The sequence below is a fragment of the Lissotriton helveticus genome, chromosome 11, assembly GCF_964261635.1.
Source record: "Lissotriton helveticus chromosome 11, aLisHel1.1, whole genome shotgun sequence".
NCBI classification, from domain to species: domain Eukaryota; kingdom Metazoa; phylum Chordata; class Amphibia; order Caudata; family Salamandridae; genus Lissotriton; species Lissotriton helveticus.
In genome coordinates, this window is record NC_136072.1 from 699,124,002 (window position 1) to 699,196,090 (window position 72,089).

Genomic DNA, 72,089 nt, shown 5'->3' on the forward strand with positions numbered 1-72,089 from the left:
TGCATTCTATCCATCATTTATTTGTCTTTTGTTTTTAGAGGAGAAGAAGGCCATGCTGGCTCAGAAGGGAAGTCAGAACAAGATGGACTTGAGGTCTGGCAGGGCCTCTATGTCCAGTGATGATAGTGGTAGGGACACAGAAGTGCCTAAGAGACTTAAAGGCACAGTCAACATCCTTAATGACTTAGTGTTTTGTCATGGTGGATGACGTAAATAAGTGGTTTCCAGCATATGGAGAGAACCTACATATGCATAAAGTCCCAGGCAAGGACTGTGGGTTCAGCCTGTGGAAGCACATGCCCATTTTTCGGAGAAATATACTATTGGCCCTAGATGGAGCTGACCATGTGAAATATGCTGCCATGAAGCAAGCCCTTACCTGTAAGTGTGGTTTACCCCAGAGAAGTATTGTGTGAAGTTCAGGGATAGCCAGAAGGGGCCACACCATTCTTGTTGTAAGGCATTGGATGGTCTGGTGAAGGGCTGTAAGTAAAGGATTGTGATGGGCTGCACAGTTGAATAATGAAGGAGCATATCTTGAGTGATTGCTTTTCAGAGTTGTGATACCACCTGATAGATACTCAGCTCACTGCGCCCAGAGATCTTTGTAAAGAAGCTGACTTCTGGCTCAGCAATAAGGTACCAAGACGTGGCTACAGGAAGGGTGGTCCAGGTTGCCCATCAGAGGGGGAAGGCCAGAATAATACAAACATTTTCCCAAAAATGCCTCAAAAGAGTTTTGAGGGGAAGAATTCCCAAATCTCTTCGGAGTACTGGCGAGGAGGTTTTGATAGGCGGAAGCACAGGGCGTCCTTACAACTGCCCGTGTTATGACAGTAAGTAAGGGAACAAGGAGAGGGACTCTGTATATCCCAGGAAGCCCCCCCACAGATAGGGACTCTGAAGGGTTGGCTAATGTAGCCCTAGGGAAAGGCAATTCTCTAGAGCAGAAGGGAGAGATTAAAATAGTGTGCCTTAGGTGGGAGGTGGACCCAGACGGTTAACTGATGATTCGTGAAAGTGATAGTCATCACCTCCATAGAGTCACAGTGAATGGGGTTCCTGTCACTGTTGTGAGGGAGATCTGTGCCAGTCAGACCATGGAGGTAGAAAGGCTGTTTTCCCCAGACCAGGGCATATTTGTAGGGTAATGCAGGCCCGTGGGTAGGAAGAATCATCCCTCTATGACCCTGGAATCCCTAACATGAATAGGGGTATGTGCCCAGAGGAAGGTCACTGTAATACAGATGCCCACTGACTTAAAACGTCAGTTCTACTGGCTTTAGTAGGGTGTCACCATCAAAATGAAGGCAGAAATATGTCAATGATAATGCACAGCATCACCATGAAAACCACGAAGGATGGTACAATCCTACAATGACATTCATTAAAATAAGATTCCCAGGCAACTTTGTCATTATCAATAAAATATTTAACTGATAATCATTAATGCGTGTGTTTTACTGTGACCTCTTTCATTGTTAATAAGGCATTTCAATATTCAATGAACGATGTGAATAAGTCTTTTTTTCTTCATGAGACAAAACAGCCTTTGGACCCTCCAACAGAGGTCACTGTTCTCTACAGCCACAGAGCTCGATTCAATTAAAGTCCAGCATGCCCCATCACAACAATTAGGGGGCTAATTTTGTTTTGGGACTGGTGAACTCCATTTCGTCTTTAACTCTCTCTCCCCTGTGTGGATATTTTTTTGTTTTTCAAACTCTTTTTATTGGTTATTAGGCAAGAGCAAGCCCGATGCCATGACTACTCATATACTCATAATAACAAAGGTGTATGATACAGTTGCAGCACAACCAACAAAAGAAAAACAAAGAAGTTACAACAAACGGTACAATCATTCAGAGTGCACACTATCTCTAATTGCAAGTTTCCAAGGAACCAAGTTCCCCCCACCCCACTCTGTGTTTTGAGGACTCCCACTCCTGCCTCACTCCTTGTTGTCTTCCACTGCTCCTGGCACATACATTGCCCCAGGCAATGCACCTCACTCTCAGTTGCACCTGCCCACTGGCAGACACGCCCGAGCAGGGATCCCCCAGGCAGCCCGCACACACCAGGTTTATCTAGATCCTTCAAGAGGCCTAACACAGTCTGCCACTAGTGGAGCTTGTGTTCTCCTCAGAGTTACTTCCACTCCCTTGGCAGTCTCTTCCAATTCCCTGGCATAAACATGAACTCTGCACCAAACTGCAATAGGATCCAACCCCAACAGGACACCCGCGTACAAATCTGGGCTCCCTAGGATTCCAGCCTCTTCTCTATGCGGGCCTGCTCCCCCAGGCACAACATATGGGCCACACTCATCATACTGCGCGGGCCTTATTTTAGGATCCACCCAAGGCAGCCTTAAATTCCCGCAGCCTCAGCCAAGTCACAGGGACACACCAGCATATACAATCGTCCCATAGAGGGGCCTTAACACTGGCTCAAGTTTTTTCTAGCCCCTGAGTTGCCAGAGCCCTTGGCCACCGAGTAAAGTCTGCCCTCACCTACGCAGACAACTAGATGGACCCACCTGCCCCAGGATCTCCAAGTGGGCCGGCCGCTGCAGCCTTCCTCCTCCGTTGGGGACATAAGCAGGTCTCACTACTTCTCTGGCATTGTCAGCGTGTCAGTAAAGCCCAGGGCTTCCACACCGCCCCTCCCAATTCTTTATCCTGGATTGCCCCTCACTCCTTGTAATCCACCCAGGCAGTGGCACATGCAGTTCACAATGCTGTCAGGGGGTCAAGCGATCCACAGCTCCCCCTCTAGGAAGCCTCTAGGAAGCCACGAAGGACCTCCTCCATTGTTGCACCGCACGAGGCCCAGGATGCTCTCCAGTCTCCACATGAATGACCCCAAAGGTGGGCCCCTGGCTCAGCACTCTCCTCAGGTCCCAGACCTCCATGGAACCCCTCCTTGATGGGCAGGATTTACAGCAAGCACCATGTAAGCCCAGGAAGCCACACCACACCTGCTGGCATCTTGGCCCCACATCTCCCTTCAGCCGGGCCTACAGGCTATCTGCTCTACCAAGTGGTTGATTAAATCAAAGTGCACTCCACCAAGCCTAGGTCGCAGAACCCCTAATGCAGGGTATCAATGTTGGGGGTATTCATCAGGATTCTCTGCAGCCCTATTTGCAGGCAGTAAAATGCTCCTATTGGGAGGATGATGATGGATAAATTACTAGGGCTGCCGAGCATGGGTTGGAGCATCAGAGCAGAAATCTTGCCAGGCCGCACCCCCCCGTATGGAGATTTTTAAATTGGGAATGGGAAGTTCTAGAAGGTAAGCATCTCTGCCCAATCCTAGGATAAAACATCATCTCTTCATCCCTGACCAAATCCTCATGCACAGTATTTTGGGACCTTCTAATGCGGTGATCAGAAGTGGTCTGTAGATTAATCTTTTTCACATTCAAAGCCCTCCAGTGGGCCTCAGAAAACAATTCCGGTTTGTATTTTCAAATCTTTTGTGCTGCTTCCAGGCTGAGCATAGTTCCCATATCACAGATGCACCAACACACGCACTCTCCCAGTTCTGCATGCTGAAAGATGTGAATGTGAAAAGGATGAATCTGGTAAGAACACAGAGCCAACTGGAGGTTGAAATATTGGCATTACATGGACTACTATTACCAGCATGCACTGCTAAGTACAAACTCACCTGAAAGGCCCACCGAAGGGCAATCATCTTTCAGCATGCAGATGGGAGAGTGTGTGTGTTGGTACATCTGTGACTTTCAGAATTTCCTGGGGTCAGGCTATTTAAAAGATTGGAATGCAATGTGCTGGCTTTTGAAATAGAGGATTCGGTTGAATCATTTCCTATCAAGTGTGTCTTCATATTGGGACAACTTCGAAACATATATATATATATATATTCACTGAAAAAACCATAGGTTATAGACCATATATAGTTAGGAATTAGCATTTAAAAAACCTTATTTTACTCACACAAAACCATTGAAATTCCATATATAGTTAGTTGCACTAACTATATATCGCGCACCCGCAATCCACTGCTGATGATGTCACATATTACATCATTCATGACATGGTCAGTGACATCACTGATGACATCACTGATGACATCTCAAATGACATCACTGATGACATCATGACACACCAATACCAGTTACCACATACGCACTCACTGATTCCTACGTCTACACACACATTCACTCATTCACCCATACAATCACTCATACATACAGTCAATCATTATTACAACACTATCATATGCACTCATACACCTATGCAGACACTCACACACTGCCACTCATCCATGGAGTTACTCACACACCTAGTCAGTCCTGTAAAGAGTCAATCACACTTCGATTTCCTCATCTATACAGTTAAACACAGAACACCATACTTCAGTGACATCACTGATGACATCACTGATGACATCTCAAAGGACATCACTGATGACATCATTGATGACATCTCAAATGACATCACTGATGACATCATGACACACCAATACCAGTTACTACATACGCACTCACTGATTCCTACGTCTACACACACATTCACTCATTCAGCCATACAATCACTCATACATACAGTCAATCATTATTACAACACTATCATATGCACTCATACACCTATGCAGACACTCACACGCTGCCACTCATCCATGGAGTTACTCACACACCTAGTCAGTCCTGTAAAGAATCAATCACACTTCGATTTCCTCATCTATACAGTTAAACACAAAACACCATACTTTTTCACACATATACTAACACATACTTACTCTCTTATACAATCACTGATACAAGTACACATTGATATGCACAGAGTCACACACCTCCCAGCCAGCCACACACTCACTCAGTCTTTCATACATACACTCATTCTTCAATATGTAAAACATATTTAAACTTTACAAAAACACACAGACACTAGATGATGTCATCAGTGATGTCATCAGTGATGTCATTTGAGATGTCATCAGTGATGTCATCAGTGATGTCACTGACCATGTCATGAATGATGTAATATGTGACATCATCAGCAGTGGATTGCGGGTGCGCGATATATAGTTAGTGCAACTAACTATATATGGAATTTCAATGGTTTTGTGTGAGTAAAATAAGGTTTTTTAAATGCTAATTCCTAACTATATATGGTCTATAACCTATGGTTTTTTCAGTGAATTTTCAAGGTTTTGTAAATGCTAATTCCTAACTATATATGGTCTATAACCTATGGTTTTTTCAGTGAATTTCATTGGTTTTTTAAAAGCTAATATCTGTAGCTGTAAAATGTATTCTTCTTTAAATCCAAAAATATATTTTATATTTTTATTAATAATTTTTTTTTAAAATATTTTTTTTTCTTCCCTCCCGCTTCGCGAATCGGGAAGCTTCCCGTTAGCTGGCCTTGATGCCGCGAAATAGTCCGCAAACCGGTAAACGTTCCTTTAACGCAACTGCCGCGTTAGAAAACATCGTGACGCCTCGCGTCCGCATGACGTTTCACGTTGTCGCGTGATACGTCATATGACGTGCTACGTTAGCGAACTGGTACGCGAAGGGAGGCGCGAAGCGCAGGTTCCCGGAAGCAAACCGGGAGGCGGCGCAAAGCGCGTAACGTAAACACAGCAGGTCATGTGACTTGGTAATAACACTTTTCATTGGTTCATTTCACTTTTGGTTTCCTAATGATGTAACACTAGGTCATGTAATGTAAAATTAACACTTTTCATTGGTTGAGAACTATTGTTTTTCCCAAATGATGAAAACCCCTCCTTCTTTCCTCACTCTGACTTTCATCTTTGTGAGAGAAAGACCCTTTGTTACCAGTGAGCAATGGCTTCTTTAGTAGCTTCAGCTGGTGCTTCCAAATCCAGTAGTGTACTCTAATAAAAGCATTTTCTGCTGAAGCACAATGTTTCTCAATATGAATGCGCAAACACAAAAAGACCATGGACGGAGCGCTGAAACCTTTCAGACACTTACCCCTAGTCATTATTAGAGATCTGGGTTGAATCCCTCATCATTATTTTTCTCACATCATCACCCCCAATTCAGGCCTAGCTATGTGCAAATCAGTCTTGACCCTGTGCCTCAAGGGAACAATTCAGCCCGAACTGCCAAGCTATGCCTTCCCAGGACCAGAACCATGCATCCTGAGACCTGTTTTGGGCTAACAGCCCTCAGCAGCCAGGCTAGCTTGAATCCAGTGGCAAAGTGAGCAAGGGACCCACCTCTGGGCGTACCCTGCCAACTTAGGGCTAACAAAGCAAACACACCACCTCAATGCCATCAGTCCAGCTGGTTCACTCCCACCCTCCGGAAATTCAGGCAACATTTAAACTCGCCGTCGACGCACACCACCTCCACCCGAAAATCACTAAGAGAACAGCCCTCCAAGACTGAATCAACAGCAACGCACACAACAGAAAGGAGCTCTTCACCATAATCAAGGAGTTTGCCAGGGTCAACAGCGAGACCACAGACATGCCACCCTCCCAAGACCTTTGCAACAAACTCGGCACCTTCTTCCACCACAAGATTCAGAAAATCTACAACAGCTTCAACACCCCAAATCCGGCCACTACGGCCACCACCTTCATACACTACGAAGCTACACCCCCACAGATCATGCTGTGCTGGATCCTGCTTACAACAGAGGACACGTTCAAGACCATAAAGTACACCACATAGGTACCCCGTCAGATCCCTGCCCATACCACATCTTCCACAGAGCACCGCCGCCATCGTGCCCCAGTTTTGCCATACTATCAACTGCTCCATCGAAACCGCCACCTTCTCCAATGACTGGAAACATGCCAAGATCCACCCTCTGCTGAAGAACCCATCCTCAGACCTGGCAGACCTCAAGAACTTCAGACTGATCTCACTCCTCCCCTTTCCAGCAAAGGTCATAGAGAAGGCCATCAACGCCCAACTCTCTGAGTTCATTGAAGTAATCCACGTCTTTGGCACTGCCTAATCTGGCTTTTGAAGTACAGCACAGAGACTGAACTCCTTGTCGCCACTGATGACTTACACTACCTCCTCGACCGGGGCGAGACCACAGCTCTCATCCTACTAGACTTCTCGGCCTCCTTCTAACACTATCTCACACCGCACCCTAATCGCAGGACTCCACAACGACCAGCATCCATGACAAAGCTTTGGACTGGAACTACTCCTTTCTCACTGACCGAACCCAGCGAGTCAGACTACTGCGATCCCTCTCAGAACCCACAGAGACCAGCTGAGGAGTACCCCAGTGTTCCTCCCTGAACCCCACTCTCTTCAATGTCTACATGGCCCCCCTCACAGCCATCATCAGAAGTCATGGACTCAACATCGTCTTCTACGCTGAAGACAACCAGCTGATCCTCTCCCACACTAATAAACCCACAGCCGCCAGACCTACTTCCACAGTAGTATGAAGGCCGTTGCTACCTGGATGAAAGACAGCTGCCTCAAGCCTATCTTGGACAAGACTGAAGTACTCATACCGGGACCCACCCCTTCAGCCTGGGATGACTCTTGGTGGATAGCCACTCGGGATCTCCCCCCACCCTGACGGACCACTCAAGCAACCTCAGCATCATACTGGACTCATCACTCACTATGAACTGACAAATCAATGCAGTTTCCTCAACCTGCTTCCACACATCTGCCTGCTTTGAAAGACATTCAGATGGAGCCCCACAGAATCCAGAAAGATGGTCACCCACACACTCATCACCAGCAGACACGACTACAGCAACGCACTCTATGCCGGCCTCACCAGAAACAGCTCAAGAAACTACACAACGTCCAAAATGCCACAGCCAGACTGGTACTCGAGATCCCCTGACAAGCCAGGTCTTCCCTGGACCAGAAACAAGCATCCTGGGACCAGTTGTTGGGTAACTTTTCAGACACTCACCCCAAGCCCGTGAGGAACAGGGTCAAGACTGATTTGAATATGGCTGGGTCTGAACTGGGGTGGCGAAGTGAGCAAAAAAATGATGATGGATTCAACCCAGGTCTAATAGTGACTGGGGTGAGTGTTTGCATTCTATCCATCATTTATTTGTCTTTTGTTTTTAGAGGAGAAGAAGGCCATGCTGGCTCAGAAGGGAAGTCAGAACAAGATGGACTTGAGGTCTGGCAGGGCCTCTATGTCCAGTGATGATAGTGGTAGGGACACAGAAGTGCCTAAGAGACTTAAAGGCACAGTCAACATCCTTAATGACTTAGTGTTTTGTCATGGTGGATGACGTAAATAAGTGGTTTCCAGCATATGGAGAGAACCTACATATGCATAAAGTCCCAGGCAAGGACTGTGGGTTCAGCCTGTGGAAGCACATGCCCATTTTTCGGAGAAATATACTATTGGCCCTAGATGGAGCTGACCATGTGAAATATGCTGCCATGAAGCAAGCCCTTACCTGTAAGTGTGGTTTACCCCAGAGAAGTATTGTGTGAAGTTCAGGGATAGCCAGAAGGGGCCACACCATTCTTGTTGTAAGGCATTGGATGGTCTGGTGAAGGGCTGTAAGTAAAGGATTGTGATGGGCTGCACAGTTGAATAATGAAGGAGCATATCTTGAGTGATTGCTTTTCAGAGTTGTGATACCACCTGATAGATACTCAGCTCACTGCGCCCAGAGATCTTTGTAAAGAAGCTGACTTCTGGCTCAGCAATAAGGTACCAAGACGTGGCTACAGGAAGGGTGGTCCAGGTTGCCCATCAGAGGGGGAAGGCCAGAATAATACAAACATTTTCCCAAAAATGCCTCAAAAGAGTTTTGAGGGGAAGAATTCCCAAATCTCTTCGGAGTACTGGCGAGGAGGTTTTGATAGGCGGAAGCACAGGGCGTCCTTACAACTGCCCGTGTTATGACAGTAAGTAAGGGAACAAGGAGAGGGACTCTGTATATCCCAGGAAGCCCCCCCACAGATAGGGACTCTGAAGGGTTGGCTAATGTAGCCCTAGGGAAAGGCAATTCTCTAGAGCAGAAGGGAGAGATTAAAATAGTGTGCCTTAGGTGGGAGGTGGACCCAGACGGTTAACTGATGATTCGTGAAAGTGATAGTCATCACCTCCATAGAGTCACAGTGAATGGGGTTCCTGTCACTGTTGTGAGGGAGATCTGTGCCAGTCAGACCATGGAGGTAGAAAGGCTGTTTTCCCCAGACCAGGGCATATTTGTAGGGTAATGCAGGCCCGTGGGTAGGAAGAATCATCCCTCTATGACCCTGGAATCCCTAACATGAATAGGGGTATGTGCCCAGAGGAAGGTCACTGTAATACAGATGCCCACTGACTTAAAACGTCAGTTCTACTGGCTTTAGTAGGGTGTCACCATCAAAATGAAGGCAGAAATATGTCAATGATAATGCACAGCATCACCATGAAAACCACGAAGGATGGTACAATCCTACAATGACATTCATTAAAATAAGATTCCCAGGCAACTTTGTCATTATCAATAAAATATTTAACTGATAATCATTAATGCGTGTGTTTTACTGTGACCTCTTTCATTGTTAATAAGGCATTTCAATATTCAATGAACGATGTGAATAAGTCTTTTTTTCTTCATGAGACAAAACAGCCTTTGGACCCTCCAACAGAGGTCACTGTTCTCTACAGCCACAGAGCTCGATTCAATTAAAGTCCAGCATGCCCCATCACAACAATTAGGGGGCTAATTTTGTTTTGGGACTGGTGAACTCCATTTCGTCTTTAACTCTCTCTCCCCTGTGTGGATATTTTTTTGTTTTTCAAACTCTTTTTATTGGTTATTAGGCAAGAGCAAGCCCGATGCCATGACTACTCATATACTCATAATAACAAAGGTGTATGATACAGTTGCAGCACAACCAACAAAAGAAAAACAAAGAAGTTACAACAAACGGTACAATCATTCAGAGTGCACACTATCTCTAATTGCAAGTTTCCAAGGAACCAAGTTCCCCCCACCCCACTCTGTGTTTTGAGGACTCCCACTCCTGCCTCACTCCTTGTTGTCTTCCACTGCTCCTGGCACATACATTGCCCCAGGCAATGCACCTCACTCTCAGTTGCACCTGCCCACTGGCAGACACGCCCGAGCAGGGATCCCCCAGGCAGCCCGCACACACCAGGTTTATCTAGATCCTTCAAGAGGCCTAACACAGTCTGCCACTAGTGGAGCTTGTGTTCTCCTCAGAGTTACTTCCACTCCCTTGGCAGTCTCTTCCAATTCCCTGGCATAAACATGAACTCTGCACCAAACTGCAATAGGATCCAACCCCAACAGGACACCCGCGTACAAATCTGGGCTCCCTAGGATTCCAGCCTCTTCTCTATGCGGGCCTGCTCCCCCAGGCACAACATATGGGCCACACTCATCATACTGCGCGGGCCTTATTTTAGGATCCACCCAAGGCAGCCTTAAATTCCCGCAGCCTCAGCCAAGTCACAGGGACACACCAGCATATACAATCGTCCCATAGAGGGGCCTTAACACTGGCTCAAGTTTTTTCTAGCCCCTGAGTTGCCAGAGCCCTTGGCCACCGAGTAAAGTCTGCCCTCACCTACGCAGACAACTAGATGGACCCACCTGCCCCAGGATCTCCAAGTGGGCCGGCCGCTGCAGCCTTCCTCCTCCGTTGGGGACATAAGCAGGTCTCACTACTTCTCTGGCATTGTCAGCGTGTCAGTAAAGCCCAGGGCTTCCACACCGCCCCTCCCAATTCTTTATCCTGGATTGCCCCTCACTCCTTGTAATCCACCCAGGCAGTGGCACATGCAGTTCACAATGCTGTCAGGGGGTCAAGCGATCCACAGCTCCCCCTCTAGGAAGCCTCTAGGAAGCCACGAAGGACCTCCTCCATTGTTGCACCGCACGAGGCCCAGGATGCTCTCCAGTCTCCACATGAATGACCCCAAAGGTGGGCCCCTGGCTCAGCACTCTCCTCAGGTCCCAGACCTCCATGGAACCCCTCCTTGATGGGCAGGATTTACAGCAAGCACCATGTAAGCCCAGGAAGCCACACCACACCTGCTGGCATCTTGGCCCCACATCTCCCTTCAGCCGGGCCTACAGGCTATCTGCTCTACCAAGTGGTTGATTAAATCAAAGTGCACTCCACCAAGCCTAGGTCGCAGAACCCCTAATGCAGGGTATCAATGTTGGGGGTATTCATCAGGATTCTCTGCAGCCCTATTTGCAGGCAGTAAAATGCTCCTATTGGGAGGATGATGATGGATAAATTACTAGGGCTGCCGAGCATGGGTTGGAGCATCAGAGCAGAAATCTTGCCAGGCCGCACCCCCCCGTATGGAGATTTTTAAATTGGGAATGGGAAGTTCTAGAAGGTAAGCATCTCTGCCCAATCCTAGGATAAAACATCATCTCTTCATCCCTGACCAAATCCTCATGCACAGTATTTTGGGACCTTCTAATGCGGTGATCAGAAGTGGTCTGTAGATTAATCTTTTTCACATTCAAAGCCCTCCAGTGGGCCTCAGAAAACAATTCCGGTTTGTATTTTCAAATCTTTTGTGCTGCTTCCAGGCTGAGCATAGTTCCCATATCACAGATGCACCAACACACGCACTCTCCCAGTTCTGCATGCTGAAAGATGTGAATGTGAAAAGGATGAATCTGGTAAGAACACAGAGCCAACTGGAGGTTGAAATATTGGCATTACATGGACTACTATTACCAGCATGCACTGCTAAGTACAAACTCACCTGAAAGGCCCACCGAAGGGCAATCATCTTTCAGCATGCAGATGGGAGAGTGTGTGTGTTGGTACATCTGTGACTTTCAGAATTTCCTGGGGTCAGGCTATTTAAAAGATTGGAATGCAATGTGCTGGCTTTTGAAATAGAGGATTCGGTTGAATCATTTCCTATCAAGTGTGTCTTCATATTGGGACAACTTCGAAACATATATATATATATATATTCACTGAAAAAACCATAGGTTATAGACCATATATAGTTAGGAATTAGCATTTAAAAAACCTTATTTTACTCACACAAAACCATTGAAATTCCATATATAGTTAGTTGCACTAACTATATATCGCGCACCCGCAATCCACTGCTGATGATGTCACATATTACATCATTCATGACATGGTCAGTGACATCACTGATGACATCACTGATGACATCTCAAATGACATCACTGATGACATCATGACACACCAATACCAGTTACCACATACGCACTCACTGATTCCTACGTCTACACACACATTCACTCATTCACCCATACAATCACTCATACATACAGTCAATCATTATTACAACACTATCATATGCACTCATACACCTATGCAGACACTCACACACTGCCACTCATCCATGGAGTTACTCACACACCTAGTCAGTCCTGTAAAGAGTCAATCACACTTCGATTTCCTCATCTATACAGTTAAACACAGAACACCATACTTCAGTGACATCACTGATGACATCACTGATGACATCTCAAAGGACATCACTGATGACATCATTGATGACATCTCAAATGACATCACTGATGACATCATGACACACCAATACCAGTTACTACATACGCACTCACTGATTCCTACGTCTACACACACATTCACTCATTCAGCCATACAATCACTCATACATACAGTCAATCATTATTACAACACTATCATATGCACTCATACACCTATGCAGACACTCACACGCTGCCACTCATCCATGGAGTTACTCACACACCTAGTCAGTCCTGTAAAGAATCAATCACACTTCGATTTCCTCATCTATACAGTTAAACACAAAACACCATACTTTTTCACACATATACTAACACATACTTACTCTCTTATACAATCACTGATACAAGTACACATTGATATGCACAGAGTCACACACCTCCCAGCCAGCCACACACTCACTCAGTCTTTCATACATACACTCATTCTTCAATATGTAAAACATATTTAAACTTTACAAAAACACACAGACACTAGATGATGTCATCAGTGATGTCATCAGTGATGTCATTTGAGATGTCATCAGTGATGTCATCAGTGATGTCACTGACCATGTCATGAATGATGTAATATGTGACATCATCAGCAGTGGATTGCGGGTGCGCGATATATAGTTAGTGCAACTAACTATATATGGAATTTCAATGGTTTTGTGTGAGTAAAATAAGGTTTTTTAAATGCTAATTCCTAACTATATATGGTCTATAACCTATGGTTTTTTCAGTGAATTTTCAAGGTTTTGTAAATGCTAATTCCTAACTATATATGGTCTATAACCTATGGTTTTTTCAGTGAATTTCATTGGTTTTTTAAAAGCTAATATCTGTAGCTGTAAAATGTATTCTTCTTTAAATCCAAAAATATATTTTATATTTTTATTAATAATTTTTTTTTAAAATATTTTTTTTTCTTCCCTCCCGCTTCGCGAATCGGGAAGCTTCCCGTTAGCTGGCCTTGATGCCGCGAAATAGTCCGCAAACCGGTAAACGTTCCTTTAACGCAACTGCCGCGTTAGAAAACATCGTGACGCCTCGCGTCCGCATGACGTTTCACGTTGTCGCGTGATACGTCATATGACGTGCTACGTTAGCGAACTGGTACGCGAAGGGAGGCGCGAAGCGCAGGTTCCCGGAAGCAAACCGGGAGGCGGCGCAAAGCGCGTAACGTAAACACAGCAGGTCATGTGACTTGGTAATAACACTTTTCATTGGTTCATTTCACTTTTGGTTTCCTAATGATGTAACACTAGGTCATGTAATGTAAAATTAACACTTTTCATTGGTTGAGAACTATTGTTTTTCCCAAATGATGAAAACCCCTCCTTCTTTCCTCACTCTGACTTTCATCTTTGTGAGAGAAAGACCCTTTGTTACCAGTGAGCAATGGCTTCTTTAGTAGCTTCAGCTGGTGCTTCCCCACCACCTCCACCACATCCAAGGAAGAGAGGACCACCTGCTGAAGTTATAATTCAGCAAGAAGAGGAAGAAGAGGAAGAGGAGGAAGAGCAGGAAGAGAGGCAGTTTTTGCCTGAGGAGCCCAGGAGGTCTCACTGGAAAGAAAACTTCATTTGGCAATTTTTTAAATTTCCCAAAGGCGAGAAAAAAGTAAATGCAAGATACGTAACTTGCCTTATATGTCAAGATAGACTGTCCAGAGGGACCGAGAAGAAATACAGTTACGGAAACTACACAATGCATCGCCATATGACTAGGTGGCATCCTAACAACTACAGTGCTGCACAGTTTCGTAACGAACTAGATAATCCCCCTATTATGGCCAGAAGATCTGCTGTACCCGAAGTGACGGGACCAGAGGGCAGGGAGATGGTGCCAAATATACAACTGAGATTTGGGGAAGTAAAACAAGTCTGCGTACTTTGCAATGGATTCATTTGCTACAGAGAAAGTAGCATCACTCTGATCAACAGAGCTATTGACAATCATCTTCCAATTTGTCCGAAACGCCGCAAACAATAAATTCTTTTTTTTTTGTTGCTCCTGTTGAGCCCTTTACAATGAATCGTTTTCGTTTCCCCCCCCCAAAAAAACCAAAAAAAATATAAAACCGTTCAGAAAAATTCAAAAAAAGTAAAAAAATGTTCAGAAAAAAATAAAAAAAATATAAAACAACAAAAACAATAAAAAAAAAGTTCTTTTCAGAACTACCTCCCCGTTATTAAAAAATTGGTAGAATATTTGGAACTCTGCCAACCTCTATTTCTCTTAGTTCGCTTCCCAGTTCGCTCGCCGGTACGCGAACCGGGAGCGAACCCAAATTTTTTTTTTTTTTAAAAAGAACAGTAAGTATAAGGGAAGGAAACAGACAGTTATGTTAAAAGAAATACAGCTATAGGGGAGTAAACTAGAGATACTATTACCCGTAATCCACTGCTGATGATGTCACATATTACATCATTCATGACATGGTCAGTGACATCATCAGCAGAGGATTGCGGGTAACAGTATCCCTAGTTTACTCCCTATAGCTGTCTTTCTTTTAACATAACTGTCTGTTTCCTTCCCTTATACTTACTGTTCTTTTTAAAAAAAAAAATTTAGATCAGTCACAAACAGTGAAAGTAATAGAGACAGAGTGAGTGACCAAGAGTGAAGAAGTATGAGAAGAGAGGGACTAAGAAAAATAGTGAAGGAGTAGAGTAATTAAGTAATAGACAAAGGAATGAGCGAAGTAGCAAAGGCAGGAAAGTGATTCTTAAAGAAATAAAGCAGTGGAACTAATAGAAGTTAAATGTGATAGAAATATAACAAAAAGAGTACAAAACATTTACCTTATAATTGTTGTTAAGTTACTCATTTGATCTTTTTATACTAAAAAATCTGTGAAAGAGAGAACAAACATTTGAAAAATATTAAAACATGTTTTTAATAAATTAGAAAAAACAAGGGAAAAGATTGAAGGACAAATAGTTTTTCAAGAACTTTGACACTTACAGAAGCCTCTGCTTCTCCATGCCCCTACACAGTCCTAAAAATATACATTTTAAACTAATAGTATCTTGATGCAGATGAAGTGAGTCCTATCTTGCAACATTGTGCATCTTTTGCATGACTGCTGCATCGGTTTCATGTGGCATTGTTTTTTTACAGCATGACACATCTGCCTAGATTCATCATTTTATAATTTTGTCGCCTCATACCAAATCTTTTCAACCGCAACTGCGTCACAAAAGTGACGCACAGTGGCGCAAAAGAGGCATACACCTATCATAAATCTGTCCCTAACATGTTAAATAATTGATTCAGGATGACAATAAGGTGTGGCCTATCCAGAGGTTTGTTTAAGGTGAGGCATACTCAGGGTTGCAGATCAAATTTACACTTATTGAAGAATACAGAGAAGAAAATACATGTGCAGGCCTACCAACCAACTGTGTCATGTCGACTGCACTCTTGGACAAATGTTAGACCTCCTCTGTCTCCAGGAACAGGCCTAAACCTCATCTACACAATGTGATGTGTAATGTTAAGAAACACAGGTAATATAATTGAAAAACGTGCAATTTTTTTTCCTCATTCCACAATCATATCACCTGTGTTTCCTTTGCTTAGGTATCTCATTGTGGAAATGTAGTCTATCATATGAAAGACTACGTAGAATATGAGCACTGTATGCAACAACTTTGACACTTACAGAAGCCTCACCTTCTCCATGCCTCCTACACAGTTCTACATGTACATCATAAATGCAAACAGAACAGAATTAATTATACATATTAAATGGTTTATTTTTGCTGTTCTCAGAATGTATCAAATTTCACTAAAAACAGTGACTTGAAGGTATTCATCATATAACAGCGGGGAAAAAAAACACAATCAAAATGATTGTGTTTAAAAAACCCATACAACATAACAAATCAGAATTCAGAACTCCTTAAAGTTAACTTACTTTCCATGACGGCGAAGGATGTCCTATGAACAGCTTACACTCTGTTGTGCTGTTATTACTTTCAACCCGCCACTTTCTGAAAGAAAACCTCCATTGTTTTCAAAAACATGTTACATACAATAAATGACTTCTCGCTCTCTACCACACGTTTCCACAAGGCCAAATCGTGTCTGAGCCATTTATAACTCTTAGAATTCTTGTAAGCCAATCCCGTCATGTTGTATTTCCGCAACTTTCACAATTAAAATGTTCAAGATCATTTTCACAATCCTGGACTAGTAATATCTTCCCCTTCTTGCTCAATCATGTTCTACATTTCCTATGACACTGATACTGCTTACTATGAAGCAGACTTACACTACCTTTATGACTACTACACTTATTTAATTCTCTACATCACTTTTAATCACAAAGCAATGTAAAACAGTAGACAGCATTGCAGACTTACATTCCCTCTACTCCATGTTTTCATTGGCTGCTCCAATTAGCTTATAAAAAGAAACAGTTTTTCTGAACTCATTCAAAGTGCACGTATTTCTCCATGACGTCCAGTGGTAAGAAGTTATGTCTCTGTACTACACTTATCCTCAAGGCCAAATCGTGTAGGAGCCATTAGAACTTCTTGAAATTCTTCAGAGCACATCCCGAGATTCTTTCCCTAAAATTTTGGTTTTAAAAACACCAGGTAAGAGTTTTTAAGGTCATACGGCAATTTTTTTGTGAAAATTAAAACAGAATCATTGCAGAATGACCAGCCATTTCTAGACTTTAAATAAGCTGTGTAATGTCCTGATGTTATTGAAGGACCGTCATGATATATAATTGCTACAGTTACATAAGTCCTTCCTGATATTGACAACTGTGAAGCCACAAAATTTTTAATTAAAGTTGTCAATTTTGTTCCATCAGGCCTACATCGTTGGAACATTAAAATGACATACTGGCCATATGTTCGTATAAATAATGTGGACATCATTTCAGATTTACATTGGCTACACTCCATGTTGTGATCAGCTCCTTTTACTAGCTTATTAAAAGAGACTGATTTACTGTCTGGCAAAGTTAAATATAAAAATCTTTTTGAGTCTACACTAGTAGTACTTGATACCCTAAAGTTCTCGCAGTCATGCTGCCATTGATAAGAAAGCCCAAACAGGTGATCTACATCTACACCTTCATCATGCAATACATCAAGCATATACATTAAAAACTCCTGACAATCTTGCTGACTATTTTGAGAGAATTGTGTTTGGCCTGAACATCTGTCTAACAGATTTCGAATTTCAGACACACTTTCTATGTTTGTTCTATCAGTGCTACATTTCTCTAACACAGAATTTAACAAACTGCAAAATCTTGGATCAGAATTGACCACAATCTCTTCTTTTACATTTTCTAGAGAAAACAAAACATTAACCACTACATTAGCATAGCAGTTGACACCAGAACTGTTTTCAAATTGAAAACCAACAACATCTTCAACAGAATCCTTTTTGTTTCTGCTTATAATTTCAGGTTCATCGACTTTTCGTCTTTTTGCTACAACCTCCCCAATATTGGTCACATTTCTTCGTTTCCGGCCTACCACACGTTTCTCAAACAAAGGATACTGAGGCAAATGTGTCGCATACTCTCTTCTTAACCTATTGTATTCCTTAACACAATCTAGATCGGCACAAATGTTTGTGACATCACACTCAATCAAGTACAATCCCGATAAAGTTCTAACTCGTGACAATGCCACATATGCCATACCCTCCTTGAACACAGAACTGCCAATATTCACCAATGCACTGTCTACACTTAAACCTTGCGATTTATGGATTGTCACCGCATATGCCAAGCAAACAGGAAACTGCTTACGACGAACATATAAGTCTTTTACAAGCAAAAATCTAGCAGAACAACGACCAATTAGCTGTACTTCCTCAATGCCATCAAATTTAATTTTAAAAAATTCAATTCCATCTCTATTTCTGTATTTCACAAAATCAACAACATTACCCATTGATCCATTTACCAGACCTCTTTCAACATGTAAATTCCTTCTTAAAATTATACGACAGTTCAAGCACACATTCAGAGTCTTTTCAAAACCTGCAGTTTTATCTATACTCTTCTCTAATGAATCCAATTTTGTTTTCAGATTCTCAGACAAAATAATTGTTGATCCCATATGCTCTACTCTGTCAATAGCTTCCAGTTTCACAATCTCTTGCTTTTCTAAATGCAACATTTTGTTGTTGAATTTGGCACATTCTGCAAGAGTTGGCATCAAACATATTCCAGATTTCTTCTCAGTAATTTTCTGAAAAATATTCTCAGGCACAAAATCTTGGTCTGGATATAAATTTGTCAGTAATCGTGCATGTAAAGCTTCTTTCCCATGCTCGGTCACTTTTCCAATTCTAACATCTTGTAGAATAGTCTTGTAAACTTCATCCTTCGCCTGACGCATATTTTCATGCAGTTCAGCATAATTGAAGTTTAACCATATATTGACGTTGCCAATGCTCCCTAGGCACTTCCTGGTATCTTCATGCGTGAGCATTTTGAACACAGGTTGCCCTTTCACTGGTGTCAGCTGCAGAAGATCTCTGAAAACAATGATGTGTTTGCCACCAAATAACACATCATACTCTGTTTTGAGAACTTCTTGCATTCTCAAATGCACAAAGGCAAGCATGACATTGGAAACCATGCTTACTTCGTCAATGATAAGAAGTTTCATTTTCCTCAAGACTCTTGAAACTTCAAAACAAGCATCTCCCGATAGCTTGTGATATTGTAATTTGTTGTCATGCTCCACTGGCAGCATCAGTAAACGATGTAAAGTAATCCCTTTAATGTTATGTGCTGCCAGTCCAGTTGGAGCGGTGACAACACAAGACAGCGATGACTCTGTCCTTTCCTGCAAATAACATGAAATTGCTTTAATAAGGAAACTTTTTCCAGTTCCCGCTTCTCCACTAACGTACAGTCGAACAGGCTTCAACGACGTACATGAGCACTCTTTCTTGTCATGACTTAATCCATGATCAATTTGCATGGTAATTTCGTCATATATTTTCCTCTGCTCAACGTTGAGTTGTCTTTCCAACTCTTCTAAGTTAACCGCATCCTCCTGAGCATGTGCCATTGCTCTTTCCACTTCATTCATAGCAGTGGCAGCTTCATTTTCGATAACAGGTCCTCCTAGTGGATCCTGACTCAATGAAGCAGAACTCTGACTGTCCTGAGAACTGTCTCTGGCAATCTCCGCTGCAATCGTTGCTTCCTGCTCAATTTCCACATTCAACATTTCTACATATTTGGGAAAAGCAGGACATTCTATGGTCTCCTTGGCAGCATTGAAAGAGTCTTCATAACAGAGGAAATCTTCAAGCAGTTCCTCTTCTGCACGCCAAGGCTTAAAAAGTTGCAAAAGTGCTAAATAGAAAAACTCCTTTTTTTCAGGAGATTCGCCACTCAATTTTCGATGGTTTATCAAGTGGCATTTTCTTTGCTTCACCAGACATCCCTCACTTCCTATTACAGCATACACTCCTTTCTCAGTATCTTCTTTGATGTTCCTCTTGAATATGTAATTTTGCAGAACCTCATACAGACAAACATTCTCGAGGTGACTGCTTCGATTTGGATAATATGTATCCAACATGTTGCTCTTCAAAATGTCGGTACTGTTTGGCTCCTTTTCCGCCAAATACTCAATTTCCCGCACAGGTTTGAGAACTCGATTACGCGTTGCAGCAAGACCAAGACTCGCCCAAACGATACTCCTGGACTTGGCATAGAGACTTGCTGAAGACAACCGGTCAGAACATTCGTAAGCTCCGATTTCTCAATGCGACAACATCTTCAGACTGAAACTGTACAACTTCTTGCTGAGGCTCTTTTCATGGGAAATGTCCTCCCACATATCCTTCAATTCTGTCTTCTCTTTTTTGGTGATGTAAGATGTCACATACCGAGCCACAGCCATACAGTTATCAGCCACAAACTGTATATCCATGTTAGCATTCCACATGGACAAAATCACCGGGTTGTAGTCGTTGATGTACTTAGACTCTTCGTTCCTCTTCAAATTGTATGTGTTTTTAGGTGATTTCTTCATCACATTATGTCGCAACGAAGACATCAAACTGTTCACTCTTCCTTTAGAAATCACCGGTCGTGGAAAGCCGAAACGACATTTGGCGTAGAACTTGTCTTTGTTTCGGAATTTACGACGACAGTACTTTCCACATCGATGGCTTTGGAAACGTAGAACTTTTTCTCTTAGGCTTTTTTTCTCCTTTGCGTTTGGAACAGCACACGTAGAATACTGTTCTATGAAACTCATCACAGAGTCTTCTGGATCCGTTCCAAATTTAGGTGCATCCTTGATCCACAGCAACATATGTATATGAGGAGCACCTCTTGCTTGGTACTCCTTTCTCCAGAAGAAATCCAACACCTCTCCAAGAGGTGGATTCTTCTTATTCATGATGAAAGACATCATACCTTCAAATCTATGATTGAAGTAACTACATACATTGACTGGATCCAAAGAGCACAGTTCTCCGGGTGTCTTGAATTCTATGTTTTCTACGTTAGCATTTGCCTCTCGTAGAAATTCAAGTAAGTCTTCCCAGCCATACTCAGCACAGCTCAGAGTGAGGAACCATGTGGGAGTTCCTAAGTTCCTTAGCATACATTTTAAATCACCATGACGACGGTACCAGTACTCATTAGTACCACGCTGACACGCCATGAGATTAATCAGGTGAGAATCCAAAATACTGTCTTGGACATTGACTTTATCCATAAAGTCACTTGCCGAGATGTTTTGCATGTGTATACCACTTTTCAAGATGTGGTTAACTGCATATGACAGTCCAGACAGATCGCTTTCAAACAGGAGATGAAACAAATAAGGAATGCATTGTCGAAACCTAGCATCTCCTGCATACAATCGCAAAGTCCGGTATTCAGAAGCAGGAATTTGATGAGGTCACTCATCATATCTTCCTCCCTGACCTGTTGGAAAAAGCTGTGGGAAACACCGAGCTTCCAAACTTTCCTCCCAAACACTAATGGGACTCCCTTTGGCTTGTTTCATTTGAAACAACTCAATAGCATTCCCCATGACTTCCTTGGAATGCAAAGGATGAACACTATAATGTTCATATATTTCTTCACTAGTACAGGGTTCTACTTTCTCAATTTGACCAGCACACAAATCGCTATCCTCTTCCTCACTTACTTCCTCTTCTGCAACATATACATTTTTATATTATTTATTATTTTTTTTCAAATACAATGTTGCCCTTTTGACTTTCCTAACATCTACTAAATCTTGCCATATTTTCTTATTCTTTGTCGGAACCCCATTAACTAAGATAACCAGAGGTTCCTCTTCCACTTTTTCTACTCCAATTGTGTTAATGTTTTTCTTGAAATCTAGAGGCAAATAAACAACTCTTCCCTTTAATCCTCTCTGTAAATCTGATGGAGGCAATTTCCCTGTCTTTGGCTCCATTCTTACAATAGCCTGAAAGGGATGGATACTTTGAATCAAAATAGATTCATAAGTATTTAAATCCTTCAATTCAGAAGGAATCTCAACCAATTCCAGATTATTATGAACTGCTCTAGCAGGCATCTGGTTTTGATTTAATTTGTTACAACAATAAGTACACACACGTTGATCCAATCCCAAATCAAAACAATTTTCTACCATCAAGTATGTTGTAAAATCCTTCCATTCACTATTATTTTCCCTTTCACTTTTTGCATATAAATCCACTAACTTAGTCTGATTCTTATAATAAGTGCGTTGACAACACACACAAGTGAAATTTGGCCTCTCACTTGATTTCACCTCAAACGTCGCAATTTCCCTCTGGAAATTATCTGTACTGGAAACCTGTACACTATCTTCCACATTACTCTCTTCTTCTTGGTCAATTTCAACATTCTCCTCTTTACTTCCAAAGTAACAAAACTCAATTTCTTCACATATATTCTTCACATCTATTTCAGAACCATGCAAAAGAGCAGCGCATAATTGTTTAAGCATAATTGCTGGACTCTTAGCATAATACAACATTCTAACTAATTTCCTCACTTTATTATGATGCACTGCTAGCATCCTGAAATGATGAAAAACACTCTGGCATACTCTCCTGGAAAGACAAGCCAGTGAATGACCATGCAAACCTATCACTTCTCTCACTCTGCAAGGATCTAATTCTTGCAACAACTTCATTTTCTGCTTCAAACTTTTCTTATTAAATGACCGTATAAAATCACAAAGCAAATTGATGGAATCCTGTTGTACACTGCAAATACTACTACACTTCCAGGTGTACACAGGACCCTTAGGACGTCTCCCTAAAACCTCATTACCTAACACCTCTTCTATCTCTGTTGTCACAAGTTTTTCTTTTTCAACTGGACAACCATCTTTCACTTCATAAGCTCGACCACTGGTGTCAACTGCATGCACCAAATCATTATCCTGGAAATAACTCTCCTCATTAAAAAATGCCTCAGAGCTTGAACTATGCATCCATTCTCCAGAAAAAACTTCACAAAAATTACTACGATTAACTATTCTCTTCCATCTACTATTTCTTTTGAAATCATAAATTGCCTTGTTTAGCTTCCTAATTCTATTGATTGTCAAAATAAATAACTTACGTTTAATTTCAAATGCCTGATCAATAACTTTCTCAACTATTTTTTTTCTCTTATAAAAAACCACTTTCTGTTGACCTTTCTTAATATTTTTTAACAAATTGCCAATTATCCTGTTGCGGAACATTCATTTACGAATGTCCCTAAACTGTTGTTTCCTTCTACTTTCATGCATAGAGTTATCTCTTACTCTAGCAGTAAAATTTTTCATTGGCCTTTCCTTTCCGTTTGAATTGCTTCTCCTTTTCTGGACTGAAACATTTTCTGTAGTAATATTTTTTTTACCACAGATATTTCTTATGAATGTTTTTGTACTCTTACCCGGTGCTTTCTTGGTGACTTGACAAATCTTTTTGTTAGAGGACTGCTGCTTTTTTTCATTCACCTGCTGTCTTTGACGTTTTGCAGCCTTTCTCACTCTTTCTTTGGTTGGCATGCTGAAATCTTGAAATGATCTGCAGTTGAATCTGTGGTAAAATATAATAAAAAATGTTATTAACCACTATTACCCAACAGTAAATCAATAACAGTCATCAAAAACTTAACACACTACTTAACATTTTTACATAGAAGATTTTTTTGTGCATGGCAAATTTAGAATACAGAAATAGCAGAAAAGAAATGGAATTTATATTCATTTTACCTGTGCTGTTTTATATGTGAATCTGATCTAATTTTATGAGCATATTTTAATATTTTATTGAAGACACTACACATAACCTGTTTTTGAAGGTGTCTTTATTTTTAAATTAAACGGTTTACATTTTTACTTTTTATTTATTATAAATTTATAAAATAAATGTTTATAGTTCCATAGGCTCAAGCACGTCAGCTTCCCATCCTATGTCATACAATTCTGACAAATCTGCATCCTCATCACGTTCTTCTTCATCCTCAGGATTTAAATCATCCAAAGGATCAACATCCACTGATGTTTCAATTACGAGTTCAATGATGAGGTCGAAATCAATTAATTGCTGATTGTCGCTCATGTTGATGTTGTCTTTATCTTTAAAGAAAGATAACAACAATGAGATGTTGCAGAGTAAGAGACAAATCTCAGAGATTATAATAGTAAAATTGTTTAACAAGAGTAACATTTTGCAGCTATTATTTAACCATGTCCAGCGATGCTGAGGAGGCCCCCGCAGACTGTGGAGGAAGTTACGGTGGGGCACGGAGACGGGAAGGGGGAGGGGCAGGGTGGAGGGACCTAAAAACTGGCATATGCATAATTGCAGGTAAGTACACAATTTAATTATTCAAACGAATTTCGTAGCGCGCACTGCATCGCAAAATGCGATGCTGTGCGCGCTACGAATTTTGTTTGAATAATTAAATTGTGTACTTACCTGCAATTATCCATATGCCAGTTTTTAGGTCCCTCCACCCTGCCCCTCCCCCTCCCCGCCTCCCTGCCCCACCGTAACTCCCTCCACGGCCCGCGGCTGTGAGGAGGTGAAGCCTATGTCCAATTTTTTCAGTGAACAGGACTCATCTCTTCTTAACCTTGGATAAACCTCACCGACTCTGTGTCCCCTGCACATAATTAAATATAAAGGGGCAGATTTATGTTAACTAGCACATCCCCAGGGATGCACCAGTTAACGTGCACCACTGCTCTGCCACCCATGGTGTGCCGCATTTACAATCAGATAGGACAAAGCTGCGTCAAAACCCTGCGCCTGCTTGAAGCAGGCATAGATCTTGACGCAGGTAGGCTGAAAGCTAAAGCAACAACTAAGTGTCGTGTGCAGAAGTTGCAAAAAAGGAAAAATGGCGTTTAAACCGGTAATGAGCCCATGCTAACTTAACACAGTGTAAAGATATCCAGGATCTACATCAGTTTGGGGTTCACGAACCTGGCAGGTACAAGGCACTGAGGCTTTGCACCGTGCATGTCTCATCCCAAATCATATGTTGTTTGTGAATGAAACAATTTCCCAGACCAAATGCTTTGGATTGGCTACTTCTAAAAAATTAAACACCCCTACTATCCCGGAGTTAGAGGAATATGATGGTTGGAGTCATTTTACTCGGTTATCCATTAGTGATTTACAGGCCCTACTCCGTAATTCTTCATTTAACATTTCCAGTATAAATCCAAAAGGTTGGCTGCTTTGGCAACGTGCCTTATCCACGGTTTAATAACGCTGCCTTTTGCTTTATATAAGTTTTCAAATTGTATGAAATATATACCAATAGGTCGTTATGAACCTTTAGGTAGTGGTTTTCTTCATAAGGTCTGGTCGCTTCCATACACATACAGATGTTTCAAAGATGATCAAGAAGTTTATCTGAATGGAGAGGAATGCACTGAGACGCCAGATCATTCACTAATGTGTAGGCACATACAGTTACACGGTTCATGCAACAAAGACCGACCAAATATGGCTTGCGTGTTGCAAGGCACGCCAGTTCCTGCTATCATCCCCACGTTCAAGTTGTTGGAAAATGGTAGTTATTTGATGCTCAATAATGAAGATTGTTCTGGGTTATTTAAAAGTATTCCTTTTATCGTAACAGTAAGTGAATGGGTTATTTGCTGCAGAAATGTTCTATTTCCTCCCACACATGAACATAGGGAGTTTTCAATCTGGCCACAAATACCAACCTTGGGTGCAGATTTCAACGGCATGGCAAGAATAAGGGCTCTTTTGTCTCAGAGAGAGGTGGCCTTGAGTTCGGCCCGTGAAACTTTCGTGCTTCACATAGCGAACACCCGTACAGAGGTGCAGACCCTTTTAAATACTGATTCGCCTTTGCATTTCAGCAAGATGGTTCGGACTATCTTTAACGCGTCCTCCACAAAGGGCCTGGCGCATTTTTTTAAAGTTGTTAGCAGTGGTCTCGTGACTTCATTTGAGAAAATCTTTGGAGTCATCCCTGCATTCTTTCATTCTATTTTTTCCACTTTGTTTGGTGGATTCCCAGTTTTACTTGCATTAGCACGGGACGCTCTTGTGCTTTTTTACATTTTTAAATATGGATGTCCCTCCTGTGCAAGGTCCCGCCCTGCAGCTGCTAACGCTGTTCCGCAATCGCATGCTTGAATATTATGGCACAATACCGTTGGCGATATTAAGCACGGCATATGGATTATCTTTTCGATTCTCCTACTTCACCTGTGTCCAGCCTGTATTTCACTGCCTGACCTGTGATTTCGATTGGGCCATTGATTTGTGTCTCTGCGGACCGGTTTCTCCTGACGTCGACTTTAATCAGCTGATGAGTCCTATCATTGCTCACGAGTTGGTTTGTCCTGGCGAAAGGATTATGGCTGTGGCATTGATGCATGGACTAATTGGTCCATGGAATTTACTGGCGGCAACACAGTCTTTCTTGGAACAGAGCTTTCTTGAAAACCCACCGAGCTGTCCTCTGATGGTGATAGAGGATCCGGTGCTGGGAGAGCACGTATGTTCTTTTCCGCTTTTAAATTGGATGGCTGAACTCTTTTCGGATGAAGACGGTGACTTCCTATTGGAGGCTGTTGCAGCTTATTTTGCATACACAATTATGTCATAGACCTTTTTCATGTTTGATATGCTGAGTACTAGCATTTCATTGACAATTCATTGACTTATTTGTCAAGTTTTTATTATTTAGCTTGCCTATTGGCTTAAGCCTCGATAAACTAGTTGACTGTTTTATTTTTTCTTAGCATTACATTTTGCTAGTTTTTAATGTTTTACCTTGCGGACAGTGCACATATAAAGTTGCAATCTGCTCTCATGAGATGGCACTTCTATTACCTTATTTTGTTCGTTTCCGGATCATGAAGGGGTGTCATGTAGATCCTGGATATCTTTACACCGTGTTAAGTTAGCATGGGCTCATTACCGGTTTAAACGCCATTTTTCCTTTTTTGCAACTTCTGCACACGACACTTAGTTGTTGCTTTAGCTTTCAACCTAGTAGTTCATCATGGTTTACATGAGAATAATATGTTATTGCTCTACTATCTGCTTTGCTTGTTAAACTATATCTGTACAGCGAGTGCTGAAGTTTCAAGAACAACACGATACAGAATTGTTATGAGGTCTGATCTCCACGACTTCATAGTCATAACATAAGTGCAGCTTCTGCCAATTCTGGGCATGAGGCGGGCTTTATATTGCTTTGCCGAACACACACATACACAACACTTGATGCGGTTCACATGAAGAGAGAGCTGGTGTATGCTGATGTGATTCCTTCAAATCTAGGACACTAAAGTATAGGCACGCCCTAAACTAACCCAAAGAGACCTTCTTAGCAAATAATATAATATGTGTATTAGGCAGGGTGAGATATAAGTGTTGCTAACTCTTATTCAATTACAGCATGTTAACATACTGTCACCATTCGCTTTTTATGTACTAGTAACTATGCTGGTAATTTTGCTACTGATAATTGTGGTAGCGTTCTAGTGTTCCTGCACAGGAACAGGATTTGGGGAAACAGAAAGCGGAAGGCTGCCATATTGTTTGCTTGGCGCCGACCGTTGAGCAACAGCTTAGCCCCGGCGCTCCGGAATACAGATAACTAAAAAGCATTTAAAGACGTACGTTCTCACATTATTACAATGGCGACGAAGATGTGTACTTGTATTATCTAAGATACTACGCCTGAGAAGACGGCATTAGTAAATAAACATTTCAAATACACATGTGTTCTTCTTAACTCCATGTTCTGGTTTGTAATGAATATATAACGACGAGTGTTCATCAGTTCCACGTATCCTGAGGTACTGTAAGTTCATATTCTGGATTGTCTAAACATTGAGAGTTTGTTATATCCAATGTGACACTGTAGCTAGCTTGCTAAGGGGTTTTTGGGTACTAAGGTGAGTTTTGGGGCACCCTAATTCGCCGAGGTTCCAATCCTCTGTGCACAGTTCTGTGTGAGAACAGAAACCCTGCGACAGGGGCACCCCTGAGCCTTGCTGGAGCTTCATCACACTTACGATACAACTCCAGCAATGCGCCACCTTTACGGCACAGATGCATCACGCATCTATGCTGTTTTTGCCCCATGATGCGCCGCATTGTAAATGCAGCACACCATGGGTGGCGGAACAGCGGCACAGGATGACTGCAGCCGCGGGCCGTGGAGGAAGTTACGGTGGGGCAGGGAGGCGGGAAGGGGGAGGGGCAGGGTGGAGGGATCTAAAAACTGGCATATGGATAATTGCAGGTAAGTACACAATTTAATTATTCAAACGAATTTCGTAGCGCGCACTGCATCGCAAAATGCGATGCTGTGCGCGCTACGAATTTCGTTTGAATAATTAAATTGTGTACTTACCTGCAATTATCCATATGCCAGTTTTTAGGTCCCTCCACCCTGCCCCTCCCCCTCCCCGCCTCCCTGCCCCACCGTAACTCCCTCCACAGCCCGCGATTGGATGACTGGCACATCCCTGATGATACGCCAGTCATCATAAATCTATCCCTAAGCTTCTTATCTTGTTAGAGATGAACCGCTATATGTATCATCAAAGTTTTTTACATTTCCTAAATAGCGAACTTTAAGGAATAAATAGCGATTCTTTACCATTCCTAGTTTGCGATGAGCTATTTGCTAATTACAAATTACCCATTCATTTCCATGGAGCAGGAGGCCCATAGGAATGAACGTGCAATTTGCAATTAGCAATTAGCTCATCGCAAATTACGAATTTTTCCGAGGGTGCAGGGGTGTCTCAAGAACACCCTGCTGCACCCCTGAAAAAGAAATTTGGGGGCATATGGCGCACATAAATTTTGAAAACATTCCTTTACCTCAAAAACGATTTTCAACTCATAATTTGAAAACACTGCCCACAGGGAAATGACTTAAAATGTCCTCAAGACACATGAAAATGTTTTTTTAAAGCCTTTGCAACTTTTTTGGGTCACTTTTAACATGGCTAAGTAACTCAAACAGTCAAAATCTAAATTTACCATGCACAGGTGGGAGCATATTTACAAGGAATTTGCTCCACGGAGAAAGGTCTTTTAATTTAATATTGCAAAAATAACATCAGAGACACTGAAATGCCTTATAAAGAAGCCTACACCATTATGTCCTTGTCATTCATTTTAAAAGCATTCATTTTCCCCAAAAACGATTTTCAAGTCATAATTTAAAAACACTCCACATGGGGAAATGACTTAAAATGTCCTTAAGACACATGAAAGCGTTTTTTGATTGCCTTTGCAGCATGTTTCGGTCACCTTTAACATGCCTATGTAACGCAAACATTCAAAATCTAAATTTGCCATGCACAGGTGGGAGCATATTTACAAGCAATTTGCTCCACAGGGAAACGTCTTACATTAAAATGGGAAAAATAACATCAGAGACACTCAATTGCCTTATAAAGAAGCATACACCATTATGTCCTTGTCATAAATATTAAAACCATTCCTTTTCCTCAAAAACGATTTACATGTCATAATTTGAAAACACTCCACAGCTCCTATGCACATAAAAACCCTGTCAGTACTAATACTTCACATTTTCTCCAATTACAATTTCTCAAAGAAACAAAATCTATTTGTAAAACACTTGAGACAAAGCAACATTTGAAAAACACAACTTTCTTCATAATTTTCTCCTTAAAGCACACTATTTTCTATCTAAATTAAAGAAATCTTTTCTCACCTTAGCAAATACTTTGAGTTTCAAAACAGTCTCAGAAACACACCAATTTGTCTTCAGCAGAGCAAAAGGTATGCACTCCAGAGTCTGCAGCTATCAAAAGCACAGAAATGCTGTAATTCTTCACACATATCTCTCATGTCACCCAATCAAAACTCTTCCCTCACTTTTTTTCAAATCAAAACCCTTCCCCCCTCTGCCCTCTCTCCTTTTTTGCATAGCAACCACCTCTTGCAAGACCTCTGGTGTTTGCAAGTTCACACAACAATGTTGCAATTGAACTCTGAACTCTCAGTGCACCTGCATATCCAGTGCATTCTTCCATTTAATGATTTTTTCTTCGCCACTCAAAATACATCTTTCAACGAACTCATCCATGCACCCTAACTTTCTGTTTTCAGCAATCAAAATCCACCAATCACTGTTACTGCTTCATTAACACAGAAACTCCACAGTTTTTTTCATTTTAAACTCTTATTTTTTCAACTGCCATTTCATTGCCACACTTCATCTGACTGCAGCAGAACCTTCTCTCGCCATGTTTTCTGTCTGGATTGTTGGACATAGTTACATCTATTGGGCTCAGAGGTACGCTGAAAACAGGAATTTACCTAACCTCAATTTACAAGATGTGGAAATTAAGTGGTTTGGCCACAGAGGATTAAAATGTCACCAATTGATACCATTGGTGAAAACCTTTATGCATTTGCCAAAACCCTACCTGTTAATTGTGCACTGTGGAGGTAATGACTTGGGCACTTTGACTGGGGTAGGTCTGGAAATGCTTTTAAAGGACACCTTTGAGCAATTGATGGCACTTTTTCCTCAGACTGCCTTGGTATATTCAAATATATGCCAAAGACAGAAATGGAGGTAGTCGACCCAATTTTGTCCACAAATTGAGAAGTCGAGGAAGCATGTAAACAAATCTGTTTCAGCTTACATGAGAGACCATGGAATGGGCTCCTTGTACAACAATAACTTGCGTTACTACATGCAAGATATCTACAGAGGAGATGGAGTTCACTTCTCAGATGAGGGCAACAGAATTTTCATTCTGAATTTAAGACTGTGCATTGGTACCTACTTATAAGTACCTAAATGTACCATAAACCCAAAAGCTCTTCTCAGAGCTACCCTACATCTGATCACTCACAATTATTATTTTACTCTAACTTTTTTCACTAATTTTCAAGAAAGTACGCTCCCCAGAACGCTTCCCGGTTCGCGAACCGGGCACTCCCCACGCAAAAGAACTAAAAAAACGATATATTTTTTTTTTGCCCTGCGAGGCCCTTATAAAGCCTCCACATCAAACCTAGGGGGTCAGGGAGGACCTACTATGCCCCCTTATGGTCATTTGCCCCTTCGCTTTGGCCTCCTCTTCTCTCTCGATCCTACCGAGAGACAAGATGGCGGCCGCTACGGACTGTTTGCAATGTTTACAGACGCCGAAGAACCAATCAGCTTCGCAAAGCTCCGTAACGCAAAAAGTACGCAAAGCGGAGCGCTGTTACAGATATATATCTTTTTTTGAACGTTAATTTCTCAAAATCCACTGGAGCACATATATTGAGACCTAGCAAAGGCACATCGGGCTACCAGTACCTACAATTTCCCCAAGTTTCGTGCAAATCCATTCAGCCGTTCGATTATTATTATTTTTTTTTTTTTTTGCCCCGCGGGGCCCTTTTAAAACCTCCACATCAAACCTAGGGGGTCAGGGAGGATCTACTATGCCCCCTTATGGTCATTTGCCCCTTCGCTTTGGCCTCCTCTTGTCTCTCGATCCTACCGAGAGACAAGATGGCGGCCGCTACGGACTGTTTGGAATGTTTACAGACGCCGGAGAACCAATCAGCTTCGCTTCACAAAGCTCCGTAACGCGAAAAGTCCGCGAACCGGAGCGCTGCCCGGTCCGCTGTTACAGATATATATCTTTTTTTGAACGTTAATTTCTCAAAATCCACTGGAGCACATATATTGAGACCTACAAAAGGCACATCGGGCTACCAGTCCCTACAATTTTGCCAAGTTTCGTGCAAATCCATTCAGCCGTTCGGGCTAAAAGTGAGGCCAACCGCCCTATGGAAAACTCAATGTTAAAAACACGTTTTGGGACCCCCCTTTTTTCTCGGCCCCCCCTTGACGAAACCCCCCCAAATTTTCAGGGGCTGCTCAGAAACAAAATGTTCCATTTTCCTGAAAATTTCAGCCAATTCCGTCCACAAACGCCAAAGTTATTAGACATAGAATTTTCAAAAATCCCATAGAGAAAAAATCCTAACTATATATACCTACTGGCGACCGCCAGTAGGTAATATATATATTTAATTTAAATCGTGATATTGGTTAAGCACAGCAATATGACTGTTTAAGTGACTCATTTAAAGTGTCTCACTAAATATATGGGATAGTGATTAAACTGTGTGAATATCTGTATCACTCTATCTTGTGTAAACTACTACATAAATTGGTTAGTAGCTATGTGAAAGTCTATATTAGTTATTAATTTGTTAAGTGAGTATTTTTATGGGATAGTGAATATATGTGTGGTTGGGTGGGAGGTGTGTGACTGTCCAAAGATATGTTAATAGTTGATTTAGTAGGTATATGAGGTTAAGACTGTATGTGGAAATAGTTGTTTGGGTGAGTGAATCTCTTTATGGGTGTGGTGATGAGTAAATATATTTCTCAATGATACTTGTCCCAACAAAGTAGAATTATATAGTGTATGTGACAGTTGTTGTATATAAATAAGTGTACATATGACTCAGAGATTGTATGAGTGACTGTATCGAAAACGGTATACTTGTAATAGTGATTTCATACCACACTAAGTATGAGTTACTATCTATATGAATAAATAAAGTGGTGTTTGTATAAGTGTGTAGATTAGTAAATGTAAGTATGATCTTTTGTTTGCATAAGTGAGTAGGATGACTGCATAAGTAAAAAGGATGTGTGCTGGTGTGTAATGTCGATGTAGGTGTATAAGTATATTCAATAGTGTTCTATTGATCTTTGTTAGCATGTATGAGTGAATCTATAGGTAAGTGTTTAGATGTGTGTGTAGATGTAGGAATCACTGAGTGAGTTTTTAGAAACTTGTATTGGTGTGTCAATGGTTTCAAATATGGTACTCCATATTTTATTATGAGTGTTGAAAGGTTATACTAGTGTATGATGAGATGTATCTGATTGTCACATGGATGATGTCATCAGTGATGTCATCAGTGATGTCACTGACCAGGTCATGAATGATGTAATATGTGACATCATCAGCAGTGGATTGCGGGCGCGCGAGTTATAGTTAGTACAACTAACTATAAAGGAGGAATTTCAATGGTTTTGTATGAGTGAAATGTTCAGCTAACTATAACACCCCTAACACCTATGATTTTTTCAGTGAATTTCCAAGGTGTTTCTAAATGCTAATTCCTAACTATAACATGCCTGAAACCTATGCTTTTTCAGTGAATTTCAAAGGTTTTTTAAATGCTAATTCCTAATTATAACATGTCTGAAACCTATGTTTTTTTCTGTGAATTTCAAACTTTTTGTAAATGACAATTTTTTTATGTATTAATTGTTATATTTATTTTTTTATACTGATTTACAACATTTTTTTAAACTATTTGTTTGTAGACATTTTATTTTTCAAATTACATTACATATTTTTAATATGAATTGAAAACAAATGTTTTCAAACATATTGAAAATCTAATATTGTTGTTTTTTTATTTTATATTTTTTTAAATATATTTATATATATTTAAAATATAGCAGGCAATGATATCCTATGGAAGGAAATTTAAGTTACTGGTAAGTACTGTTAGAATTACTTTTCAGGATCAGTACTGGGCTCAAAGATGCAGCACTGAGGTCTCTCCTGATAACAGGTGAGTACATCGGAATTCGTAGTTCGGCTGATTTTAGAGGAATATTTTAAAGTTCCAAAACTCCACACTTAGAAGAATTTTCAAGTGAAACCAGTCAATGTTAGCCTATGGAAGCAAATTGAAGTTACTGGTAAGTGAGGTTATAATTACTTTTCAGGATCAGTACTGGGCTCAAAGATGCAGCACTGAGGTCTCTCCTGATAACAGGTGAGTAAATCGAATTCGTAGTTCGGCTGATTTTACTTCGGTCCAGTATATATAGAGCCACTTTCCTACACCATCCCCTCCCTTCACCACTGATCAAACACGCACGTTTTAAGTTGGGGAAATAATTCCCCTTCAATCCTGAGGGTCCCTAGGGTCCAACTAGCACACTAGGTACATCCAGTAAGCACCACAGAGCTACGTAGCAGAGAGATGTAAAAAGGGGCACGGCCTAGACCACCTCTCTGCAACGCAGCGCAGTGGCGCTTACTGGAAGCACCCGGTGGACTAGTTGGCCCCGGGAGGTGGCGGTCCCCGGGGGTGTTAAATTGAGCCCCGGGTAGTGGCGGTCCCTGGGGCTGCAGGGGGGCCATGAGCCCCCGCCACTCCTTTCTGAAAGCCCCGGGGCTAATTAACAAAGAAGCGCGGGAGCCCACACTTTAGGTTTTTTTAAAAATTCGGCCGAAATTTGTGCTGGGTGCGCAAATCTCGCCGATTATTTTTTAAAACAATGTTTTTTTTGGCCCTGTGGGTCCTTGTGGGACCCCCTGAGCAGGTCTAGCGGGTCAGGGTGTTTCTACCCTGCCCCCTTTTTGCATTTTTGTGAGTTTTTTTCTGATTTCTTGCCCCTCAGTTCTACCAAGGCACAAGATGGCAGCCAACACTTCCTGGTTGGGAGTGTTGACAGCCAATTAGCATACAGCTCGTGCTCGGCAGAGTGCGCGGATCCTGCGCGGCCATAGATGTATATGTGATTTTAATTTTGATTTTCTCTGGAACTACTGAATGGATTTATACCATTTAACAAAAAGGCACGACTCTGAACCAAGGTCTACCTCTTTTCCAAATTTGGTGTAATTCCATTCAGCAGTTCAGGCTGTAGCTGTGATTAAAGGTTCCTATGGGAAATTGCATGGGAAAACACCTTTTTTCTCGGCTTCCGCTTGACGAATCACTGCGAGACTTTTCAGGGTAGGAACGGACCTGAGCGGGCTATAAGTTTTGAAAATTTTGTGAAGATTCCTCAACCGCCGACAAAGTTATTCCAAATAGAATGTTGCGGATTTCCTATGGAAAATAGGTCCTAACTATAACTACCTACTGGCGACCCCTGTAGGTAATATATATACATTACTGTAATTTGAGGGCTTAACATCCCTCTGCCAACCTTAAACCTGTGTAACCTATTGTTTACCTCCATGTACACATCGCTCCGACCCCCAGCCTCACACTCTTAGGCTATTGCCCACCAACCGTGAAGCCACACGTCAATTGGTTGACTCGCATCTGTGTGCTTAGATATATGATCTACACCTGATATGATCTACACCTGCCTGACATTCTCCATATTAGAATTTTGTAAAAAATTTATGATCTAATTGAATGGGTAAAGAGCAGATATTGAAATCTGCCGATGTACGAATAATTACTGACCGGTAAAAAACTACCATTCTGTTGTTGAGTTTCATCACTGTGTAGTTTCACGTGACCTAGGTCACAAGTGTAAGGTTTAAAATTGGGCTTTTTGTAAACATTGACCACAGTGATGTCATTTGAGATGTCATCAGTGAGGTCATCAGTGATGTCACTGACCACGTCATGAATGATGGAATATGTGATGTCATCAGCAGTGCATTGTGGGGGTGGGAGTTATAGTTAGCTGAACTAACTATAACGCAGGAATTTCTCTTGTTTTGTATGAGTGAAATGTCCAACTAACTATTACGTGCCTGAAACCTATGGTTTTTTCAGTGAAAATATTTATATATATATATTCACTCAAAAAACTATACGTTTTAGTGGTGTTATAGTTAGCTGGACATTTTACTCATACAAAACCAATGAAATTGCTCCTATATAGTTAGTTGTACTAACTATATTTCGCGCACCCACAATCCACTGCTGATGATGTCACATATTAGATCATTCATGACATGGTCAGTGATATCACTGATGACATCTCAAATGACACCACTGATGACATCACTGATGACATCATCCAGTAAATGTGGTTTGCTTCGTTATTTAAATATGCATTATATATAGCAATTTACATTGAAGAATGAGTGGACATATATACAAAAATATTTGGATGGAGGATTTAGTAGCAGTGTAATTGACTGTTTACTTGACCAATTTATAATGTCTCACTAAATATAGTTGATAGTGACTAAACTGTGTGAATATCTGTATCACTTTGTCAGTTGTTGTGTAAACTGATTCTACAGTTGGTTACTAGCTATGTGAAAGTCTATATTAGTTATTGATTAGTTAACTGAGTATTTGTATGGGAGTGTGAAAGTGTGTCTGGTTCGGTGGGGGGTGTGTGACTGTCCAAAGATGTGTGAATAGTTGATTCAGTAGATATATGAAGTTAAAACTACATGTTCTAACACTTTGGGTGAGGGAATCTCTTCATGGGTGTGGTGATGAGCAAATATATTTCTCAAAAGTACAGGTCCAACAAACTAGAAAAATAAAAGGCAGTGTATGTGTCAGTTGTTGTATATAAATAAGTATACATAAGACACAATGATTGTATGAGTGACTGTATGGATAACTGTATACTTGTAATAATGATTTTATAATTCACTAAGTATGACTTACTATCTAAATGAATAGAAGAAGTGGTGTTAGTATAAGTGTTTTGCTAAGTAAATATGTAAGTATGATCCATTGTTTGCATAAGTGAGTAGGATGACTTCGTATGTGAATAGGATGCGTGCTGTTGTTTAATGTCGATATAGATGTATAAGTATTTTTGATAGTGTTCTATTGTTCATTGACAGCATATATGAGTGAATCCATAGGTAAGTGATTAGATGTGTGTATACATCTATGAATCACTGAGTGGATTTTTAGATACTTGTATTGCTGTGACAATGGATTTAAATATGATACTCTGTATTTTACAAACAGTGATGAAAAATTGTAATAGTGTATGAAAAGGTGTATGTGATTGTCACGTGGATGATGTCATCAGTGATGTCATCAGTGATGTCATTTGAGATATCATCAGTGATGTCACTGACCATGTCATGAATGATCTAATATGTGACATCATCAGCAGTGGATTGCGGGTGCGCGAAATATAGTTAGTACAACTAACTATATAGGAGCAATTTCATTGGTTTTGTATGAGTAAAATGTCCAGCTAACTATAACACCACTAAAACGTATAGTTTTTTGAGTGAATTTCAAAGGTTTTTTAAAAACTAATTCCTAACTATATAACTCCTGAAACCTATGTTTTTTCAGTGAATTTCAAAGGTTTTTTTAAATGCTAATTCCTAACTATATAAGGCCTGAAACCTATGGTTTTTTCAGTGAATTTCAAAGGTTTTTTAAATGCTGATTCCTAACTATATAAGGCCTGAAACCTATGGTTTTTTCAGTGAATTTCAAAGGTTTTTTAAATGCAAATTCCTAACTATATAAGGCCTGAAACCTATGGTTTTTTCAGTGTTTTTCTAAAAAAAATATATTGGTTAACTGGCTTATTAAGTGTATCTTAGTGAATACATATATTCGCGAGTAATGTTTAAATATTTAAATATATGCATGAGTGATGTAATATGTGACGTCATCAGCAGTGCATTGTTGACGTGCAAGTTATAGTGAGTCCAACTAACTATATTGTGGGAATTTCAATGGTTTTATGCGAGTAAAATTTCCAGCTAACTATAACTGGTGTGAAACCTATGGTTTTTTCAGTGAATTTCAAAGGTTTTATAAATGCTAATTCCTAACTATAACTGGTGTGTAACCTATGGTTTTTTCAGTGAATATATATATATATATATATAAAATTTCTATGGCAAAATGTAACCCCTCATTTTGTTCCTTTTCAAATTAAATGTATTAAGTCTTACCACTTTATTCCAATCAAGATGACTTCAGGTGTGCCATTGTCATAAGTAAGACTGTTAGCGTTCTAGTTGTTCTTTAGAACACTCTGGGACATTCTGTCATTGGGCTATAGTTGGGCTACATCTGGCTGATATTTGGGCTACATTTGGGCTCTTTTGTCTCTCGTGGCCATCTTGGGAGACTGCATATCAGAATTTTTTTAATGAAATATAAGAGGATTTGAGAAGTCACTCAAAATGTGCCCTCATTTTTCTTTCTTCAGCACAGCACTAATCATAATTTCTATGGCAAAATGAACCCCCTCATTTTGTTCCTTCGCAAATTAAATGTTTTAAGTGTTAACACTTTATTCCAATCAAGATGACTTCAGGTGTGCCATACTTTTGTCATAAGTAAGACTGTTAGCGCTCTAGTTGTTCTTTAGAACACTCTGGGACATTCTGTCATTGGGCTATAGTTGGGCTACATCTGGCTGATATTTGGGCTACATTTGGTTTTTATTGTCTCTGGTGGCCATCTTTGGGCTACATTGGGCTACATTGGGCTACATTGGGCTACATTGGGCTACATTTGGGCTCTAACATATATATAGCCCAATATATTTTTTTCAAAGTTAATTTTCGTAAAAACCACTGGAGCACATATCTTGAGACATAGCAAAGGCACATCAGGCTACCAGTCCCTACAATTTTGCCAAGTTTGGTGGAAAACCATTCAGCCGTTCGGGCTAAAAGTGAGTCCAACCACCCTATGGAAATTAACATGGGGAAAACATGTTTTGGGACCCCCTTTTATCTCGGCCCCCGCTTGACGAATCCCTCCCAAACTTTCAGGGAAGGAGCGGAGCGCCGCGAGGCAAAGTTAAGGAGAATTTCAGGAAGATTCCTCAACTGGCGCCAAAGTTATTCCCAATAGAATGTTGCGATTTCCCTATGGAAAACAATCCTAACTATATGTACCTACTGGCTATCGCCAGTAGGTAATATATATATATATATATATATATATATATATATATATATATATATATTTCTCCAAAATGCCCCAGATCTGGGGCATTTTGGAGAAATATATATACATATATATTACCTACTGGCGGTCGCCAGTAGGTATATATAGTTAGGATTTTTTCTCTATGGGATTTTTGAAAATTCTATGTCTAATAACTTTGGCGTTTGTGGACGGAATTGGCTGAAATTTTCAGGAAAATGGCACATTTTGTTTCTGAGCAGCCCCTGAAAATTTTGGGGGGGTTCGTCAAGGGGGGGCCGAGAAAAAAGGGGGGTCCCAAAACGCGTTTTTCCCATGTTAATTTCCATAGGGCGGTTGGCCTCACTTTTAGCCCGAACGGCTGAATGGATTTGCACGAAACTTGGCAAAATTGTAGGGACTGGTAGCCCGATGTGCCTTTTGTAGGTCTCAATATATGTGCTCCAGTGGATTTTGAGAAATTAACGTTTAAAAAAAGATATATATCTGTAACAGCGGACTGGGCAGCGGCCCAGGACGCGTACTTGTCGCGCAACGGAGCTTTGTGAAGCGAAGCTGATTGGTTCTCCGGCGTCTGTCAACATTCCAAACAGTCCGTAGCGGCCGCCATCTTGTCTCTCGGTAGGATCGAGAGACAAGAGGAGGTCAAAACAAAGGGGGAAATAACTATAAGGGGGCATAGTAGATCCTCACTGACCCCCTAGGTTTGATGTGGAGGTTTTAAAAGGGCCCCGCGGGGCAAAAAAAAATAATAATAATAATAATCGAACGGCTGAATGGATTTGCACGAAACTTGGCAAAATATTAGGGACTGGTAGCCCGATGTGCCTTTGCTAGGTCTCAATATATGTGCTCCAGTGGATTTTAAGAAATTAACGTTAAAAAAAAGATATATATCTGTAACAGCGCTCCGCTTCGCGTAACGGAGGTTTGCGAAGCTGATTGGTCATTCTGTCACTGGGCTATAGTTGGGCTACATCTGGCTGATATTTGGTCTACATTTGTTTTTTTGTGTGTCTGGCGGCCATCTTTGGGCTACATTGGGCTACATTGGGCTACATTTGGGCTCCAACATATATATAGGCCAATGTAGCCCAATATATATTTTTCAAAGTTAATTTTCGTAAAAACCACTGGAGCATATATCTTGAGACATAGCAAAGGCACATCGGGCTACCAGTCCCTACAATTTTGCCAAGTTTCGTGGAAATCCATTCAGCCGTTCGAGCTAAAAGTGAGTCCAACCGCCCTATGGAAATGAAGGAAATGAATGGGTAATTTGTAATTAGCAAATAGCTCATCGCAAACTAGGAATGGTAAAGAATCGCTATTTATTCCTTAAAGTTCGCTATTTAGGAAATGCAAAAAACTTTGATGATACATATGGCGGTTCATCTCTAACAAGATAAGAAGCATAGGGATACATTTATGATGACTGACGCATCACCAGGGATGTGTTAGTCATTCTGTGCCGCTGTTCCGTCACCTATGGTGTGCTGCATTTACAATGCGGCGCATCATGGGGCAAAAACAGCACAGATGCGTGATGTATCTGTGCCGTAAAGGTGGCGCATTGCCGGAGTTGTATCGCAAGTGTGATGAAGCTCCAGCAAGGCTCAGGGGTGCCCCTGTCGCAGGGTTTCTGTTCTCACACAGAACTGTGGACAGAGGATTGGAACCTCGGCGAATTAGGGTGTCCCAAAACTCACGTTAGTAATCAAAAACTCCTTAGCAAGCTAGGTACAGTGTCACATTGGATATAACAAACTCTCAATGTTTAGACAATCCAGAATATGAACGTATAGTACCTCAGGATACGTGGAACTCATGAACAGTCGGTCGTTATATATTTCTTAGAAACCAGAACATGGAGTTAAGAAGAACACATGTGTATTTGAAATGTTTATTTACTAATGCCGTCTTCACAGGCGTAGTATCTTAGATAATACAAGTACACATATTATCAGTAGCAAAATTACCAGCATAGTTACTAGTACATAAAAAGCGAATGGTGATAGTATGTTAACATGCTGTAAATGAATAAGAGTTAGCAACACTTATAAGCAGCCGCGGGCCGTGGAGGGAGTTACGGTGGGGCAGGGGCAAGGTAGAGAGGGCTCCACCCTGCTTCTCCCCCTCCCCGCCTCCCTGCCTCACCGTAACTCCCTCCACGGCCCGCGGCTGCTTATATCTCACCCTCCCTAATACACATATTATATTATTTGCTAAGAAGGTCTCTTTGTGTTGGTTTAGGGCGTGCCCATACTTTAGTGTCTTAGATTTGAAGGAATCACATCAGCATACACCAGCTCTCTCTTCATGTGAGCCGCATCAACTGTTGTGTATGTGTGTTCGGCAAAGCAATATAAAACCCGCCTCATGCCCAGAATTGGCAGAAGTTGCACTTATGTTATGAGTATGAAGTCGTGGAGATCAGACCTCATAACAATTCTGTATCGTGTTGTTCTTGAAACTTTAGCACTCGCTGTACAGATATAGTTTAACAAGCAAAGCAGATAGTAGAGCAATAACATATTATTCTCATGTAAACCACGATGAACTACTAGGTGGAAAGCTAAAGCAACAACTAAGTGTCGTGTGCAGAAGTTGCAAAAAAGGAAAAATGGCGTTTAAACCGGTAATGAGCCCATGCTAACTTAACACGGTGTAAAGATATCCAGGACCTAGATGACACCTCCCCATGATCCGGAAACGAACTGAATAAGATAATAGAAGTGCCATCTCATGAGAGCAGATTGCAAGTTTATATGTGGACGGTCCGCAAGGTAAAGCATTAAAAACTAGGAAAATTTAATGCTAAAGAAAAATAAAACAGCCAAGTACTTTATCGAGTCTTAAGCCAATAGGCAAGGTAAATAATAAAAACTTGACAAATAAGTCAATGAATTGTCAATGAAATGCTAGTACTCAGCATATCAAACATGAAAAAGGTCTATGACATAACTGTGTATGCAAAATAAGCTGCAACAGCCTCCAATAGGAAGTCACCGTCTTCATCCGAAAACAGTTCAGCCATCCAATTTAAAAGCGGAAAAGAACATACGTGCTCTCCCAGCACCGGATCCTCTATCACCATCAGAGGACAGCTCGGTGGGTTTTCAAGAAAGCTCTGTTCCAAGAAAGACTGTGCTGCCGCCAGTAAATTCCAGGGACCAAGTAGTCCATGCATCAATGCCACAGCCATAATCCTTTCGCCAGGACAAACCAACTCGTGAGTAATGATAGGAGTCATCAGCTGATTAAAGTCGACGTCAGGAGAAACCGGTCCGCAGAGACACAAATCAATGGCCCAATCGAAATCACAGGTCAGGCAGTGAAATACAGGCTGGACACAGGTGAAGTAGGAGAATCGAAAAGATAATCCATATGCCGTGCTTAATATCGCCAACGGCATTGTGCCATAATATTCTAGCATGCGATTGCGGAACAGTGTCAGCAGCTGCAGGGTGGGAGGTTGCATAGGAGGGACATCCATATTTAAAAATGTAAAAAAGCACAAGAGCGTCCGCTGGTAATGCAAGTAAAAATGCCAATCCACGAACCAGAGTGGAGAAAATAGAATGAAAGGAAGCAGGGATGAGTCCAAAGATTTTCTCAAATGAAGTCACGAGACCACTGGTAACAACTTTAAAAAAGTGCGCCAGGGACTTTGCGGAGGATGCGTTAAAGATAGTCGGAACCATCTTGCTGAATTTGAAAGGCAAATCTGAATTGAAAAGTGTGTGCACCTCTGTACGGGTGTTCGCTATGTGAAGCACGAAAGTTTCACGGGCCGAACTCAAGGCCACCTCTCTCTGAGACAAAAGAGCTCTTATTCTTGCCATGCCGTTGAAATCTGTCCCAAGGTTGGTATTTGTGGCCAGATTGAAAACTCCCTATGTTCATGTGTGTGAGGAAATAGAACATTTCTGCAGCAAATAACCCGTTCACTTACTGTTACGATAAAAGGAATACTTTTAATTAACTCAGAACAATCTTCATTATTGAGCATCAAATAACTACCATTTTCCAACAACTTGAACGTGGGGATGATAGCAGGAACTGGCGTGCCTTGCAACACGCAAGCCATATTTGGTCGGTGTTTGTTGCATGAACCGTGTAACTGTATGTGCCTACACATTAGTGAATGATCTGGCGTCTCAGTGCATTCCTCTCCATTCAGATAAACTTCTTGATCATCTTTGAAACATCTGTATGTGTATGGAAGCGACCAGACCTCATGAAGAAAAGCACTACCTAAAGGTTCATAACGACCTATTGGTATATATTTCATACAATTTGAAAACTTATATAAAGCAAAAGGCAGCGTTATTAAACCGTGGATAAGGCACGTTGCCAAAAAACCCGCAATCCTCTGCTGATGATGTCACTGAGCATGTCATGAATGATGTAATATGTGACATCATCAGCAGTGGATTACGGGTAATAGTATCTCTAGTTTACTCCCCTATAGCTGTCTTTCTTTTAACATAAGTGTCTGTTTCCTTCCCTTATACTTACTGTTTTTGGTTCGCTTCCGGTTCGCGTACCGGGGAGCGAACTGGGAAGCGAACTAAGAGAAATAGAGGTTGGCACAGTTCCAAATATTGTACCAATTTTTTAATAACAGGGAGGTAGTTCTGAAAAGAACTTTTTTTTTTATTTTTCAGAACATTTTTTTACTTTTTTTGAATTTTTCTGAACAGTTTTATATTTTTTTGGGTTTTTCTTGGAGGGGGCAATGAAAACGATTCATTGTAAAGGGCTCAACAGGAGCAACAAAACAAAAAAAAGAAGTATTTATTATTTTGGGCGTTTCGTACAAACTTGCATATGATAGTCAATAGCTCTGTTGATCAGAGTGATGCTTTTTTCTCCGTAGGAAATGAATCCATCGCAAAATACGCAGATGTGTTTTACATCACCAAATCTCATTTGTATATTTGGCACCATCTCCCTGCCCTCTGGTCCCGTTACTTCCGGTACAACAGATCTTCTGGCCATAATAGGGAGATTATCTAGGTCGTTCCGAAACTGTGTAGCACTGTAGTTGTTAGGATGCCACCTAGTCATATGGCGATGCATTGTGTAGTTTCCGAAACTGTATTTTTTGTCGGTCCCTCTGGACAGTCTATCTTGACATATAAGGCAAGTTACGTATCTTGCATTTACTTTTTTCTGACCTTTGGGAATTTTAAAAAATTGCCAAATGAAGTTTTCTTTCCGGTGAGACGTCCTGGGCTGCTCAGGCAAAAACTGCCTCTCTTCGTGCTCGTCCTCCTGTTCCTCTTCTTCCTCTCCTTGTTGAATTATAACTTGAGCAGGTGGTCCACTCTTCCTTGGATGTGGTGGAGGTGGTGGGGAAGCACCAGCTGAAGCTACTAAAGAAGCCATTGCTCAGTGATCACAAAGGGTCTTTCTCTCACAATGATGAAAGTCAGAGTGAGGAAAGAAGGAGGGATTTTCATCATTTGGGAAAAACAAGAGTTCTCAACCAATCAAAAGTGTTCATTTTAGATTATATGACCTAGTCTTACATCATTAGGAAACCAAAAGTGAAATGAACCAATGAAAGGTGTTATTACCAAGTCACATGACTTGCTGTGTTTACGTTAAGCGCTTTGCAGGGCCTCCCGGTTTGCTTCCAGAAACCTGCGCTTTGCGACTCGCTTCGCGTACCAGTTCGCTAACGTTGTACGTCATATGACGTATCACGCGACAACGTGAAACGTCATGCGGACGGGAGGCGTCACGATGTTGTTTTCTAACGCGGCACTTGCGGTAAAGAAACGTTTACCGGCTCGCGGTCTATTTCGCGGCATCAAGGTCAGCTAACGGGAAGCTTCCCGATTCGCGAAGCGGGAACGAAGAAAAAAAAATATTTAAAAAAAAAATTCTTCATAAACATATAAAATATATTTTTGGATTTAAAGAAGAATACATTTTACAGCTACAGATATTAGCTGTTAAAAAACCAATGAAATTCACAGAAAAAACCATAGGTTATAGACCATATATAGTTAGGAATTAGCATTTACAAAACCTTGAAAATTCACTGAAAAAACCATAGGTTATAGACCATATATAGTTAGGAATTAGCATTTAGAAAACCTTATTTTACTCACAAAAAACCATTGAAATTCCATATATAGTTAGTTGCACTAACTATATATCGCGCACCCGCAATCCACTGCTGATGATGTCACATATTACATCATTCATGACATGGTCAGTGACATCACTGATGACATCACTGATGACATCTCAAATGACATCACTGATGACATCACTGATGACATCTCAAATGACATCACTGATGACATCATGACACACCAATACCAGTTACTACATAAGCACTCACTGATTCCTACGTCTACACACACATTCACTCATTCACCCATACAATCACTCATACATACAGTCACTTATTATTACAACACTATCATATGCACTCATACACCTATGCAGACAGTCACACACTGCCACTCATCCATGGAGTTACTCACACACCAAGTCAGTCCTGTAAAGAATCAATCACACTTCCATTTCTTCATCTATACAGTTAAACACAGAACACCATACTTCAGTGACATCACTGATGACATCACTAATGACATCTGAAATGACATCACTGATGACATCTCAAATGACATCACTGATGACATCATGACACACCAATACCAGTTACTACATACACACTCACTGATTCGTACGTCTACACACACATTCACTCATTCACCCATACAATTACTCATACATACAGTCACTTATTATTAGAACACTATCATATGCACTCATACACCTAGTCAGTCCTGTGAAGAATCAATCACACTTCGATTTCCTCATCTATAGTTAAACACAGAACACCATACTTTTCACACATATACTAACACATACTTACTCTCTTATACAATCACTGATACAAGTACACATTGATATGCACAGAGTCACACACCTCCCAGCCAGCCACACACACACTCAGTCTTCCATACATCCAGTCATTCTTCAATATGTAAAACGTATTTAAACTTTACAAAAACACACAGACACTAGATGATGTCATCAGTGATGTCATTTGAGATGTCATCAGTGATGTCATCAGTGATGTCACTGACCATGTCATGAATGATGTAATATGTGACATCATCAGCAGTGGATTGCGGGTGCGCGATATATAGTTAGTGCAACTAACTATATATGGAATTTCAATGGTTTTGTGTGAGTAAAATAAGGTTTTCTAAATGCTAATTCCTAACTATATATGGTCTATAACCTATGGTTTTTTCAGTGAATATATATATATATATATATCACTGTTAACAGGGCTTCCTCGAGAAATCCCTCGCCTTCAGTAGGGGTGGTTCACAGCCGGCGGAGGAACCGGAAGTCAATATAAAGTTACGAACGGCGTTCCAGCGAACACTCAGGCACAAAAACACACCGTAGGCAGCAATCCAAATAAGCAGGGTTTATTCACGCCATAAGCCCTACGTAGGGCTTATGGCGTGAATAAACCCTGCTTATTAGGATTGATGCCTACGGTGTGTTTTTGTGCCTGAGTGTTCGCTGGAACGCCGTTCGTAACTTTATATATATATATATTCAGTGAAAAAACCATAGGTTTCAGGAGTTATATAGTTAGGAATTAGTTTTTAAAAAAACTTTGAAACTCACTCAAAAAACTATAAGTTTTAGTGGTGTTATAGTTAGCTGGACATTTTACTCATACAAAACCAATGAAATTGCTCCTATATAGTTAGTTGTACTAACTATATTTCGCGCACCCGCAATCCACTGCTGATGATGTCACATACTAGATCATTCATGACATGGTCAGTGACATCACTGATGACATCTCAAATGACATCACTGATGACATCATCCAGTGAATGTGGTTTGCTTCGTTATTTAAATATGCATAATATATATAGCAATTTACATTGAAGAATGAGTGGATATATATAAATAAATATTTGGATGAAGGATTTAGTAGCAGTGTAATTGACTGTTTACTTGACCAATTTATAATGTCTCACTAAATATAGTGGATAGTGACTAAACTGTGTGAATATCTGTATCACTTTGTCAGTTGTTGTGTAAACTGATTCTACAGTTGGTTACTAGCTATGTGAAAGTCTATATTAGTTATTGATTAGTTAACTGAGTATTTGTATGGGAGTGTGAAAGTGTGTGTGGTTAGTTGGGGGGTGTGTGACTGTCCAAAGATGTGTGAATAGTTGTTTCAGTAGATATATGAAGTTAAAACTACATGTTCTAACAGTTTGGGTGAGGGAATCTCTTCATGGGTGTGGTGATGAGCAAATATATTTCTCAACGGTACAGGTCCAACAAACTAGAAAAATAAAAGGCAGTGTATGTGTCAGTTGTTGTATATAAATAAGTATACATAAGACATAATGATTGTGTGAGTGACTGTATGGATAACTGTATACTTGTAATAATGATTTTATAATTCACTAAGTATGACTTACTATCTAAATGAATAGAAGAAGTGGTGTTAGTATAACTGTTTTGCTAAGTAAATATGTAAGTATGATCCATTGTTTGCATAAGTGAGTAGGATGACTTCATATGTGAATAGGATGCGTGCTGTTGTTTAAAGTCGATATAGATGTATAAGTATTTTTGATAGTGTTCTATTGTTCATTGACAGCATGTATGAGTGAATCCATAGGTAAGTGATTAGATGTGTGTATACATCTATGAATCACTGATTGTATTTTTAGATACTTGTATTGCTGTGACAATGGATTTAAATATGATACTCTGTATTTTACAAACAGTGATGAAAAATTGTAATAGAGTATGAAAAGGTGTATGTGATTGTCACGTGGATGATGTCATCAGTGATGTCATCAGTGATGTCATTTGAGATGTCATCAGTGATGTCACTGACCATGTCATGAATGATCTAATATGTGACATCATCAGCAGTGGATTGCGGGTGAGCGATATATAGTTAGTACAACTAACTATATAGGAGCAATTTCATTGGTTTGGTATGAGTAAAATGTCCAGCTAACTATAACACCACTAAAACTTATAGTTTTTGAGTGAATTTCAAAGTTTTTTTTAAAAACTAATTCCTTACTATATAACTCCTGAAACCTATGGTTTTTTCAGTGAATTTCAAAGGTTTTTTAAATGCTGATTCCTAACTATATAAGGCCTGAAACCTATGTTTGTTTTCAGTGAATTTCAAGGTTTTTTAAATGCTAATTCCTAACTATAACTGGTGTGTAACCTATGGTTTTTTCAGTGTATATATATATATATAAAAAATTTCTATGGCAAAATGAAACCCCACATTTTGTTCCTTTTCAAATTAAATGTATTAAGTGTTACCACTTTATTCCAATCAAGATGACTTCAGGTGTGCCATGCTTTTGTCATAAGTAAGACTGTTAGCGTTCTAGTTGTTCTTTAGAACACTCTGGGACATTCTGTCATTGGGCTATAGTTGGGCTACATCTGGCTGATATTTGGGCTACATTTGGGCTCTTTTGTCTCTGGTGGCCATATTGGGAGACTGCATATCAGAATTTTTTTAATGAAATATAAGAGGATTTGAGAAGTCACTCAAAATGTGCCCTAATTTTTCTTTCTTCAGCACTAATCATAATTTCTATGGCAAAATGAACCCCCTCATGTTGTTCCTTTGCAAATTAAATGTTTTAAGTGTTAACACTTTATTCCAATCAAGATGACTTCAGGTGTGCCATACTTTTGTCATAAGTAAGACTGTTAGCGCTCTAGTTGTTCTTTAGAACACTCTGGGACATTCTGTCATTGGGCTATAGTTGGGCTACATCTGGCTGATATTTGGGTTACATTTGTTTTTTTTTGTCTCTGGTGGCCATCTTTGGGCTACATTGGGCTACATTGGGCTACATGGGGCTACATTTGGGCTCTAACATATATATAGCCCAATGGAGCCCAATATATATTTTTTCAAAGTTAATTTTTGTAAAAACCACTGGAGCACATATCTTGAGACATAGCAAAGGCACATCGGGCTACCAGTCCCTACAATTTTGCCAAGTTTGGTGGAAAACTATTCAGCCGTTCGGGCTAAAAGTGAGTCCAACCGCCCTATGGAAATTAACATGGGGAAAACACGTTTTGGGACCCCCCTTTTATCTCGGCCTCCGCTTGACGAATCCCCCCAAACTTTCAGTGAAGGAGCGGAGTGCCGCGAGGCAAAGTTAAGGAAAATTTCAGGAAGATTCCTCAACCGACGCCAAAGTTATTCCCAATAGAATGTTGCGATTTCCCTACGGAAAAAAATCCTAACTATATATACCTACTGGCTATCGCCAGTAGGTAAAATATATATATATATATATATATATATATATATATATATATATATATATATATATATATATATATCCAAGTCAAAGGTGCCTGTTGTAGAAAAAGCCCGCACCAGGTAAGTCGATTAGCCAACAATTTTATTGGAGGGTGCAACGAGGACAGGAACACTGCATCACAGAGATACATTTTCAGAGAGCTGCCTGACGCGTTTCATGTTTCCATTTCATCAGAGGCAGGACTGGAGAGGCAAAGTCACAGCATTTTTCGGCACCTTTTTCAATTAAAGAGTCACACCCTGGTGGGCGTTGCCACTCCCAGGGTCTGCTGGATAATGTAGTGCTCAAGAAGCTACAGTGAGCTGGCGTGTCTTCCCCCTCAATAATGTTCGTAATGTTCGTGATAGCCCAAGTGGGATGTGTGGCAGGGCTCCGGTCTCCGTATACACTATCAGTCCCCCAATACTGGCGCCTGGTCCTTAGCGCGGCGGCGCTATGTAGCGTCGTCGCAGGGGTGCTCATCAAAACCGGTGCTCTTTCTGCGGCTCAGGCGGGGCCGCAAAACATCCAAGTCAAAGGTGCCTGTTGTAGAAAAAGCCCGCACCAGGTAGGTCGATTAGCCAACAATTTTATTGGAGGGTGCAACGAGGACAGGAACACTGCATCACAGAGATAAATTTTCAGAGAGCTGCCTGACGCGTTTCATGTTTCCATTTCATCAGAGGCAGGACTGGAGAGGCAAAGTCACAGCACTTTTCGGCACCTTTTTCAATTAAAGAGTCACACCCTGGTAGGCGTTGCCACTCCCAGGGTCTGCTGGATAATGTAGTGCTCAAGAAGCTACAGTGAGCTGGCGTGTCTTCCCCCTCAATAATGTTCGTAATGTTCGTGATAGCCCAAGTGGGATGTGTGGCAGGGCTCCGGTCTCCGTATACACCATCAGTCCCCCAATACTGGCGCCTGGTCCTTAGCGCGGCGGCGCTACGTAGCGTCGTCGCAGGGCTGCTCATCGAACACCGGTGCTCTTTCTGCGGCTCAGGCGGGGCCGCAAAACATCCAAGTCAAAGGTGCCTGTTGTAGAAAAAGCCCGCACCAGGTAAGTCGATTAGCCAACAATTTTATTGGAGGGTGCAACGAGGACAGGAACACTGCATCACAAAGATACATTTTCAGAGAGCTGCCTGACGCGTTTCATGTTTCCATTTCATCAGAGGCAGGACTGGAGAGGCAAAGTCACAGCACTTTTCGGCACCTTTTTCAATTAAAGAGTCACACCCCGGTGGGAGTTGCCACTCCCAGGGTCTGCTGGATAATGTAGTGCTCAAGAAGCTACAGTGAGCTGGCGTGTCTTCCCCCTCAATAATGTTCGTAATGTTCGTGATAGCCCAAATGGGATGTGTGGCAGGGCTCCGGTCTCCGTATACACCATCAGTCCCCCAATACTGGCGCCTGGTCCTTAGCGCGGCGGCGCTACGTAGCGTCGTCGCAGGGGTGCTCATCGAACACCGGTGCTCTTTCTGCAGCTCAGGCGGGGCCGCAAAACATCCAAGTCAAAGGTGCCTGTTGTAGAAAAAGCCCGCACCAGGTAAGTCGATTAGCCAACAATTTTATTGGAGGGTGCAACGAGGACAGGAACACTGCATCACAGAGATAAATTTTCAGAGAGCTGCCTGACGCGTTTCATGTTTCCATTTCATCAGAGGCAGGACTGGAGAGGCAAAGTCACAGCACTTTTCGGCACCTTTTTCAATTAAAGAGTCACACCCCGGTGGGCGTTGCCACTCCCAGGGTCTGCTGGATAATGTAGTGCTCAAGAAGCTACAGTGAGCTGGCGTGTCTTCCCCCTCAATAATGTTCGTAATGTTCGTGATAGCCCAAGTGGGATGTGTGGCAGGGCTCAGGTCTCCGTATACACCATCAGTCCCCCAATACTGGCGCCTGGTCCTTAGCGTGGCGGCGCTACGTAGCGTCGTCGCAGGGGTGCTCATCGAACACCGGTGCTCTTTCTGCGGCTCAGGCGGGGCCGCAAAACATCCAAGTCAATGGTGCCTGTTGTAGAAAAAGCCCGCACCAGGTAAGTCGATTAGCCAACAATTTTATTGGAGGGTGCAAGACCATATATAGTTAGGAATTTGCATTTACAAAACCTTGAAAATTCACTGAAAAAAACATAGGTTAGAGACCATATATAGTTAGCTGGACATTTTATTGACATAAAACCAATGAAATTCCATATATAGTTAATTGCACTAACTGTATATCGCGCACCCGCAATCCACTGCTGATGATGTCACATATTACATCATTCATGACATGGTCAGTGACATCACTGATGACATCACTGATGACATCTCAAATGACATCACTGATGACATCATGACACACCAATACCAGTTACTACATACGCACTCACTGATTCATACGCACTCACTGATTCCTACGTCTACACACACATTCACTCTTTCACACATACAATCACTCATACATACAGTCACTCATTATTACAACACTATCATATGCACTCATACACCTATGCAGACACTCACACACTGCCACTCATCCATGGAATTACTCACACACCTAGTCAGTCCTGTAAAGAATCAATCACACTTTGATTTCCTCATCTATACAGTTAAACACAGAACACCATACTTCAGTGACATAACTGATGACATCACTGATGACATCTCAAATGGATTCAAGCAAGCCTGGCTGAAGACTTCTGTAATGTCAGAAACCAGTCCTAGGAAGCTTGAGTCCGGTCCAGGGAAGGCATGGCTTGGCAGTTCAGGCTGGACTGTTCCCATGAGGCACAGGGTCACACTGATTTGCATATGGCCATGTCTGAACTGGGGTGGCAGAGTGGGCTAAAGAACGGTGATGGATTAAACCCAGATCTGTTGATTGGGTGTGAGTGGTTGATTGGTTCAGATGCTCCGTCCATCACCACCCCCTTTTGTACCGCTCTGGCCGCCATAAGTTTGCAGGATATGCTCAGACGTGAGTCCCTTGCTCACTTTCCCCCTGGTTTCAAGCAAGGCTGGCTGAAGACGGCTGTAATGCCAGAAACCGGTCCTAGGAAGCTTGAGTCCGGTCAAGGGAAGGCATGGCTTGGCAGTTCGGGCTGGATTGTTCCCATGAGGCAGAGGGTCAGACTGATTTGCATGTGGCCATGTCTGAACTGGGGTGGCAGAGTGGGCTAAAGAATGGTGATGGATTAAACCCAGATCTGTTGACTGGGTGTGAGTGTTTGATTGGTTCAGATGCTCCGTCCATCACCACCCCCTTTTGTACCTCTTTGGCCTCCATAAGCTGGCAGGGTATGCTCAGACGTGAGTCCCTTGCTCACTTTGCCACTGGATTCAAGCGAGCCTGGCTGAAGACGGCTGTAATGCCAGAAACCGGTCGTAGGAAGCTTGAGTCCGGTCCAGGGAAGGCATGGCTTAGCAGTTCGGGCTGGACTATTCCCATGAGGCACAGGGTCAGATTGATTTGCATATGGCCATGTCTGAACTGGGGTGGCAGAGTGGGCTAAAGAACGGTGATGGATTAAACCCAGATCTGTTGACTGGGTGTGAGTGTTTGATTGGTTCAGATACTCCGTCCATCATCACCCCCTTTTGTACCGCTTTGGCCGCAATAAGTTGGCAGGGTATGCTCAGACGTGAGTCCCTTGCTCACTTTGCCACTGGATTCAAGCAAGCCTTGCTGTAGATGGCTGTAATGCCAGAAACCGGTCCTAGGAAGCTTGAGTCCGGTCCAGGGAAGGAATGGAGTGGCAGTTTGGGCTGGACTGTTCCCATGAGGTACAGGGTCAGACTGATTTGCATATGGCCATGTCTGAACTGGGGTGGCAGAGTGGGTTAAAGAACGGTGATGGATTAAACCCAGATCTGTTGACTGGGTGTAAGTGTTTGATTGGTTCAGATGCTCCGTCCATCACCACCCCCTTTTGCAGCTCTTTGGCCGCCATAAGTTGGCAGGGTATGCTCAGACGTGAGTCTCTTGCTCACTTTGCCACTGGATTCAAGCAAGCCTGGTTGAAGACTGCTGTAATGCCAGAAACCGGTCTTGGGAGCTTGAGTCCGGTCCAGGGAAGGCATGACTTGGCAGTTCGGGCTATAATGTTCCCATGAGGCACAGGGTCAGACTGATTTGCATATGACCATGGCTGAACTGGGGTGGCAGAGTGGGCTAAAGAACGGTGATGGATTAAACCCAGATCTGTTGACTGGGTGTGAGTGTTTGATTGGTTCAGATGCTCCGATCAGCACAACCCCCTTTTGTACCGCTTTGGACGCCATAAGTTTGCAGGGTATGCTCAGACGTGAGTCCCTTGCTCACTTTGCCACTGGATTCAAGCAAGCCTGGCTGAAGACGGCTGTAATGCCATAAACCGGTCCTAGGAAGCTTGAGTCCGGTCCAGTGAAGACATGGCTTGGCAGTTCGGGCTGGACTGTTCCCATGAGGCACAGGGTCAGACTGATTTGCATATGGCCATGTCTGAACTGGGGTGGCAGAGTGGGCTAAAGAACGGTGATGGATTAAACTCAGATCTGTTGACTGGGTGTGAGTGTTTGATTGGTTCAGATGCTCCGTCCATCACCACCCCCTTTTGTACCTCTTTGGCCGCCATAAGTTGGCAGGGTATGCTCAGACGTGAGTCACTTGCTCACTTTGCCACTGGATTCAAGCAAGCCCGGCTGAAGATGGCTGTAATGCCAGAAACCGGTACTAGGACGCTTGAGTCCGGTCCAGGGAAGGCATGGCTTGTCAGTTCGGGCTGGACTGTTCCTATGAGGCACAGGGTCAGGCTGATTTGCATATGGCCATGTCTGAAATGGGGTGGCAGAGTGGGATAAAGAACGGTGATGGATCAAACCCAGATCTGTTGACTGGGTGTGAGTGTTTGATTGGTTCAGATGCTCCGTCCATCACCACCCCCTTTTGTACTGCTTTGGCCGCCATAAGTTGGCAGGGTATGCTCAGACGTGAGTCCCTTGCTACTTTGCCACTGGATTCAAGCAAGCCTGGCTGAAGACAGCTGTAATGCCAGAAACCGGTCCTAGGAAGCTTGAGTCCGGTCCAGGGAAGGCATGGCTTGGCACTTCGGGCTGGACTGTTCCCATGAGGCACAGGGTCAGACTGACTTGCATATGGCCATGTCTGAACTGGGGTGGCAGAGTGGGCTAAAGAACAGTGATGGATTAAAGCCAGATCTGTTGACTGGGTGAGAACGTTTGATTGGTTCAGATGCTCCGTCCATCACCACCCCCTTTTGTACCGCTTTGTTCGCCATAAGTTGGCAGGGTATGCTCAGACGTGAGTCCCTTTCTCACTTTGCCACTGATTCAAGGAAGCCTAGCTGAAGACGGCTGAAATGCCAGAAACCGGTCCTAGGAAGCTTGTTTCTGGTCCAGGGAAGGCATGGCTTGGCAGTTCGGGCTGGACTGTTCCCATGAGGCACAGGGTCAGACTGATTTGCATATGGCCATGTCTGAACTGGGGTGGCATAGTGAGCTAAAGAACGGTGATGGATTAGACCCAGAACTGTTGACTGGGTGTGAGTGTTCGATTGGTTCAGATGCTCCGTCAATCACCACCCCCTTTTGTACCGCTTTGGCCGCCATAAGTTGGCAGGGTATGCTCAGACGTGAGTCCCTTGCTCACTTTGCCACTGGATTCAAGGAAGCCTGGCTGAAGACTGCTGAAATGCCAGAAACCGGTCCTAGGAAGCTTGTTTCTGCTCCAGGGAAGGCATGGCTTGGCAGTTCGGACTGGACTGTACCCATGAGGCAAAGGGTCAGACTGATTTCCATATGGCCATGTCTGAACTGGGGTGGCAGAGTGGGCTAAAGAACAGTGATGGATTGAACCCAGATTTGTTGACTGGGTGTGAATGTTTGATTGGTTCAGATGCTCCGTCCATCACCACCCCCTTTTGTACCGCTTTGTTGGCCATAAGTTGGCAGGGTATGCTCAGACGTGAGTCCCTTGCTCACTTTGCCACTAAATTCAAGCAAGCCTGGCTGAAGACGGCTGTAATGCCAGAAACCGGTCCTAGGAAGCTTGAGTCCGGTCCAGGGAAGGCATGGCTTGGCAGTTCGGACTGGACTGTTCCGATGAGGCACAGGGTCAGACTGATTTGCATATGGCCATGTCTGAACTGGGGTGGCAGAGTGGGCTAAAGAACGGTGATAGATTAAACCCAAATCTGTTGACTGGGTGTGTTTGTTTGATTGGATCAGATGCTCCGTCCATCACCACTCCCTTTTGTACCGCTTTGGCCGACATAAGTTGGCAGGGTATGCTCAGACGTGAGATCCTTGCTCACTTTGCCACTGGATTCAAGCAAGCCTGGCTGAAGACGGCTGTAATACTGGGAACCGGTCTTAGGAAGCTTGAGTCCGGTCCAGGGAAGGCATGGCTTGGCACTTCGGGCAGGACGGTTCCCATGAGGCACAGGGTCAGATTGATTTGCATATGGCCATGTCTGAACTGGGGTGGCAGAGTGGGCTAAAGAACGGTGATGGATTACACCCAGATCTGTTGACTGGGTGTGAGTGTTTGATTGGTTCAGATGCTCCGTCCATCACCACCCCCTTTTGTACCTCTTTGGCGGCCATAAGTTGGCAGGGTATTCTCAGACGTGAGTCCCTTGCTCACTTTGCCACTGGATTCAAGCAAGCCTGGCTGAAGATGGCTGTAATGCCAGAAACCGGCCCTAGGACACTTGAGTCCGGTCCAGGGAAGGCATCGCTTGTCAGTTCGGGCTGGACTGTTCCTATGAGGCACAGGGTCAGACTGATTTGCATATGGCCATGTCTGAAATGGGGTGGCAGAGTGGGCTAAAGAACGGTGATGGATTAAACCCAGATCTGTAGACTGGGTGTGAGTGTTTGATTGGTTCAGATGCTCCGTCCATCATCACCCCCTTTTGTACTGCTTTGGCCGCCATAAGTTGGCAGGGTATGCTCAGACGTGAGTCCCTTGCTACTTTGCCACTGGATTCAAGCAAGCCTGGCTGAAGACGGCTGTAATGCCAGAAACCGGTCCTAGGAAGCTTGAGTCCGGTCCAAGGAAGGCATGGCTTGGCACTTCGGGCTGGACTGTTCCCATGAGGCACAGGGTCAGACTGATTTGCATATGGCCATGTCTGAACTGGGGTAGGCTAAAGAACAGTGATGGATTAATTAAACCCAGATCTGTTGACTGGGTGTGAGTGTTTGATTGGTTCAGATGCTCCGTCCATCACCACCCCCTTTTGTACCGCTTTGGGCGCCATAAGTTGGCAGGGTATGCTCAGAGGTGAGTCCCTTGCTCACTTTGCCAGTGGATTCAAGCAAGCCTGGCTGAAGATTGGTGTAATGCCAGAAACCGGTCCTAGGAAGCTTTTGTCCGGTCCAGGGAAGGCATGGCTTGGCAGTTCGGGCTGGACTGTTCCCATGAGGCACAGGGTCAGACTGATTTGCATATGGCCATGTATGAACTGGGGTTGGCGTAGTGAGCTAAAGAACAGTGATGGATTAAACCCAGATCTGTTGACTGGGTGTGAGTGTTTGATTGGTTCAGATGCTCCGTCCATCACCACCCCCTTTTGTACCGCTTTGGCCACCATAAGTTGGCAGGGTATGCTCAGACGTGAGTCCCTTGCTCACTTTGCCACTGGATTCAAGCACGCCTGGCTGAAGACGGCTGTAATGCCAGAAACCAGTCCTAGGAAGCTTGAGTCCGGTCCAGGGAAGGCATTGCTTGGCAGTTCGGGCTGGACTGTTCCCATGAGGCACAGGGTCAGACTGATTTGCATATGGCCATGTCTGAACTGGGGTGGCAGAGTGGGCTAAAGAATGGTGATGGATAAACCCAGATCTGTTGACTGGGTGTGAGTGTTTGATTGGATCAGATGCTCCGTCCATCACCACCCCCTTTTGTACCGCTTTGGCCGCCATAAGTTGGCAGGGTATGCTCAGACGTGAGTCCCTTGCTCACTTTGCCACTGGATTCAAGCATGCCTGGCTGAAGACGGCTGTAATGCCTGAAACCGGTCCTAGGAAGCTTGAGTCCGGTCCAGGGAAGGCATGGCTTGGCAGTTCGGGCTGGACTGTTCCGATGAGGCACAGGGTCAGACTGATTTGCATATGGCCATGTCTGAACTGGGGTGGAAGAGTGGGCTAAAGAACGGTGATGGATTAAACCCAAATCTGTTGACAGGGTGTGTTTGTTTGATTGGATCAGATGCTCCGTCCATCACCACCCCCTTTTGTACCGCTTTGGCCGACATAAGTTGGCAGGGTATGCTCAGACGTGAGTCCCTTGCTCACTTTGCCACTTGATTCAAGCAAGCCTGGCTGAAGACGGCTGTAATACCGGGAACCGGTCTTAGGAAGCTTGAGTCCGGTCCAGGGAAGGCATGGCTTGGCACTTCGGGCAGGACGGTTCCCATGAGGCACAGGGTCAGATTGATTTGCATATGGCCATGTCTGAACTGGGGTGGCAGAGTGGGCTAAAGAACGGTGATGGATTAAACCCAGATCTGTTGACTGGGTGTGAGTGTTTGATTGGATCAGATGCTCCGTCCATCACCACCCCCTTTTGTACCTCTTTGGCGGCCATAAGTTGGCAGGGTATGCTCAGACGTGAGTCCCTTGCTCACTTTGCCACTGGATTCAAGCAAGCCTGGCTGAAGATGGCTGTAATGCCAGAAACCGGCCCTAGGACACTTGAGTCTGGACCAGGGAAGGCATCGCTTGTCAGTTCGGGCTGGACTGTTCCTATGAGGCACAGGGTCAGACTGATTTGCATATGGCCATGTCTGAAATGGGGTGGCAGAGTGGGCTAAAGAACGGTGATGGATTAAACCCAGATCTGTAGACTGGGTGTGAGTGTTTGATTGGTTCAGATGCTCCGTCCTTCATCACCCCCTTTTGTACTGCTTTGGCCGCCATAAGTTGGCAGGGTATGCTCAGACCTGAGTCCCTTGCTACTTTGCCACTGGATTCAAGCAAGCCTGGCTGAAGACGGCTGTAATGCCAGAAACCGGTCCTAGGAAGCTTGAGTCCGGTCCAAGGAAGGCATGGCTTGGCACTTCGGGCTGGACTGTTCCCATGAGGTACAGGGTCAGATTGATTTGCATATGGCCATGTCTGAACTGGGGTGGCAGAGTGGGCTAAAGAACAGTGATGGATTAAACCCAGATCTGTTGACTGGGTGTGAGTGTTTGATTGGTTCAGATGCTCCGTCCATCACCACCCCTTTTTGTACCGCTTTGGGCGCCATAAGTTAGCAGGGTATGCTCAGAGGTGAGTCCCTTGCTCACTTTGCCAGTGGATTCAAGCAAGCCTGGCTGAAGACGGCTGTAATACCGGGAACCGGTCTTAGGAAGCTTGAGTCCGGTCCAGGGAAGGCATGGCTTGGCACTTCGGGCAGGACGGTTCCCATGAGGCACAGGGTCAGATTGATTTGCATATGGCCATGTCTGAACTGGGGTGGCAGAGTGGGCTAAAGAACGGTGATGGATTAAACCCAGATCTGTTGACTGGGTGTGAGTGTTTGATTGGTTCAGATGCTCCGTCCATCACCACCCCCTTTTGTACCTCTTTGGCGGCCATAAGTTGGCAGGGTATGCTCAGACGTGAGTCCCTTGCTCACTTTGCCACTGGATTCAAGCAAGCCTGGCTGAAGACGGCTGTAATACCGGGAACCGGTCTTAGGAAGCTTGAGTCCGGTCCAGGGAAGGCATGGCTTGGCACTTCGGGCAGGACGGTTCCCATGAGGCACAGGGTCAGATTGATTTGCATATGGCCATGTCTGAACTGGGGTGGCAGAGTGGGCTAAAGAACGGTGATGGATTAAACCCAGATCTGTTGACTGGGTGTGAGTGTTTGATTGGTTCAGATGCTCCGTCCATCACCACCCCCTTTTGTACCTCTTTGGCGGCCATAAGTTGGCAGGGTATGCTCAGACGTGAGTCCCTTGCTCACTTTGCCACTGGATTCAAGCAAGCCTGGCTGAAGATGGCTGTAATGCCAGAAACCGTCCCCAGGACACTTGAGTCTGGTCCAGGGAAGGCATCGCTTGTCAGTTCGGGCTGGACTGTTCCTATGAGGCACAGGGTCAGACTGATTTGCATATGGCCATGTCTGAAATGGGGTGGCAGAGTGGGCTAAAGAACGGTGATGGATTAAACCCAGATCTGTAGACTGGGTGTGAGTGTTTGATTGGTTCAGATGCTCCGTCCTTCATCACCCCCTTTTGTACTGCTTTGGCCGCCATAAGTTGGCAGGGTATGCTCAGACGTGAGTCCCTTGCTACTTTGCCACTGGATTCAAGCAAGCCTGGCTGAAGACGGCTGTAATGCCAGAAACCGGTCCTAGGAAGCTTGAGTCCGGTCCAAGGAAGGCATGGCTTGGCACTTCGGGCTGGACTGTTCCCATGAGGTACAGGGTCAGATTGATTTGCATATGGCCATGTCTGAACTGGGGTGGCAGAGTGGGCGAAAGAACAGTGATGGATTAAACCCAGATCTGTTGACTGGGTGTGAGTATTTGATTGGTTCAGATGCTCCGTCCATCACCACCCCTTTTTGTACCGCTTTGGGTGCCATAAGTTAGCAGGGTATGCTCAGAGGTGAGTCCCTTGCTCACTTTGCCAGTGGATTCAAGCAAGCCTGGCTGAAGATTGGTGTAATGCCAGAAACCGGTCCTAGGAAGCTTTTGTCCGGTCCAGGGAAGGCATGGCTTGGCAGTTCGGGCTGGACTGTTCCCATGAGGCACAGGGTCAGACTGATTTGCATATGGCCATGTATGAACTGGGGTGGCGTAGTGAGCTGAAGAACAGTGATGGATTAAACCCAGATCTGTTGACTGGGTGTGAGTGTTTGATTGGTTCAGATGCTCCGTCCATCACCACCCCCTTTTGTACCTCTTTGGCGGCCATAAGTTGGCAGGGTATGCTCAGACGTGAGTCCCTTGCTCACTTTGCCACTGGATTCAAGCAAGCCTGGCTGAAGACGGCTGTAATGCCGGGAACCGGTCTTAGGAAGCTTGAGTCCGGTACAGGGAAGGCATGGCTTGGCACTTCGGGCAGGACGGTTCCCATGAGGCACAGGGTCAGATTGATTTGCATATGGCCATGTCTGAACTGGGGTGGCATAGTGAGCTAAAGAACGGTGATGGATTAAACCCAGAACTGTTGACTGGGTGTGAGTGTTCGATTGGTTCAGATGCTCCGTCAATCACCACCCCCTTTTGTACCGCTTTGGCCGCCATAAGTTGGCAGGGTATGCTCAGACGTGAGTCCCTTGCTCACTTTGCCACTGGATTCAAGGAAGCCTGGCTGAAGACTGCTGAAATGCCAGAAACCGGTCCTAGGAAGCTTGTTTCTGCTCCAGGGAAGGCATGGCTTGGCAGTTCGGACTGGACTGTACCCATGAGGCAAAGGGTCAGACTGATTTCCATATGGCCATGTCTGAACTGGGGTGGCAGAGTGGGCTAAAGAACAGTGATGGATTGAACCCAGATTTGTTGACTGGGTGTGAATGTTTGATTGGTTCAGATGCTCCGTCCATCACCACCCCCTTTTGTACCGCTTTGTTGGCCATAAGTTGGCAGGGTATGCTCAGACGTGAGTCCCTTGCTCACTTTGCCACTAAATTCAAGCAAGCCTGGCTGAAGACGGCTGTAATGCCAGAAACCGGTCCTAGGAAGCTTGAGTCCGGTCCAGGGAAGGCATGGCTTGGCAGTTCGGGCTGGACTGTTCCGATGAGGCACAGGGTCAGACTGATTTGCATATGGCCATGTCTGAACTGGGGTGGCAGAGTGGGCTAAAGAACGGTGATAGATTAAACCCAAATCTGTTGACTGGGTGTGTTTGTTTGATTGGATCAGATGCTCCGTCCATCACCACCCCCTTTTGTACCGCTTTGGCCGACATAAGTTGGCAGGGTATGCTCAGACGTGAGTCCCTTGCTCACTTTGCCACTGGATTCAAGCAAGCCTGGCTGAAGACGGCTGTAATACTGGGAACCGGTCTTAGGAAGCTTGAGTCCGGTCCAGGGAAGGCATGGCTTGGCACTTCGGGCAGGACGGTTCCCATGAGGCACAGGGTCAGATTGATTTGCATATGGCCATGTCTGAACTGGGGTGGCAGAGTGGGCTAAAGAACGGTGATGGATTACACCCAGATCTGTTGACTGGGTGTGAGTGTTTGATTGGTTCAGATGCTCCGTCCATCACCACCCCCTTTTGTACCTCTTTGGCGGCCATAAGTTGGCAGGGTATTCTCAGACGTGAGTCCCTTGCTCACTTTGCCACTGGATTCAAGCAAGCCTGGCTGAAGATGGCTGTAATGCCAGAAACCGGCCCTAGGACACTTGAGTCCGGTCCAGGGAAGGCATCGCTTGTCAGTTCGGGCTGGACTGTTCCTATGAGGCACAGGGTCAGACTGATTTGCATATGGCCATGTCTGAAATGGGGTGGCAGAGTGGGCTAAAGAACGGTGATGGATTAAACCCAGATCTGTAGACTGGGTGTGAGTGTTTGATTGGTTCAGATGCTCCGTCCATCATCACCCCCTTTTGTACTGCTTTGGCCGCCATAAGTTGGCAGGGTATGCTCAGACGTGAGTCCCTTGCTACTTTGCCACTGGATTCAAGCAAGCCTGGCTGAAGACGGCTGTAATGCCAGAAACCGGTCCTAGGAAGCTTGAGTCCGGTCCAAGGAAGGCATGGCTTGGCACTTCGGGCTGGACTGTTCCCATGAGGCACAGGGTCAGACTGATTTGCATATGGCCATGTCTGAACTGGGGTAGGCTAAAGAACAGTGATGGATTAATTAAACCCAGATCTGTTGACTGGGTGTGAGTGTTTGATTGGTTCAGATGCTCCGTCCATCACCACCCCCTTTTGTACCGCTTTGGGCGCCATAAGTTGGCAGGGTATGCTCAGAGGTGAGTCCCTTGCTCACTTTGCCAGTGGATTCAAGCAAGCCTGGCTGAAGATTGGTGTAATGCCAGAAACCGGTCCTAGGAAGCTTTTGTCCGGTCCAGGGAAGGCATGGCTTGGCAGTTCGGGCTGGACTGTTCCCATGAGGCACAGGGTCAGACTGATTTGCATATGGCCATGTATGAACTGGGGTTGGCGTAGTGAGCTAAAGAACAGTGATGGATTAAACCCAGATCTGTTGACTGGGTGTGAGTGTTTGATTGGTTCAGATGCTCCGTCCATCACCACCCCCTTTTGTACCGCTTTGGCCACCATAAGTTGGCAGGGTATGCTCAGACGTGAGTCCCTTGCTCACTTTGCCACTGGATTCAAGCAAGCCTGGCTGAAGACGGCTGTAATGCCAGAAACCAGTCCTAGGAAGCTTGAGTCCGGTCCAGGGAAGGCATTGCTTGGCAGTTCGGGCTGGACTGTTCCCATGAGGCACAGGGTCAGACTGATTTGCATATGGCCATGTCTGAACTGGGGTGGCAGAGTGGGCTAAAGAATGGTGATGGATAAACCCAGATCTGTTGACTGGGTGTGAGTGTTTGATTGGATCAGATGCTCCGTCCATCACCACCCCCTTTTGTACCGCTTTGGCCGCCATAAGTTGGCAGGGTATGCTCAGACGTGAGTCCCTTGCTCACTTTGCCACTGGATTCAAGCATGCCTGGCTGAAGACGGCTGTAATGCCTGAAACCGGTCCTAGGAAGCTTGAGTCCGGTCCAGGGAAGGCATGGCTTGGCAGTTCGGGCTGGACTGTTCCGATGAGGCACAGGGTCAGACTGATTTGCATATGGCCATGTCTGAACTGGGGTGGAAGAGTGGGCTAAAGAACGGTGATGGATTAAACCCAAATCTGTTGACAGGGTGTGTTTGTTTGATTGGATCAGATGCTCCGTCCATCACCACCCCCTTTTGTACCGCTTTGGCCAACATAAGTTGGCAGGGTATGCTCAGACGTGAGTCCCTTGCTCACTTTGCCACTGGATTCAAGCAAGCCTGGCTGAAGACGGCTGTAATACCGGGAACCGGTCTTAGGAAGCTTGAGTCCGGTCCAGGGAAGGCATGGCTTGGCACTTCGGGCAGGACGGTTCCCATGAGGCACAGGGTCAGATTGATTTGCATATGGCCATGTCTGAACTGGGGTGGCAGAGTGGGCTAAAGAACGGTGATGGATTAAACCCAGATCTGTTGACTGGGTGTGAGTGTTTGATTGGATCAGATGCTCCGTCCATCACCACCCCCTTTTGTACCTCTTTGGCGGCCATAAGTTGGCAGGGTATGCTCAGACGTGAGTCCCTTGCTCACTTTGCCACTGGATTCAAGCAAGCCTGGCTGAAGATGGCTGTAATGCCAGAAACCGGCCCTAGGACACTTGAGTCTGGTCCAGGGAAGGCATCGCTTGTCAGTTCGGGCTGGACTGTTCCTATGAGGCACAGGGTCAGACTGATTTGCATATGGCCATGTCTGAAATGGGGTGGCAGAGTGGGCTAAAGAACGGTGATGGATTAAACCCAGATCTGTAGACTGGGTGTGAGTGTTTGATTGGCTCAGATGCTCCGTCCTTCATCACCCCCTTTTGTACTGCTTTGGCCGCCATAAGTTGGCAGGGTATGCTCAGACCTGAGTCCCTTGCTACTTTGCCACTGGATTCAAGCAAGCCTGGCTGAAGACGGCTGTAATGCCAGAAACCGGTCCTAGGAAGCTTGAGTCCGGTCCAAGGAAGGCATGGCTTGGCACTTCGGGCTGGACTGTTCCCATGAGGTACAGGGTCAGATTGATTTGCATATGGCCATGTCTGAACTGGGGTGGCAGAGTGGGCTAAAGAACAGTGATGGATTAAACCCAGATCTGTTGACTGGGTGTGAGTGTTTGATTGGTTCAGATGCTCCGTCCATCACCACCCCTTTTTGTACCGCTTTGGGCGCCATAAGTTAGCAGGGTATGCTCAGAGGTGAGTCCCTTGCTCACTTTGCCAGTGGATTCAAGCAAGCTTGGCTGAAGACGGCTGTAATACCGGGAACCGGTCTTAGGAAGCTTGAGTCCGGTCCAGGGAAGGCATGGCTTGGCACTTCGGGCAGGACGGTTCCCATGAGGCACAGGGTCAGATTGATTTGCATATGGCCATGTCTGAACTGGGGTGGCAGAGTGGGCTAAAGAACGGTGATGGATTAAACCCAGATCTGTTGACTGGGTGTGAGTGTTTGATTGGTTCAGATGCTCCGTCCATCACCACCCCCTTTTGTACCTCTTTGGCGGCCATAAGTTGGCAGGGTATGCTCAGACGTGAGTCCCTTGCTCACTTTGCCACTGGATTCAAGCAAGCCTGGCTGAAGATGGCTGTAATGCCAGAAACCGTCCCCAGGACACTTGAGTCTGGTCCAGGGAAGGCATCGCTTGTCAGTTCGGGCTGGACTGTTCCTATGAGGCACAGGGTCAGACTGATTTGCATATGGCCATGTCTGAAATGGGGTGGCAGAGTGGGCTAAAGAACGGTGATGGATTAAACCCAGATCTGTAGACTGGGTGTGAGTGTTTGATTGGTTCAGATGCTCCGTCCTTCATCACCCCCTTTTGTACTGCTTTGGCCGCCATATGTTGGCAGGGTATGCTCAGACGTGAGTCCCTTGCTACTTTGCCACTGGATTCAAGCAAGCCTGGCTGAAGACGGCTGTAATGCCAGAAACCGGTCCTAGGAAGCTTGAGTCCGGTCCAAGGAAGGCATGGCTTGGCACTTCGGGCTGGACTGTTCCCATGAGGTACAGGGTCAGATTGATTTGCATATGGCCATGTCTGAACTGGGGTGGCAGAGTGGGCGAAAGAACAGTGATGGATTAAACCCAGATCTGTTGACTGGGTGTGAGTATTTGATTGGTTCAGATGCTCCGTCCATCACCACCCCTTTTTGTACCGCTTTGGGTGCCATAAGTTAGCAGGGTATGCTCAGAGGTGAGTCCCTTGCTCACTTTGCCAGTGGATTCAAGCAAGCCTGGCTGAAGATTGGTGTAATGCCAGAAACCGGTCCTAGGAAGCTTTTGTCCGGTCCAGGGAAGGCATGGCTTGGCAGTTCGGGCTGGACTGTTCCCATGAGGCACAGGGTCAGACTGATTTGCATATGGCCATGTATGAACTGGGGTGGCGTAGTGAGCTGAAGAACAGTGATGGATTAAACCCAGATCTGTTGACTGGGTGTGAGTGTTTGATTGGTTCAGATGCTCCGTCCATCACCACCCCCTTTTGTACCTCTTTGGCGGCCATAAGTTGGCAGGGTATGCTCAGACGTGAGTCCCTTGCTCACTTTGCCACTGGATTCAAGCAAGCCTGGCTGAAGACGGCTGTAATGCCGGGAACCGGTCTTAGGAAGCTTGAGTCCGGTACAGGGAAGGCATGGCTTGGCACTTCGGGCAGGACGGTTCCCATGAGGCACAGGGTCAGATTGATTTGCATATGGCCATGTCTGAACTGGGGTGGCATAGTGAGCTAAAGAACGGTGATGGATTAAACCCAGAACTGTTGACTGGGTGTGAGTGTTCGATTGGTTCAGATGCTCCGTCAATCACCACCCCCTTTTGTACCGCTTTGGCCGCCATAAGTTGGCAGGGTATGCTCAGACGTGAGTCCCTTGCTCACTTTGCCACTGGATTCAAGGAAGCCTGGCTGAAGACTGCTGAAATGCCAGAAACCGGTCCTAGGAAGCTTGTTTCTGCTCCAGGGAAGGCATGGCTTGGCAGTTCGGACTGGACTGTACCCATGAGGCAAAGGGTCAGACTGATTTCCATATGGCCATGTCTGAACTGGGGTGGCAGAGTGGGCTAAAGAACAGTGATGGATTGAACCCAGATTTGTTGACTGGGTGTGAATGTTTGATTGGTTCAGATGCTCCGTCCATCACCACCCCCTTTTGTACCGCTTTGTTGGCCATAAGTTGGCAGGGTATGCTCAGACGTGAGTCCCTTGCTCACTTTGCCACTAAATTCAAGCAAGCCTGGCTGAAGACGGCTGTAATGCCAGAAACCGGTCCTAGGAAGCTTGAGTCCGGTCCAGGGAAGGCATGGCTTGGCAGTTCGGGCTGGACTGTTCCGATGAGGCACAGGGTCAGACTGATTTGCATATGGCCATGTCTGAACTGGGGTGGCAGAGTGGGCTAAAGAACGGTGATAGATTAAACCCAAATCTGTTGACTGGGTGTGTTTGTTTGATTGGATCAGATGCTCCGTCCATCACCACCCCCTTTTGTACCGCTTTGGCCGACATAAGTTGGCAGGGTATGCTCAGACGTGAGTCCCTTGCTCACTTTGCCACTGGATTCAAGCAAGCCTGGCTGAAGACGGCTGTAATACTGGGAACCGGTCTTAGGAAGCTTGAGTCCGGTCCAGGGAAGGCATGGCTTGGCACTTCGGGCAGGACGGTTCCCATGAGGCACAGGGTCAGATTGATTTGCATATGGCCATGTCTGAACTGGGGTGGCAGAGTGGGCTAAAGAACGGTGATGGATTACACCCAGATCTGTTGACTGGGTGTGAGTGTTTGATTGGTTCAGATGCTCCGTCCATCACCACCCCCTTTTGTACCTCTTTGGCGGCCATAAGTTGGCAGGGTATTCTCAGACGTGAGTCCCTTGCTCACTTTGCCACTGGATTCAAGCAAGCCTGGCTGAAGATGGCTGTAATGCCAGAAACCGGCCCTAGGACACTTGAGTCCGGTCCAGGGAAGGCATCGCTTGTCAGTTCGGGCTGGACTGTTCCTATGAGGCACAGGGTCAGACTGATTTGCATATGGCCATGTCTGAAATGGGGTGGCAGAGTGGGCTAAAGAACGGTGATGGATTAAACCCAGATCTGTAGACTGGGTGTGAGTGTTTGATTGGTTCAGATGCTCCGTCCATCATCACCCCCTTTTGTACTGCTTTGGCCGCCATAAGTTGGCAGGGTATGCTCAGACGTGAGTCCCTTGCTACTTTGCCACTGGATTCAAGCAAGCCTGGCTGAAGACGGCTGTAATGCCAGAAACCGGTCCTAGGAAGCTTGAGTCCGGTCCAAGGAAGGCATGGCTTGGCACTTCGGGCTGGACTGTTCCCATGAGGCACAGGGTCAGACTGATTTGCATATGGCCATGTCTGAACTGGGGTAGGCTAAAGAACAGTGATGGATTAATTAAACCCAGATCTGTTGACTGGGTGTGAGTGTTTGATTGGTTCAGATGCTCCGTCCATCACCACCCCCTTTTGTACCGCTTTGGGCGCCATAAGTTGGCAGGGTATGCTCAGAGGTGAGTCCCTTGCTCACTTTGCCAGTGGATTCAAGCAAGCCTGGCTGAAGATTGGTGTAATGCCAGAAACCGGTCCTAGGAAGCTTTTGTCCGGTCCAGGGAAGGCATGGCTTGGCAGTTCGGGCTGGACTGTTCCCATGAGGCACAGGGTCAGACTGATTTGCATATGGCCATGTATGAACTGGGGTTGGCGTAGTGAGCTAAAGAACAGTGATGGATTAAACCCAGATCTGTTGACTGGGTGTGAGTGTTTGATTGGTTCAGATGCTCCGTCCATCACCACCCCCTTTTGTACCGCTTTGGCCACCATAAGTTGGCAGGGTATGCTCAGACGTGAGTCCCTTGCTCACTTTGCCACTGGATTCAAGCAAGCCTGGCTGAAGACGGCTGTAATGCCAGAAACCAGTCCTAGGAAGCTTGAGTCCGGTCCAGGGAAGGCATTGCTTGGCAGTTCGGGCTGGACTGTTCCCATGAGGCACAGGGTCAGACTGATTTGCATATGGCCATGTCTGAACTGGGGTGGCAGAGTGGGCTAAAGAATGGTGATGGATAAACCCAGATCTGTTGACTGGGTGTGAGTGTTTGATTGGATCAGATGCTCCGTCCATCACCACCCCCTTTTGTACCGCTTTGGCCGCCATAAGTTGGCAGGGTATGCTCAGACGTGAGTCCCTTGCTCACTTTGCCACTGGATTCAAGCATGCCTGGCTGAAGACGGCTGTAATGCCTGAAACCGGTCCTAGGAAGCTTGAGTCCGGTCCAGGGAAGGCATGGCTTGGCAGTTCGGGCTGGACTGTTCCGATGAGGCACAGGGTCAGACTGATTTGCATATGGCCATGTCTGAACTGGGGTGGAAGAGTGGGCTAAAGAACGGTGATGGATTAAACCCAAATCTGTTGACAGGGTGTGTTTGTTTGATTGGATCAGATGCTCCGTCCATCACCACCCCCTTTTGTACCGCTTTGGCCAACATAAGTTGGCAGGGTATGCTCAGACGTGAGTCCCTTGCTCACTTTGCCACTGGATTCAAGCAAGCCTGGCTGAAGACGGCTGTAATACCGGGAACCGGTCTTAGGAAGCTTGAGTCCGGTCCAGGGAAGGCATGGCTTGGCACTTCGGGCAGGACGGTTCCCATGAGGCACAGGGTCAGATTGATTTGCATATGGCCATGTCTGAACTGGGGTGGCAGAGTGGGCTAAAGAACGGTGATGGATTAAACCCAGATCTGTTGACTGGGTGTGAGTGTTTGATTGGATCAGATGCTCCGTCCATCACCACCCCCTTTTGTACCTCTTTGGCGGCCATAAGTTGGCAGGGTATGCTCAGACGTGAGTCCCTTGCTCACTTTGCCACTGGATTCAAGCAAGCCTGGCTGAAGATGGCTGTAATGCCAGAAACCGGCCCTAGGACACTTGAGTCTGGTCCAGGGAAGGCATCGCTTGTCAGTTCGGGCTGGACTGTTCCTATGAGGCACAGGGTCAGACTGATTTGCATATGGCCATGTCTGAAATGGGGTGGCAGAGTGGGCTAAAGAACGGTGATGGATTAAACCCAGATCTGTAGACTGGGTGTGAGTGTTTGATTGGCTCAGATGCTCCGTCCTTCATCACCCCCTTTTGTACTGCTTTGGCCGCCATAAGTTGGCAGGGTATGCTCAGACCTGAGTCCCTTGCTACTTTGCCACTGGATTCAAGCAAGCCTGGCTGAAGACGGCTGTAATGCCAGAAACCGGTCCTAGGAAGCTTGAGTCCGGTCCAAGGAAGGCATGGCTTGGCACTTCGGGCTGGACTGTTCCCATGAGGTACAGGGTCAGATTGATTTGCATATGGCCATGTCTGAACTGGGGTGGCAGAGTGGGCTAAAGAACAGTGATGGATTAAACCCAGATCTGTTGACTGGGTGTGAGTGTTTGATTGGTTCAGATGCTCCGTCCATCACCACCCCTTTTTGTACCGCTTTGGGCGCCATAAGTTAGCAGGGTATGCTCAGAGGTGAGTCCCTTGCTCACTTTGCCAGTGGATTCAAGCAAGCTTGGCTGAAGACGGCTGTAATACCGGGAACCGGTCTTAGGAAGCTTGAGTCCGGTCCAGGGAAGGCATGGCTTGGCACTTCGGGCAGGACGGTTCCCATGAGGCACAGGGTCAGATTGATTTGCATATGGCCATGTCTGAACTGGGGTGGCAGAGTGGGCTAAAGAACGGTGATGGATTAAACCCAGATCTGTTGACTGGGTGTGAGTGTTTGATTGGTTCAGATGCTCCGTCCATCACCACCCCCTTTTGTACCTCTTTGGCGGCCATAAGTTGGCAGGGTATGCTCAGACGTGAGTCCCTTGCTCACTTTGCCACTGGATTCAAGCAAGCCTGGCTGAAGACGGCTGTAATACCGGGAACCGGTCTTAGGAAGCTTGAGTCCGGTCCAGGGAAGGCATGGCTTGGCACTTCGGGCAGGACGGTTCCCATGAGGCACAGGGTCAGATTGATTTGCATATGGCCATGTCTGAACTGGGGTGGCAGAGTGGGCTAAAGAACGGTGATGGATTAAACCCAGATCTGTTGACTGGGTGTGAGTGTTTGATTGGTTCAGATGCTCCGTCCATCACCACCCCCTTTTGTACCTCTTTGGCGGCCATAAGTTGGCAGGGTATGCTCAGACGTGAGTCCCTTGCTCACTTTGCCACTGGATTCAAGCAAGCCTGGCTGAAGATGGCTGTAATGCCAGAAACCGTCCCCAGGACACTTGAGTCTGGTCCAGGGAAGGCATCGCTTGTCAGTTCGGGCTGGACTGTTCCTATGAGGCACAGGGTCAGACTGATTTGCATATGGCCATGTCTGAAATGGGGTGGCAGAGTGGGCTAAAGAACGGTGATGGATTAAACCCAGATCTGTAGACTGGGTGTGAGTGTTTGATTGGTTCAGATGCTCCGTCCTTCATCACCCCCTTTTGTACTGCTTTGGCCGCCATAAGTTGGCAGGGTATGCTCAGACGTGAGTCCCTTGCTACTTTGCCACTGGATTCAAGCAAGCCTGGCTGAAGACGGCTGTAATGCCAGAAACCGGTCCTAGGAAGCTTGAGTCCGGTCCAAGGAAGGCATGGCTTGGCACTTCGGGCTGGACTGTTCCCATGAGGTACAGGGTCAGATTGATTTGCATATGGCCATGTCTGAACTGGGGTGGCAGAGTGGGCGAAAGAACAGTGATGGATTAAACCCAGATCTGTTGACTGGGTGTGAGTATTTGATTGGTTCAGATGCTCCGTCCATCACCACCCCTTTTTGTACTGCTTTGGGCGCCATAAGTTAGCAGGGTATGCTCAGAGGTGAGTCCCTTGCTCACTTTGCCAGTGGATTCAAGCAAGCCTGGCTGAAGATTGGTGTAATGCCAGAAACCGGTCCTAGGAAGCTTTTGTCCGGTCCAGGGAAGGCATGGCTTGGCAGTTCGGGCTGGACTGTTCCCATGAGGCACAGGGTCAGACTGATTTGCATATGGCCATGTATGAACTGGGGTGGCGTAGTGAGCTGAAGAACAGTGATGGATTAAACCCAGATCTGTTGACTGGGTGTGAGTGTTTGATTGGTTCAGATGCTCCGTCCATCACCACCCCCTTTTGTACCTCTTTGGCGGCCATAAGTTGGCAGGGTATGCTCAGACGTGAGTCCCTTGCTCACTTTGCCACTGGATTCAAGCAAGCCTGGCTGAAGACGGCTGTAATGCCGGGAACCGGTCTTAGGAAGCTTGAGTCCGGTACAGGGAAGGCATGGCTTGGCACTTCGGGCAGGACGGTTCCCATGAGGCACAGGGTCAGATTGATTTGCATATGGCCATGTCTGAACTGGGGTGGCAGAGTGGGCTAAAGAACGGTGATGGATTAAACCCAGATCTGTTGACTGGGTGTGAGTGTTTGATTGGTTCAGATGCTCCGTCCATCACCACCCCCTTTTGTACCTCTTTGGCGGCCATAAGTTGGCAGGGTATGCTCAGACGTGAGTCCCTTGCTCACTTTGCCACTGGATTCAAGCAAGCCTGGCTGAAGATGGCTGTAATGCCAGAAACCGTCCCTAGGACACTTGAGTCTGGTCCAGGGAAGGCATCGCTTGTCAGTTCGGGCTGGACTGTTCCTATGAGGCACAGGGTCAGACTGATTTGCATATGGCCATGTCTGAAATGGGGTGGCAGAGTGGGCTAAAGAACGGTGATGGATTAAACCCAGATCTGTAGACTGGGTGTGAGTGTTTGATTGGTTCAGATGCTCCGTCCTTCATCACCCCCTTTTGTACTGCTTTGGCCGCCATAAGTTGGCAGGGTATGCTCAGACGTGAGTCCCTTGCTACTTTGCCACTGGATTCAAGCAAGCCTGGCTGAAGACGGCTGTAATGCCAGAAACCGGTCCTAGGAAGCTTGAGTCCGGTCCAAGGAAGGCATGGCTTGGCACTTCGGGCTGGACTGTTCCCATGAGGTACAGGGTCAGATTGATTTGCATATGGCCATGTCTGAACTGGGGTGGCAGAGTGGGCTAAAGAACAGTGATGGATTAAACCCAGATCTGTTGACTGGGTGTGAGTGTTTGATTGGTTCAGATGCTCCGTCCATCAACACCCCTTTTTGTACCGCTTTGGGCGCCATAAGTTAGCAGGGTATGCTCAGAGGTGAGTCCCTTGCTCACTTTGCCAGTGGATTCAAGCAAGCCTGGCTGAAGATTGGTGTAATGCCAGAAACCGGTCCTAGGAAGCTTTTGTCCGGTCCAGGGAAGGCATGGCTAGGCAGTTCGGGCTGGACTGTTCCCATGAGGCACAGGGTCAGACTGATTTGCATATGGCCATGTATGAACTGGGGTGGCGTAGTGAGCTG